Source organism: Cajanus cajan, chromosome 8 (assembly GCF_000230855.2).
Source record: "Cajanus cajan strain Asha chromosome 8, NIPB_CcT2T_4, whole genome shotgun sequence".
Lineage (NCBI taxonomy): Eukaryota > Viridiplantae > Streptophyta > Magnoliopsida > Fabales > Fabaceae > Cajanus > Cajanus cajan.
The window spans coordinates 55,602,667-55,674,755 of NC_138524.1; the positions used below are offsets into that span (position 1 = coordinate 55,602,667).

Below are 72,089 nucleotides of genomic sequence, written 5' to 3' on the forward strand. Positions count from 1 at the left end.
GAAGACGGCTCGGTAGTGCTACGCTGAAAGCCTGAAAATCTCTCCGTCTGGCGAGCGTTGCAAGAATGATCCCCCCACAGTGGCTCACATCACCCACGTGGATATCACTGACCTCGATCCGAGATCCGACTCCCATGATGAACGACCGAGTCCCATCGACGAGCTCGACGACCTCCAAATCGGGAAGCTCCCTAGGCAGTGCACGAAAATTAGCAGGCAGTTGAACCCGGAGTTACGGCAACAGCTCGAGGCCGAAATCTCCAAAAACGCCGACCTCTTTGCATGGTCCAGCACCGACATGCCAGGTATAGATGCTAACTTCATCTGTCACAGGTTGGCAATTCACAAGGACGCGAAGCCAGTGGCCCAGATGAAGAGGAAAGGTGGTGGTGAAAGGCGGGAGGCCATCATCACCGAGACACAAAAGTTACTAAATGTCAGCTTCATCCGTGAGGTCGGCTTCATCCGTGAGGTCAGGTACACCACATGGCTGGCAAACATGATGTTGGTGAAAAAGAGCTCGGGGAAATGGCGAATGTGCGTCGACTATACCGACTTAAACAAAGCATGCCCCAAAGACTCATATCCCTTGTCGAGCATCGACATGCTGGTTGATGGAGCATCCGGGCACGCCCTCCTCAATTTCCTTGATGCGCACTCCAAGTACAACCAGATCATGATGTACCCACCAGACGAGGTGCACACATCATTCATTACCGATCACGCCAATTACTGTTACCGAGTGATGCCCTTCGGTCTCAAGAACGCAGGAGCCACTTACCAGTGACTGATGGACAAGGTTTTCCACCAGCAGATCGGGCGAAACATGGAAGTCTATGTTGATGACATGGTGGTCAAAACTACCTCGGCCGAGGACCATGCTGCCGACCTGGCCGAGGTGTTCAGCTAGATCAGGAGACATAACATGCGTCTCAACCTAGAGAAATGCGTCTTCGGCGTCCAGGGAGGAAAATTCCTTGGTTTCATGATCACTAGCAGGGGGATTGAGGCCAACCCGGAGAAGTGCAAAGCCATCATTCAGATGTAGAGCCCCCAGACAGTGAAAGATGTCCAGCGTCCGGTGAGAAGGTTGGTCTCCCTGTCCCGTTTTATCCCCAGATTGGCGGACAAGGCAGGGCCCATCTTTACCCTGCTGCAGAAGCCAAAAAACTTCGAGTGGACGGACCAATGTGAGGAGGCTTTCAAAAGCTTCAAAACCTTCCTCGCGTCTCCGCCAATCCTTCAGAGGCCGGATCACCAAGCCGACCTCCTCCTCTATCTGGCCGTGGCAGAAAGTGCAATCAGCGCGGTTATAGTATAGGAGCACCAAAAAACACAGACGCCAGTCTATTTATCAACTGAGTCCTCCAAGACACGGAGAAACGGTATCAGACGATTGAAAAGCTCGCACTGGCGCTTGTCACGGCAGCCCGGCGTCTACGACCTTACTTCCAAAGCCACCAAGTAGTCGTTAAGACCGATTACCCGATAAAGCAAATCTTGAGAAAGCCAGAGCTCGCCGGACGGATGATAGCATGGTCAGTCGAGTTGTCCGAGTTCGACATCCAGTACGAATGTTGTGGCACTTTGAAAGCTCAATGCTTAGCTGACTTCGTGGCCGAACTGACGCCAACCTCGGTCGAGGAGCCACAGGTATGGACTTTTAACAAGACATAATAGAAACCTAACTCTAGGAAATTTGCTAGAACTAATAGCAAATTAGGAACTCAATCATGTAAAGAAAAAGCACATATAGTAAGGTACAGATTTAATAAGCAAAGACACAAAAATTTTGGACACAACAACACAAAACAAAAATTAGGTCAAACAAGCTAGTCTAGGAAGATTCAACATACAAAGGACTACACATGAAGAAGCTTGAATCTCCATGAAGAAGTCTTCAATGGAGGAGAAGCCTTAGGTGATTCGGTTACTCCTTAGCTTGATGTAGAAGCTTGAGGAACCAAGTAAAGGTTGAAGAACCTTTGGTGAAACCTTAAAGAGAAGGTTTTCTCTTCGGTTTTTTAGAGGACTCTTGAGAGAGAAATTTGAAGTTTATTTCTCATAAATGTCAAAAGTGAGTACAAGAGAGGTAATTACAAATATATAGGGTAGAGGTAGCTTCTAGGAGAAGCTAACCTTAACCATGGTTCACTAGGAACCATGGTAAGGTAAGCTTAACTTCCCACTGTTTAGCAAGCTTGTTGGAGAAGCTAACCTTGACCATGGTTTACTTAAGAACCATGGTAAGGTAAGCTTAACCTACTAAGGTTTAGAAGCTTGCAAGGCAAGCTTCAAAAACCTAGAGGTGTAGCTTAGAATTTCGGCCAAGGAGGAAGAAGATGAGCTAGGCGGCCTTGGTCCCAAATGGCTCCATGAATTAATTTGAAAATTCTTGATTTGGTTTAGTTAGGTTCATCATATGATGATGAGACCTAGCTAAATCAAATCTAAGAAAAATTAGGAGCAAAATGAGTCCAATATGCAAAATTTTGCCTAGGCCCAACTCAAGCCCAATTTCTAAGCACACTCCCTAGCTTTGCTAAATGCCACCCCTTTTTCCCTACTGAAAAAAATACAAAATGAATGTATCAACTAGGGAGGTTAAATGGAGTTAAAATCTCCAAGTAACCTACCTTAAAATCAATATACAAACACTAGAAAAAGCAAGTAAAGTGCCTCACAAATACAAAGGCAAAAATAACCTATACAAAAGACTATGTACAAAATATATGAAAAAGGTCTTTAAGATCATCCCATTCCTCTTGGTTCGTTTAAGGTATCACCTCTTGGATTCCTTGGCCTGGGCCATAGTCTATCATCCCCTCCCTTTTGAAAAGGATTTGACCTCAAATCTCGAGGGTCTTCATGATTATTGGCCACACCTACAAATATATAATAAAATTCATGAGAGGTGATATTTTCAACAAATAAATGTGAAAGGTATATCCTAGTAGGAATCCTTTCACGGAACCTAAAGAAATCTATGATACTAGACCTACTAATATAATGAATAGGATCCTCTCCTAAACATAGACTAGGTATATTTCTAAATCCTAAAAATGTGCAAAAACTAAAATTATAGCACACTAAAGACTTAATCCTAAAAACTAAAACATCTTGCCTAAAGTACCCTATGTGGTAACCTAGGCATTTCCTAGAAAATAAGGAAAATACTACTAAGAAATTTCCTAAACAATTTTGGATTATATTATTTGTTGGATAGTTATGAAAAGAATTTGTCACAAGGAACCTTGAAGGTTCATATGTTATATCCAACAAATAATATATTCCATAAATTGGGTGCATTATTGACGCAACTAAGGTAGGACAAGTCTTACACAAAAGAAGGCTATCTACCTTGGGCACCACCAAGGAAGTAGCATGAGAAGTAGAACTAAATGAAGTCCACTTCTTCTTCACAAAATCTTGAAGTTGAGATTCTTTTTCTTTAAAAATAATGGATTTGTGAATCTCTTCTTCAAGACTAGTGGCAGCGTGAGGGTAAGAGTTAAGGTCTTTATGAAGAAAGAGAATAGTTTTCATAGGTTCTCTAGTGATAAAGCAAATTTCTTTAGACATAACTCCCTTAGAGGATATTTCTTCCTCTTTACTCTTCCCTTCTTTTTCTCTTTTTCTTTTGTTTTTCATTTGTGCTTGATCCTCAGCCACTTGTTGAGGTGAGAGAGGATAAAGTACAAATTTCTTTTCCTTATGAGTGAAGGAGATTTCATTAGTAAGACCATTATGTATAGGTTTTTTTTCAAATTGCCATGGTCTTCCTAACAAAATATGACAAGTTTCCATTGGTACTATATCACATAAAGCTTGGTCCTCATACTTCCCAATGGAAAACTTAACCTTCACTTGTTGATCAACTACTATGTCACCATCCTTATTAAGCCATTGCAAATGATAAGGTTGACGATCTGGCATAGTAATTAAACTCAACTTTTTAACCAACCTAGTGCTACAACAGTTGCACCATGAGCCACTATCAACAATGAGAGAGCAAACATTATTTAAAACATTACATCTTGTATGAAAGATGTTCTTTCTTTGTGATAGGGTACCACTAGGTTGATTATGAAGGATTCTCCTAAGCATTAGGAGCTCTCCTTCATAAGGATAAACTGGCTCCACTTTGGACCTTTGAAGTTTTGTTTCAACCTCACTCTCACTAGAAGAGAAGGTAGTAGTCTCTTCATGACTACTATAAGTGTTATGACCCCTTAAGATCATGACTTTCTTTGTGGGGCATTGAGAAGCAACGTGGCCTCTCCCTAGACACTTGAAATATTTAATATCACTAGTCTTTGTGCTAGCGTGTGGAGTGATGAGATCTTTATCCTTATCTTTATTTTTCTCTTTCCTCTTAGCCAATTCTTTGGAGGGTTCTGAAATAATTTTCTTTTCAAAAGGTTTTTCTTCCTCCATGTAGTCTTTCTTAAGAGATCTAGAGTGGGAGGTTTCTCTTTTAGAAGATTTTCTCAATATTTGTTCTTCCACCCTTACACAAAGTTGGACCAAGTCATTTAGGTCCTTGTAGGGTAGTAGCTCCACTTGGTCTCTAATCTCTAAGTTAAGACCACTCATGAATCTGGCTACTGTAGTGGCTTCCTCTTCCCTTATACAAGCCCTCATCATGTAAAGCTCAATTTGTTTCCTGTACTGTTCTATAGACATATCTTTTTGTTGGAACCTTTGGAGCTTATTCATAAGCTCCCTGCCATAGTAAGAGGGAATGTGTCTCCTCCTCAATGCACTCCTAAGATCATTCCAATATTGGATAGGAGGATCATTGTGGAGACGTCTTTCTCTTTCCAAAGAGGTCCACCAATACATTGCATGCCCTTGAAAGCTAAGGGTTGCAAGTGGAACTTTCCTTTCTTCACTTACCCTATGGCAAGTAAAGAGTTGTTCTACCTTCATCTCCCAATCAAGGTAGGCCTCCACATCATCCTCCCCAAAAAATTGAGGGAGATCCACCTTGGATTCCCTAGGTTTAATAGTTTTTCTAGGGGAAGGTTGATAATGGTTGCCCACATTAAGGCTTTCATTAGGAGATGTGTATTGGGAGTGTGAACTCCTACTTTTTTTTCTATGTTTTCTCATATTTTCTTTCAATTTTTCTTCTTCTTGTTTTAAAATTCTCAACTCTTCCTCAAGGTAAGCAAGTTGTCCTTCTCTTTCAATTTTTTCTTTTTCTCTTTGAATGAACTCTTGCTGTTTCCATAGCTTAAGTGATTTGAGCTCTTTAGTGATATATGAAATACTTTTTGGAGAGCCATCACTTTCACTATTGGAGGAATTTTGAGACATTTTAATTCAAGAATATTTTCCACACAAAAATAGTTTTTATGAAAATAAGATTTTTTTGGAGTGCTTTAGACTTGGCACTTAGAGGTCTAAGAGTACAAATTGAACTTTGGAGGGAGGTGAGCTACTAAAGAGCCACTTAATAACCAAACCTCTTCAAGTAAAAATCTCTAAACCCCCTTGTACTTTTGTCTTGCACAAAACAATTTTCACAAAGATCTTTTCTCAAAGAAAAATAACAAACAAGTGCCTATGTGTACAATTTATATGATGCTTGAAAACATAAAGAGCAAGAAAACATAAATTGCTTGAAAACTTAAATGACTGACAACATAAATTGCTTAAAACATAAATGACTTGAAAACTTAAAGACAAGAAAACATAAACTAGGCGTTGAAAGCAATTAAACCTAGGTGAGAGCTTGAAAGGCACCAAAGACCTTCAAGGACCCTCTCACAAGTACTACACGAATTTTACTATGAGAACTCTTAAGGAGAGATGGAGATACACCAAAGACACTCTAAGACACTCCTTAATAAAGGCCTTGTACAAAAATTTGGAAAACAAAAATTACAAGAAAAATTGAAATTCAAATTTTCTTCAAATGAAATGCAAATTCACACTCCAAATGAAATGTAAATTCACATTCAAATGAAATTAGTGGCTGCAATTAATTTCAAGGAAAACAAATTAGCCACTAATTAGAAACAAATTTTAGTAACGGATTTGTAAGGAAAAACAAGTTTTAGAAACAAAAATTTCCGTCACTAAAATTAGTCTCTAAATTTTCACAAAAAATTTCACAATGATTTAGCTCCTTCTTGCTCCAATCCAGCCACCAAGTTGCAGCCTCACAAGGTGTTTCACTCCTCTTTTAGAAGCAACCTTGACTTTGGTCACTCCTAGGAGTTTTCAAGAGCCTTGCCACCAAGAGAGAACAAACTTCCTAAGCAACCACCAAAGCCTTCAAGTGGATTTCCTTTGCCTTGGCCTCCTACACCTTTTAAGAAGCACTCAACCACCTTCAAGACTGGAATATTAGTGTAAAACTGAAAAGGAACAATTTAGAATAGCTACACCAATTGGTAGAAGAAAATGAGACAAGACTAGAAAGAATTCCACAAAATTGACAAGCAAAAATTAAGGCAATTTTAGAAAGCTAGCACACAAAGAATAACATAGGAAAGGCACTAGAATGGATTACAAAATCAAAAGCTAAGATTAGAAATAAAAACAAGACTCAAATGATGTGGCTGGTCACAAAATTTATATGCCAAAATAGTACCAAAACCGAGAGCTATACACCACAAATTTTCACTCCTTTTTGGCTTTTTCTTTTGCTTTTTCTTTCTTTTCTTTTTAGCAAAATATTTTTCACTTCTTTTTCTTTTAATGTTCAGGAGTTTCAATGCCTTTTAAACACTTATATGTCTCGGTTTTAAGGTAGAAAAACTGCAGCAAAAATTTTACACAAAACAAGAGGTGTTCACAAGCATTTTGTAGCTAGTGCTTCACTATTTTGTATTGTTTTTAGGTCAAATTTTTAAGCACTCATTCTTTTGTTTTTCTCATGCATTTAGGACACTCACACCTCTGTTTTTTCTCTGTTTTAAGGTTCAAAAAATTGCAATAGGTTTCAGCCACACAACAAGACTCAAAGAAACCTAATTAGGAGAAGTGTTTAACAATTTTTTTTTTTTACAAAACTTTTAACAAGACATAATAGAAACCTAACTCTAGGAAATTTGCTAGAACTAATAGCAAATTAGGAACTCAATCATGTAAATAAAAAGCACATATAGTAAGGTACAGATTTAATAAGCAAAGACACAAAAATTTCGGACACAACAACACAAAACAAAAATTAGGTCAAACAAGCTAGTCTAGGAAGATTCAACATACAAAGGACTACACATGAAGAAGCTTGAATCTCCATGAAGAAGTCTTCAATGGAGGAGAAGCCTTAGGTGATTCGGTTACTCCTTAGCTTGATGTAGAAGCTTGAGGAACCAAGTAAAGGTTGAAGAACCTTTGGTGAAACCTTAAAGAGAAGGTTTTCTCTTCGGTTTTTGAGAGGACTCTTGAGAGAGAAATCTGAAGTTTATTTCTCATAAATGTCAAATGTGAGTACAAGAGAGGTAATTACAAATATATAGGGTAGAGGTAGCTTCTAGGAGAAGCTAACCTTAACCATGGTTCACTAGGAACCATGGTAAGGTAAGCTTAACTTCCCACGGTTTAGCAAGCTTGTAGGAGAAGCTAACCTTGACCATGGTTTACTTAAGAACCATGGTAAGGTAAGCTTAACCTACTAAGGTTTAGAAGCTTGCAAGGCAAGCTTCAAAAACCTAGAGGTGTAGCTTACAATTTCAGCCAAGGAGGAAGAAGATGAGCTAGGCGGCCTTGGTCCCAAATGGCTCCATGAATTAATTTGAAAATTCTTGATTTGGTTTAGTTAGGTTCATCATATGATGATGAGACCTAGCTAAATCAAATCTAAGAAAAATTAGGAGCAAAATGAGTCCAATATGCAAAAATTTGCCTAGGCCCAACTCAGGCCCAATTTCTAAGCACACTCCCTAGCTTTGCTAAATGCCACCCATTTTTCCCTACTGAAAAAAAATACAAAATGAATGTATCAAAGGAGAAAACTAAGCCTAAAGCATAAACGCGAAATCAAAGGACCAAATAAACTCATCAAAAGTGCAAGTTGGTAAGCTCAAAGAAAACAATATATACAAACCAAGTTTGCAGGTTCAAAACATGAATCCAGACAAAAATAAGCAGAGCAAAATAAACCAAACTATTACAAAGATGGCCTAGGCAGAGGCGTTGTCGCTCAAGCTGTCCTGAAGGTCATCATCTCTCACCAGCTTCCCGAAGTGCACCTCCTTCTCCACATGCATCGCCGAGAAGTCGATCCCGGGTGCAAGCAACCTCGCCTGGCGAGCTGCCTTCAGAAATCCCCTCTTATGCTCAAACAGGACAGCTCGCTCAGTGTCAACGAGCTTCTTCTCCAACTCGGACCTCTCCGCCGCCATCTTCGCAAGGTCCACCCTCAAGGCGGCAGGAAACCTCCTCTTCTTTCCCGCCAAGAAGCACCTCGTCACAAAGATGCTTCTCGGCCGCCGCCACCAAATTAGCCTTCAAAGACGTCACCTCATCTTCCAAGGACTGCACCCGACCCCGGGAAGAGGTAGCGAGCTCCTGCAGTTCACCCACTTGGGAAGCATAAGTCTCATTAGACCGTAAGGTGATCTCCAGAGACTTCTGAACCTTTGCGAGATTTCCCCTTGTAGCTCGAAGCTCAGCCTCATTCTGCCTTTTGGCCTCGCCAAGGGCGGCCCCCAAAGCCCTGTTCTCCTCCTCCAGCGGTTGGACTCAGCCCCTCATCTTCTCAAGGTCCTTCTGCTGCTTGGCCCACTTGCACTTCCAATGATCCAAAATGGCCATTACCCCCTGAAGAAAGACCTCAGCAAAATCAAGGCCTTCCACTGGCCCGGCCATCTCGATCATGGCTTGATAGCCGAACTCAACGACTCCTTGGAGAAGAACTTCTTCGAGGTCACCCCCGCACTCCACAACGAATCTATGTCCTCCGAAGCGCTCACATGATCTAGCCGCACCCGAGAACAATCCTTTCCGAAGCGATGGGCGAGGTACTGGCTTCTAGGGCACTCCTTCGACGAGCCAGACGGCGGCGCCGAGGTTGCGGGAGTAGGTGTCGGGACCTCAGAGCTCGGCCCTTTGCCGCGAGCCTCAGTAGTAGAAGACATCCCCTGCTCGGCACTGGGGGCACCCACCCCTGCTGTCCCCGAGCTAGGAGCCACCAAGACCTTGGTAGCACTCTTCACCTGCAAAAAACGGTCCTAAGTCAGAAAACCAAGAAAAACGCAGCATAAAAGGAAAGTCACAAAGCAAGGCACTAACCTCGACGGCCCGGACGACCTGCTCGGCAACAGGGGCAGCTACATCGATAGCCTGGGCAACCCCCTCGGCGGCCACTTGGGGAGCTCCCTTAGGCGGCGAATTCCCCGTGAGGTCGACCGCGTCGGCATCAGCAGCCTTAGAGGTCACCTCCTCAGCCTCTCGAGGGGCAGAGGACCCCCCGACCTCCTTCTCTCCCCTTTTTCTTTTTCGGCGGGTCTCCAGGGGGGCTACCTCCTCCTCTTGAGGCTCTAGAACTTCGATTTCGGCAACGTTGTAGCGGTGCTTCAACTCACGCCACTTGTTCCTTCCCATTATGCCTGCGAACACAAGAAATCAAATACATCAGTAACAGAAACTCTTACAAACCCTAACACCTGAAAAGGACAACATACTCACTCTCTAGACCCCTCTCCTTGTACGCTGAATTAGCAAGCGACAGGACGAGATTGCAATCCAAAGGACGAGGGAGCGCTTCAAGGTTTGCAATAGTAGTGGACTCTGAAGCCGACAATTGCAAATTCCCCACCCCGTGAAATCTAGCCGGGGCTGGCTGCCAATAGAAGGGGAACTTCGGTAACCCACCGAAATAGAACACCCCATCCTCCAACGGGTTGACATCCACAAGCGCCACCCGGAAGAACTCTTGTTTAAAATTTTTATACGACTGGGAGTAAAGGGAAAATAAACCCCCAGCCTTACTCCCACTCAAGGACATCAAGCCATAAGGAGGAACACCCATTTTTAACTGGTAAAAATGGAGAAAAATGGGCAGAGACACCCCTATCCCCAAGGCCGAACATAGGACTTGAAAAGGCCGCAAAAAACCCCAACTGTTGGGGTGCAACTGGCAAGGTGCCGAGTTGATAAAATTCAAAAAATCACACTCAAATTGTGAAAAGGGAAGGCACACGCCTAAATCCCTAAAAAGACACTGGTACACATAAAAGAAAGGAGGGTCAGAAGGACCCCCCATATAGACACGCTCATCGGGCCGACAAGGCTCGAGCTGGATAAACTTGGAGATGGAAGAGTCACAGATCCTATGCGATTTCCGCATCGCATTGATCACCATGAACGACCTAAACACACTTTGGGACTCCCCCACGTCACTCATGACCCAGTCGTAGCCAAGAATGTCGGGGATGGGCTCCTTAGGTTGGTTCTCTGCCTTTTTCTTTTCGGTTGCGGCCGTCCTGGTAGCCACCGCCTTGCCGCGTGCCTTGCCCTTGCCCTTGGCAGGCGCAGAAGAAGCAACACCACTATTACTAGCCATCAAGAAGGAGAAAAGATTTCAGAAGAGGGAGAAGATTGAGAAATAGAAGTACCTGGTACTCCTCTGACAAAAGAAAAGACAGAAATGAGAGGAGGAAAACTCGGTTGCCGAAAAAGGCGACGGAGGAAAACGGAGATGCCAGAAGCAGGAAGGCAAAGAAAGTCGGTGTGCTCAAGAAGCCAGAGAGGAAAGAGAATGCAAAGAGTAAAGTGGAAGGAGAAGAAGCGCGAGAGCGAGAAAAGGGGTTCTCCAAAATTCAAATGGCCACGACACGCGTCAGCCAAGGGACAAAACTGGCGACACATTTAATGAGCCCCATTATGACGAGCACAAGTCATCATTGCGTAACAGTCACTTCCCATTAACGCGCCGCCCACGCGTTATGAGAACGAGGTGGCAGTTTCGACACATGGCAGTATGGCAAGGAAGCGTACGCGAAGAGTCACGGCTCCCCTCCAAGCTCGGCATTAACTCCTCGACCCATGGTCTTCAGAGCTCGGGGGGCTAGTGTACTATCCGTACCGCGAAGTCAAGCTCCAGCTCGGCATCACAGCGCAGAATGACCTTGGATACGCACCTCGGACACGTGCTGGAAGACCTCGGCTAAGACGAGGTCCGTTATCTAAATAGGTCATAACTGATCTCAAGCCCAAGGCCCAACGAAACCCTAATCCACACAAAGGTACGTGCATTACTTATACGAGACTCATACACCCACAAACACTAACTTTAGCATCGGAGTCTCTTTTGCAGGTACCACCCCCATCTTGGAGCACCAAACGTACCAGCAAAGGAGGCTCACCGATCTTACCCAGCGGATCATCTCTACGACAGATCTCCGGTAAGAACAATGAGTATTATTTTGGAAGCCCCTCTTGGCTTTGGTGAGGAAACCATTCCTGGTCTTGGCATTCTCTTAAATCATCCTTCATTTAGTTGAGGAGTAGGGCGTGATGGCCTCTTCATGCTTATGGGCTTGCTTATTCGGTCGATTCCATTCTATTCCACTATTGATATGTCTTTGCTTAGTGGGCACATAGAATCACTTGGGGTTGCCATTTGTCACTGCTTCGACTCATGCTTGGCTACTGAGCTTTTACGAGTGCTTTGTCCTTATGACTCCATCTGACTCATAGCAAGTAGAATGCATGGATGCATGGATGCAATGAAAATGCAAGACAGGAATGATTCTTTTATTTATTCCATTTTTTTGTGTAATGCCCTTCCATATGCCCCTAGCTCATATGCATGCGATGCAGTTTATGCTCATGTGTTTGTTCCTAAACATGCAGTTTAAAAAAAAAAATTAATGTCGGGAAATTAATATGTACGTGTTAAGGTTAATGTTGACGATTCTTTTTTGTCCGTTCCATTTTTTATTATTGTCGACATATCTTCTTTTGAACTCAAGGTTTCAGTGGCTCCTCAATTATCAGTGTGTAGTCAAACGTCTCCAAACTCCTTTCGGGGACATCTCAGCCTTCCCTCTATGAGTATTCACTGTGAATTTTTCATGTATATTTTTGGTACCGTTTTAATGCCATAAGGGTTAAGAGAAAATAGAGAAGGGATGTTTGTATTTTTTCAAAAGGGTTGTTAGAAGGGATTTTTTTCAAAAGGGGTTTTTTAGAAGAATAGTTCGTTGAGGTAGGCTTTGTCTAGGCTGATAAACAAGCATATTTAAAGTGAGGAAATCCTTTTTTGCGTTGACTTATTATTTCCTTCAAAGTTAAGTGATGACTTAGGATTGCGTATTGATTAAATGATCTTCTCAGGCCACCTTTCGATTTTCAGCTCGGGATGCTGCTTTGTTCTAACTTTTGCCTAGGTTACTTGAGATGTGTTTCCTAGCGGACATTTTCTTTTCGATCCTCCCTTTTGCCTAGGCTACCCTTTTTGTTTATGGGTCTCCTAGCAGACCTTGCCCTAATTTTGTGCTCCCCTCTTAGTGGGTTTCTTGTTGGGCTTTTGTCTTTGCAACATTTGTGATCATCTTTCATTCCTTCATTAAAGGAGGATGCCCCTTGCACTGATTTCGTTTGGACTGTTATCCATAAGTCATGTCGAATTTGATTGATCTTTATGTGTTCCTTATCGTGTATTAAGCCATTGTTTCTAATGACGTCCTTATTTCAAATGTACTTGTTCATTTAGGATTTGTTGACGAGGCTTAGAGTGAATATTCAAAGGGAGAATAGAAATAAAAGAATGTTATGGCATTTAAAACAGTACTTTCAATTTACATGTGCTCCTTTAGCAAAGCTCGAAGGCCCGGGCGTGCCCAGAGTTCATGATTTGTACACGGAGAAATAGGTGGAGGTTGCCCCCTAGAGAGTCATGGTTGATGATTGGTCGGACTACTTTAGGAACATATTCCCACTTGCTTGAACGCTGGTGTTTTGAATTTGGAGTGAAATCTTTATGAATTCTTGCTTTCAAAAGGGAATACTTGAGCCGCCTTTCAGTTTTCAACTCAGACAGACATTTTTTATTTTTATATATCCCTAACTTTTGCATAGGACGTATCCTATTGGGATTTTGATTCTTTTATCTTTGCCCTCATTTTTGCCTAGAACGCCCAATGCGGGTTTTCTTCCTAGCGGGTACTCATCATGCAATGCCTTTATTCTTCAATTGGGTTTTGTCTTGTAATTCCATAAAAGCAAGGATTTTTCCATTCTTGATCATTCCTCCTATCCCGACAATATCGTTTTCGCATGGGAAAGTCTCAGTTTTTGAATCCTCGATTTGGGTGTGTGATGCCTCCAATTACTGATAAGTGTTCCCCAATTTGATGTGTCGAGTTCGCATTTGATTATAGTAATTTCCATTATCCGGTTAACATGCACATATTAGGTTTCCCTTTTTATTCTTATTTATTATTTACAAGGAAGGCATGTTATCTATAAGAAACGTAAAGTAGGATGCAAAGACACTTGAGAATTTCAACGAATATCATTCACATTGATTCTTGTTTAGAGAACATCTTTGCATACTATTATATGTGTCTCCCATTTCTAATGAATGTATGCTAATGTACTATCCTACGAGATGCATGATGTTTGTTTTCTGCCTAAATTTTATCATTTTTTTTACTAAAGGTTATGATGCATGATTTTTGCTATATATTTTTTGTTTTGTTTTTTTGAAACAAATTATTATATATGATGCTTTAGAGCTAGGGTATACAGAAGAGTGTTATTTTTTTTTATTGATATCTGTTTGTTTGTCTATAATTACATTCTATTTGAAATGAACAAAAAGAGAACACAAAAAATGTAACACGCATATGCTCAAACAAATGTACACTCGCGGATAGTCACGTTCAAATCCTTTGCCTATGGTCCCTGTAAGAAAAGTGCATTGTATACGATAGTTCTAATCTCACTGGTTTTAAGGTCCCCAAGGTGCGCCCATTAAAAGGGACTCAGTATCTCTATCGTCGTCACCTGGCAAACTCTAAGGTCTGTCGCGGTATTTTGGGCTAGAGTAACCAGTTATCACCTTGAGTGTGATTTCCAACAAGGCTCGCAGGCTCCAAGGCTAAACTTAGGCTGGTCGTACGTCAACCACTCCCTATGTTTAATACCCTCATGCCCCCGGGTGTAGGGGGAACCATTGTGTGCAAACGTTTTTGTATAATTTTTATTCAAACAGGTGCAGAATTTAAATAGGCAAACAGATATTAAAGCCAAACAAATAAAACAAACAAAGTAAAGGAGAAAAATATTTAAATTATTATTCTTATTTTATTAACTTCATCATTTATATGGGCCTGACCCTCTTTAAACTTTCCTATTGGAGTCGCCATCTATCGCAACCCGAAAATTTTTTATCTCGCGACTTATGGTTTAGAAATCCTTTCGAAAATCTCATCAATTAAGGAATGCCCGAAGACCAGACTAATCCTTAATTAATGGTTTTGAAAAATAAGTTCATGGAGTCGCCACCAATGTTTTACTCAAAACATTGGAAAAAGTAAAAGTCCAATAATGGCCTTGATAACCAGAATTGGGTTCGAGGGTCGGTTACGTGTAAGGAAGGTATTAAACACCCCTACAACGCTCATAATCGGTACCCTTATGATGAAATTAGCATAACAAGAATTAATAAGTTAAATACTTAATCCCCTTTATTAATGATTATTTACATGCTTGCAATTTAAATTACACGATTGATCCTAAAATATCTACATGATTGCTTTTGTTATAACAATGTTTATTAAAGATGAGAAATAAAAGAAAGAGAAGAAGATTGATTGAAATACCTCTTAAATGAGCTCTATTGAATCTTCAAATATGGAGATCTTTAGGTGCTTTGTAGCAACCTTTCACACTACAATATGTCTCACAAATCTCAAGAAATACAAAAAGAGATAGAAAGAGAGAATTTTCGAGCTATAAGGAGCTCTGGATTGATTTTCTGGCCCTAAGAAAAATGACTGAGTCTACTATTTATAGACATCAGAAAGTGGCCAGAACGGCCCGTTCCAAAATCGAAACGGTCTGTTCTAGATCTGACTATTACGTGTTAATTTTGTAACTGGAACGACCTGTTCTTAAACTAGAATGCTCATTCCAGAGATGAGTTTAACACATAACGAACTACGCTGGAACGGCCGTTCCAAACAAGGGTTTTTAGGCCTTTTTAATAACTTAGAACAATCCATTCCAGTTTAGGAACGACCCGTTCGAAACTTAGGTTTTAGCCCTTTTTTAGGAACTTGGAACGGCCCGTTCCAGTATAGGAACAGCCCATTCCAAACTAGGATTTTAGGACCTTTTAGGAACATGGAACGGCCTGTTCCAAATTGGGAACGACTGTTAAGTCTCAATTTTACCTCTTTTTGGATGAGACTTATTAGACAAATTCCACTCATCCTATGAACCATTGCAATATAATTGTTCTCTTTTTGGTTCATTTTGTGTGCAGATATAACTAACCCATATTTACCTCAATACCTTAATATACCTCATTTTTTGTGTAGGTATTGAGCTAGAGAATTGAGGATTGAAGACTCTTAGGATTGGAAATATAAGAAGCTGAGGAGCAGAGCAGGGTGGCTGCGCCGGGCGCAAGATGATCTGCGCCGGGCTTGAGCAAAACAGAGCATCTCACATCTGGAAGCAATTGAGCCGGGCGTAATTCAGAATTGCGCCGGGCGTGACGCTTGGCAGAGACTGAAGAAGAAGAACATGCGCCGGGCGCGGAGACTTACGCGCCGGGCGCGAAACCCTAATCTGACCTCCCAGGCTCGTATTTTAGGAGAACTTCGAGGGTTTTTCCCCCATTCACACATTGGGCGCGTTTTGGGAGCTGTGGAAGGGATTCCCAGGGCTTGGGATCGTCCGTGTGCGGATCTTTCCTTCGGTTCTTCACTTCCTCTTCCATCTCTATTTTGTTTTTACCCTCTTTGTTGAGTGGTTTCACCCATTTTTGTGGGGTTAGATGTAACCAACGAATTCTATTGTAATCCTTACGGTTTTTATGATATATATACATGTTGTTTCATTCATTGTTGTTTATGTTTCTATTCTTAATGCTTGCTTTGGATTTAATCTCATTGCATGATATAGGTTCCATTGGGTATTGGAAAATAACCCTTGAAACTAGCTCTGAAACAAATGCCTAGTGGGAAATGTATCTAGGAATGGAGCTTAGCCCATTAGTAGTCTTAAACCCTAGCCCGTAATGCGGGTGTAGATACTGGGTACTCAAGGGATTGATATTCAGTATCCACATCTAGGCTCTTGCTCTAAGGGATTAGGTTTGAGTAAACTCTTGGGTTGACTAAGCAATGAATTCAACAAGAGATTAAGGATACATTAGTGTTACGTTTGGTGAAATCTGACCCCCACAACCTCACAATACCACAATACCATTCCTTACCTTTTCCACTCACAAAACAATATTTATTTACAGCTTTCATTCCAATAGTCACAACTTTGAATTCACTGCACAAACTATGAAATTGGAATTATTCTTTAGTCACGAATAGTCAATAAATGCTTATATTACCTTCTAATCCCTGTGGATACGATATTTTTACTACTTGAACGGCCGGTATACTTGCCGTGTTTGAGACCGTTGATAGAATTAAACGAATTTACAAATATTAACAAAAGTGTTTCAACGGAAATCTCAACAAGTTTTTGGCGCCGTTGCCGGGGATTAGAATGGCGATTTAGTATTTGTAGCTATTTGTGACTTATTCTTTGTTTTTATTGTTATTTTTATTTGTGTGTTGGTAATGAATTGTTGAAGCTAACATGTGCGCTCTAGTCCTCTGCTTTCTCTTGTATGCAAGGTACTGTGAACTAGATTGACCAATTCCTCTGAGCAGTTGCTGAGCAATCCTCAGATTGAGCACAAAGCAAGGAGGAACAAGAGCAACAGGAGGAGAAGGAGAGTAGAGCACTTCAAGTTGGTCACCGTCAGGCTCGGGACAGTAAACAAGCGCTTCCTGGGAGGCAACCCAGAGATCTGAACTGTGTTTTAGATTTTTGTTGCATGTTGTTCTGTGTTATAAGTGTTGTTTTGTATTATGTGTTGTGTTTTGTGTTATATGTTTTGTGGTATATGTTGTTTGTGTTATGTGTTAGTTGTTAGAATCATGTTTGAATGGGTAAATATAGGGTACATTTTGTTTGGAATGTGAGGAATGAGGCAATTCTGTGTCTAGGTGGAAATAAGGCCTGATCCTAATTTAAAACCTGGGCAAATTGACCTTTTAAAGTGACTACGCGCCGGGCGTGACTCTTTTGCGCCCGGCCTAGTACTCAATTTTTGGTCTCTGGAACCACCACGCCGGGTGCGTTTAACGCATGCCCGGCGCGATATCAGATTTTGGACCTCGTTGAGTTTAACTGATATGAAGCCCGGCGCATCTGTTATGCGCCCGGCGCAAAACATTCCTGATACCTTGTATTTAACTATTTTTCATTCATGTTTCTTTGTGTTCTGTTTGTGTTGCATTGTCTTAGTCCATTTCCGTGTACATGCATTTTGTGCTTAATTTTGGTCTAAGGATATTCTCCATTGTGTTATAGTTGCTTGGTCATCACTATGTATACATTTTTGTGCTCACCATTCTTTTTCATGCTTATACTCCGCGACCACTCTTGGTTTCTAGGACTTTCAGGCATATACTGGTTGGCCTGGGGACCAGGCTCCTAAGTTTGGGGGAGTGGAGCTGCTGATGCAGACGGAGCCGTTGATGGTGGAGCAGCCCCTAAAGATGATGATGACCAGACCCCATAGAGGGAAGTATAGGGAGCCTACCTTAGTTTACCTTTGTCTATTGCAAATTATTTTTTGTCTTTTAATTTCAGTATTTTAACTGTTTTTATATTTAGTTCTTTTTTGGTGATTACTTTGTTGGTTCTTGTGTGAATAGTCTGCCTTAGCATGGTTTTTAATCTTGTTGATACTTGCGTTGCTTGTGGTCAATTCTGGATTGTAGTTTGCTTGATGTTATGGTGCATGTACCCTAGACATTTTCAAGTCACATTAGATCTTTAGTTCATGACTAGTTGCATACGGGTTTCAATGTTGATCATAGAATTGAGCTGAGTTTGATAGTTTGTGGATGCATAGCCGGGTGAGGTTTGAGCCCAAACACCAATGAGTAAACTATACTTAAGTTGCATGATAGACTTTGCTTGAGTTTCCCTGGTGGTTTGCTTATGTTGTGCATTTATATGATCAAGGCATTTATATTTCCATATTTTGTTAACCTTCTAAGCCAAAAAGCCATCCCCACTTTTCACTTGACCCATACCTTCATAAGCCTAAACACCACACCTTCCACTTATCCCAAACCATAGAAAATTTAACCATAACCTTTGCTTTGGTTAAGAGAGCAAATTGATGACATCAAACAAGTTTGGGGGAGTTGTTAGGTGAGGAATTTTGGGAAGAAGAAAATATGTGGTCAGCCATTCAAAATAAAAAAAAAATTAAAAAAAAAAAAGAGCAAAACAAAAGCAAAAATATTAAGGTGCAAAAGTGTAAATATGCATCACATAAAGGCTAATGGCTTGGATCCGGTAAAGGGCATGTGCCAAAATGTGTAATGGGGTATGGAGAGGGATATCATTGTAGAAATCTCAATTGCTCTCTTAAGCTATAGCACCTTCAATTCTTGAAAAACCATAAGACTGCTATTGCTTGACCCTGCTTGAACCACCAGCCCTAATAAAGACCTTGTGATAAGTGTCTGCATTTGTTTTACCACTGGTTTCATTTGGAAACGAAGAGCAAAGTTGAATTATGTGGCGTGAGTAGTAGACTAGAGAGAAACACTCACCCTGATACACTAGTGTGCATAGAGAGAAACATTTTCCTAGTGAGGATGCATACACAGATAGTCATTACTCTTTTCAGCTCTTTGATCTCTTTTGAAACCTTTGTTTGCACCTTGTCATGTTCTATTGCAATAATTGTGATTGGAAATTCATCTGAGGTTCATGCTTGCGAAAAGAAGATACAAGTAAACTAGGATGTAGAAATTGACTCACTTGCATTGCTTGTTATCTGCTAGATTAATTACCTTTTGCTTGATATTCTAGTTTTTCAACAACCCATTCTTGGCTACTAAAACCATCTTGTTTGGGCTTTAGGGCTTCTGATGTCATGTCCTATTGTTTCCATACTTCGGGAGCTCCTTTCCTTGATAATAGATGTCCATTTCCTTGTTTGTATGCCCCCGGACGAAATTGGGTGTCTACAGCTACCTCTCTTTACTTGTCCTTTGGAATAGCTATGTGTTGCTTTTCCAAAGGCAAGTAAAGACGTAGACATTTATTCGGGTCTTCTCCTCATCTCTTTGGTGCTGGCGCTTCTATGTTTGTTTCCCTTGGATAGGTGTATTTGCTCGTATCCTTGCCTTTTAGAGCATTTGAGTGTTGGTTGCGTACTCTATTGGGTAACAAGGGTGACAAACTGTACACCTGATCTTCAGTCTTTAAGTAGATGTTCCATTGTTTCTCTTGTGATAGTGCGTTCTTTTATTCATAGCTTGTTGAAGAGGGTGTATTAATGTGTCGGCCTCTCCAGGCTGCCTGTTATTGCTGAGTATTATTGTACCAGCCTCTCCAAGCTGTCTGCTAAATGTTGAGTATTATTATGGCTGGCCTCTCCAGGCTGCCTGCTAAACACTGAGTATTATTATGGCTGGCCTCTTCAGACTGTCTGCTGAACACTGAGTATTATTATGGCTGGCCTCTCTAGGCTAGCTACTGATGGTGAGTATTATTATGCCTGGCCTCTTCAGGCTGGTTGCTGATGGTGATTATTATTATGTCGGCCTCTCCAGGCTGGCTGCTAATGGTGAGTATTGTTATGTCGGCCTCTCCAGGCTGGCTGCTGATATTGTGATTTGATTGTCGCTTTTCTTTGGCGAGGTTGTCTAATAAAGACAGAATTATTGGTAGGTGGTGCCCTTCTGCTGGTGGGCAAAAGAGTAGATGGGTGACAAGGATTCTAGTGTTGCCCCTGAGAACAATGACTGAGTCTGCTATTTATAGACATCAAAAAGTGGCCAGAACGGTCCATTCCAAAATCAGAACAGCCCATTCTGGATCTGACCGTTATGTGTTAATTTTGTAACTGGAACAACCCGTTCTTAAACTAGAACGGCCCGTTCCAGAGATGAGTTTAACACATAACGGACTACGCTGGAATGACCGTTCCAAACAAGGGTTTTTAGGCCTTTTTAATAACTTAGAACGTACGGCCCGTTCCAGTTTAGGAACGACCCATTCTAATTTAGGAACGACCCGTTCCAAACTTAGGTTTTTAGCCTTTTTTAGGAACTTGGAATGACCCGTTCTGATATAGGAATGGTCGGTTCCAAACTAGGGTTTTAGGCCCTTTTAGGAACATGGAACGGCCCGTTCCAAATTGGGAATGGCCCGTTCTAGTTTTGCAACAGCCCGTTCTTGGCTACTTAAACCAGCTTGTTTGGGCTTTAGGCCTTCTGATGTCATGTCCTGTTATTTCCATGCTTCGGGAACTCCTTTCCTTGATAATAGATGTCCATTTCCTTGTTTGTATGCCCCCAGACGAAATTGGGTGTCTACAGTGAAGAAAGACTTTGTTTCTCCATTCTTCTCTTCTTCTCCATTCTCTTCTTCTCTGTTCTTCTCTTATTCTTCCTCATGGAGCTTAGGATTGAGGTAAGGGAAGCTAAAAATCTTAAATTTTTATGATTTGTGGGGTTTTTGATTGAGTTGAGAACTCAAAATTTCTATGAATTTTGAAAATTTGAATTGGGAAAAAGGGGATTGAAGTTGTTTTCTTGCGAAAGATGAAACTTTGTTGTTCTTGATGATCTCCTTTAAAATTTGATGCACGCATGTTGTGATTCTTGAAGCTTTTGTGTTGCATGTGGTTGGCAGTGTTGCATATGAGTTGTAGCATGGATTAGGTCTCCTTGGATTGCAAGTTTATGAAGGATTTGAGTGAAAATCGAAGGTGAAACCCATGGATTTTTAGAAATTTTGAGACTCACAGCCATGGCCGTGGAGGAAAAATGTGGTGGCTAAGACTTGCAGCCATGGCCGTGGATTCACAGCCATGGCTATGGGAGGGAAATATGTGGTGGCAGAAACTTGAAGCCATTGCCGTGAATTTGCAGCCATGGCTGTGGGGGAAAATGGAGTGGTAGAAACTTGCAGCCATGGCCGTGGAAAGGAAACTGAGCTGGCAGAAATTCAGCGCTAAAGCACTGATTTGAGCTCTGAAGCGGTGAGGGTAGATGACCAAATTTGGTCTTTAAGTATTCATGAACGTTGTAGCCTTAGATGTTATCTTGACAATGGAGCTGGAATCACCCAAAAAGGAGGTCTAGAGCTCCACTTATGACCTTTTTAGTGAGCAAAGGTCAAGCTGTCAACATTTAGGAGAATGGTTAAGGTTTTTGCAATTTTTGACAAGGTAGATGTTGGAATTAGGACTTGGTGTCTTCATGAGAGTTGTAGGAAATCTTCTTATCTTTCATATGAGATAAGGATGAGAATGGTTGGAGTAGTATATCTCCCCATGGGTTATTTTAGGTGAAGGTTGTAAGTGTAGGAATAAGTGCTTTTGATAAATTGCATGTGATACAGGTTGTGTGATAGGTGAAATTGGTGAACATGAATAGAATACTTGTGTCTATTGCATGTTGTGTGTTATAGGATGACGATAATGAGCATTGATATGCTATCTTTGTGTGCTTGAAATGATAATAAACATTGGAATGTTATCCTTGTGTACTTGAAATGGTGATGAGCATTGATGTGCTTTATGTGATTGATACGCTATGTTGAATTAATTGTGAAGCATTGATATGCTATTATTGTATGAATTTTTAAGCATTGGTATGTTGTTATTAGTTGAGATGTTAAGCATTGGTATGTTGCACATGATGGATGTTGTTGATCTCTATATGCATTGACTAGATGTAATGTATATAGTAGACGTATGATATAGTGTGGATGCTGAGAATGCAATGTGGCATTATAGCATGATGGCTAGCTTAGGATTTGAGGAGAGAAAATTATTTTGAAAATTGAAGATCTCACATAGGGTATCTTAGAGTGGTGCTCGGGTAGGCCACTTCTTTAGAAAACCCTCCTTGAGTAGGTGTGTCTCTTGGAGTAGGTTTTGAGGTGTGTTGAGTCTCCTCCAAATCCTTAGTTAGTGGCTGAGTAAGATAGGAGGTCGAGGGCTACAACCCTTAACCAAGTACCTGGAAAGGTTGCGTGGTTCCTTAAGGATAATTAGTGGGCGAATTCCATATGTGACTTAGTAATGCATGCCAAGGTCGTGGTAAGCCTATAACCAATTGTACTACTCTTGATGGTGGAACCAGAATTTCCTAGTGTAAGTGATGAGACCCGAGAAACCAGAGGAGGGATTGGTATCCCATTTTATTGTGATCGAGCCGGCACTTCGGGCGTGAAAACGATTGAGTTGGTTCGATAGGGTGAAAATCACTTAGACTACTCATGTTGTTAGGAGATCTCCGTAGGTGAATGCGTGATGACGCATTGGTCAATCTGTTTGCATATGATGTTTGTTGAGATGTGTTCATGTGCATTTGATGTCTTTTGGGACATGATTGGGTGAGGTACATGCTTGGTTGAAATGTGATTAGTTTTCATACATGATATTTGGTGTGTTGTTGTATATCATAGACATGTTTCTATATATATATTTTTAAACTCTAGCTTACCTTTTTCTGTTTCCATGGTGGTTTGGACTGCGATGATCATACGTTGTATGGGACCAGATTAGGATTAGGCTTAAGGAGCTGATGCGAACAAGAATTGTGATTTATTTTATGGCGGTACTACTAATGTACCTTGTATAGGTGTGCTTGACCAGCACAAGGATGTAAGATTATTTTGGGATGACTATATATATATATATCATGTTTATATTTGTTTGATTTCTTCTTATATACTCATGATACTTACATGTATGGTATATTTTCTTTTATTAATCTTGTACATTCTAGTAAATTAGCTTCAATTGCTAGTGTTAGTGATTCCACAAAGTGTGGTGACTATGGCGGGTCATTACACTAGTTGTAAAAAAATGCATGAAATCATGAAGTTGGGTTTATGATTACGAATTGAATGTGTATGAAGTTGAATAATTTCCTGTTATGGGTTTGTGTGATATTTTGATGTATATGCCTATGAGAAGTTCCTTGAATAAGACTATGTGAATATGATGAGACAATGTGAAAAGTGAATATGAGACATGAGACATGATGATATGTGACAATGAGACATGATGTATGAGTAACTATGGCAAGTGAAATGATGAGTCAATGAAGTATGAGTGTGTGGCATGCATCATGTGCATCTATGTGATGGGTACGATGTGGAGTAGATCGTTAGGGAAGACCCTCCTTGTGTAACAGCTTGGGGGAGTCCTAGAGGATAGTGCGGTTTGGATGTCTCGATTCTGCTCATTTGTGAGCACGAGACGTAACTTGCCCAGCTTCGCTATCCCAACTACACCCTAACAGTACAACCTTCTAGTTGAGAGTGTATGGGTAGCTCCCTGCATGTAATCCTAAACTACCTTAGGTGTGTTGTTTAGGCAGCACACCAGTGATATGTGATATGTGACGGGCACCATATGCATGCATTTATGAATCGAGCCCCTAACATCATTGCATGATAAATGAGTGTGCATGTGATACTGATTGTGTATGTGTATTTTTTATATGTGATTTGTGCTTGTGAGTTGTATTATGTTTGTTGTGTGTGTGTTGTCTAACCTTTATTTCTGCACCTGAACCTAAGTGAGATGTTTCCCACTCCCTTGTTGCTCTTTGTATGTGTTTAAATTGCTTTGCAAGTGATCATCAACATGAGGATGTTCGTGATGAGGCTTAGGCTTCAATTGGGCGTGCTCTGATAGAATATGTGTCATCGGGGCATAGTTAGGACTAGTTTAGGACTTTGGTTTCTTTCTTTTGTTTTGAAAAACCTTTAACTTTATCTCCTCTGTAAATTCTGCAAGTGAATTATGATTATGTATGCGAATGTGAATCCTTTACCTCTTTGTTAATTGAGACTTATCTAATCGAGAAAGTTTGTATTCATTCTAATTTATCTTATAATTATTGTATATTATGTTGGGGTAGAGGGTGTCATAGAGATGAAGTCACTTGAAAAGAATAAAACTTGGTGTTTGACTAACCTACCAACAAGAAAGAGGGCATTGTAGAACAAGTGGGTGTTCAGGGTCAAGGAAGAACATGATGGCAACAAGAGATACAAGGCAAGGTTAGTGGTAAAAGGTTTTCAGCAGAAAAGGGGTATTGACTATAATGAGATTTTCTCTTCTATAGTTAAAATGACTACCATTAGACTTGTGTTGAGCATTGTGTCTGCAGAGGATTTACATCTAGAGCAGCTAGATGTTAAGACAACATTCTTACATGGTGACCTTGATGAGAACATCTACATGGTGCAACTAGAGGGTTTCCAAATAGTAGGGAAGGAGAAATTGGTTTGTAAGTTGACTAAGAGTTTGTATCGGCTGAAGCAAGTATCAAGGCAGTGGTACTTGAAGTTTGATAGATTTATGAGTAGGAAGGGGTACAAGAAGTGTGCCATGGATCAGTGTTGTTATTTGAAAAATTTTGGTCCATCCTATATCATATTACTATTATATGTTGATGACATGTTAGTTGTAGGATCTAATATGGATGAAATCAATAGATTGAAGGCACAATTGTCTGAAGAGTTTAAAATGAAGGATTTCTGTACTGCAAAGAAAATTTTGGGCATGAACATTAGTAGGAACAAATCTGAAGGTTCCTTAATATTATCTCAAAAGAAGTATATAGGGAAATTATTAGAGAAATTCAGCATGCAGAATGCCAAAATTGTAAGTACACATTTAGGGGTTGACTTCAATCTCTCAAAGGAGCATTCACCTAAGACGGATGAAGACAAGGCAGCAATGGCTAAGGTTCCTTATGCATATGCAGTTGGTAGCTTAATGTATGCAATGGTATGCACTAGACCAGACATTGCTCATGCAGTGGGAGTTGTTAGTAGATTCATATCTAATCCAGGAAGGAAGTATTGGGAAGTTGTCAAGTGGTTGTTACACTACTTGAAAGTTACTTCTAAGATTGCATTATGTTTCAGTAAGAATGATGTTATTTCGGAAGGATATTCTGATGCGGATTTGGGAGGTTGTTCAGACACAAGGAAGAGTACTCCAGTATTCATTTTCACAGTAGGTGGCACAACAGTTAGTTGGATGTCTCGACTTCAAAAAAGCGTTGCACTTTCAACCACAAAAGCAGAGTACATGGCTATTTCAGAAGGTTGAAGAATTTTCTTGAAGAGTTGGGCAAGAAGCAGTGTGATAGTTCTCTTTATAGTGATAATTAGAGTGTCATTCATCTTGCAAAGAATCATGTGTTTCATGCGAAGACAAAGCACATCCAGTTGAGATACCATTTCATTAGAGGGTTAATCAGTGATGGTATTTTGTTCTTGAAGAAGATCCCTGGATCAGAGAATTCTGCAGATATGTTGACCAAGGTGGTTACTACTGAGAAGTTGAAACTTTGCATAGCTTCAACTGGCCTTCATGGTTAATTGTTTAGAAGGCGTTGCACTAGTTTGGAGGTGTTATGGTTTTGAGGTTTACTAGATTTACTTTGGAGTGCAGTTAATGTAATTAGCCTCCAAGTGAGAGATTGTTGAGTATGTAGAGTCTGAAAGGTTTATTGGGCTTGGCCCATTTACTTTCTTTCTTTTTTATAAATACTCATGTAATTGTAAATCTAATTATGAAATAGAAAATACCATCTAGTGCAGCCGTGAACGTAGGTTATTCTAACCGAACCACATAAATCTCTGTGTCTTGTTAATTTACTTTCTCTCTTGCAATTGTGCATGTGAGTGCGTTTGGGATCCCCAACAAAGGGTTGTGTTGCTACTCATCGATGTGGTGCTTTGGTACATGATATTCTATCTTTAAATAGAATATATAGGTGGTAATTTTTTTAGGTTCATAACCTATGAAACTAAACAAATTTCTAATGTATTAGCTAAATTTAGACAACCTTAGATACACAATTAAGGATTTTTGACTTTGTACTTGATAGTGTTGTCAAATCACTACAAAAAATTATTAAATTTTTTCTAAGATTTGTAATATAGGAAACAACGTAGTTTATTCTTCTTGAAGAAACAAGTTAATTAAAATCACCTTTATCATACAATTAGGAAAGGGGTTTTTATGAACACCAAAGAGAAAGTGTAATATTCAAAATGTGAAACAAAAAAATTCAATCAAAAAATGTATCAATTCAAGATTCAATCCTTGTGGAAAAATTTCCATGGTTCAAAATATAATCCAAATTCAACCAACCTTAAATCAACACGAACATAATTAAAATATAGATCTAAATCTAGATCTATTGAATTTCATAAAAATGTGAAACACAATCTTGATCTCACAATTTTCATAAAATTCAAGAATGGTAAATAATTGATTTAGGAGATTTAGGTTATTTTAGATCTACATCTAAATATAGATCTAGATTCAAAATTAATCTTCAATATGATCTAGATCTATAGAAACATAATTCATAATCCTGAAAAACAAAATTAAATATGGAATGAAGAGAATTTGTACGATTAAATTACATTGAGAACTCAAATTTTACTACAATTCATGGAATACGAATCAATTAAACAGATTAGTCACACATTTCCATCAAGTTGTTGCAATTCATTCGTTTAGAAAATGTAGAGAGAAAATTCAAAAGAGAGAGAGAAAGAGAGAGAGAGAGAGAGAGAGAGAGAATTTAGATAAACTTGTGGAGGAAACAACTCTAAAATATGAAAAATGATAGAAAATTTACATAACAAGTTTCACAATACTTACTAACACACAAATATAGTAGGCCTAATCCAAAAATTTACAAGGCCTGCCCCACTAATCAACTAATTAACAAGGTTAGACTACTAATACAATAAGTTCTTAAAGTAAACCAAAAATAAAGTGAAGAGACGTAACATTGAGCTGTACTTTTGGACCCTTGGACTTCAAATTTAGGTGAAACTCCCAACAAAGAAGTTGTAGAACTCTGTCTTTGTCTTCCAGGGAAATTAAGAACTTCCAATTCAAAGTTTGGGAGCTCCATATATGGCTTGCACGAGACATCATGTCAAAGTGAACATAAATTACAAAAATTAACTAGAATTTAGAATTGAAACCAAAATAGTCCACTAAAACAAATGTCAACCAATTCATTAATTTAAGACACTTATAAATATCAAATAAGCCCAATATAATATAATAAAATATATATTAATTATGCATTGTCAAGTACCCCCATACTTAATCTTTTGAACTCTGTACAAAACTCAATTATTTAACAAAATTTCAAAAGTATGTATAAAATTTCAACATATATATGTATAAAATTTCAACACTTTTTTATAGAAAAAGAGAATGAGTACAAACATTTCATATGAATACATTAATAACATTAAAAGCAAGCAAGATGATAAGCTAAATTAAAGGATGATTCAAAAATGATAGAAGCCTCACAAGATAGTGTTTAACTCTAAACTCATGTGATTAGGTTTGTATTTACACTCAAGCACATCATGCAAACTAGCACTACCAAACTTTGAACAAACTCTAATTTCAATAACTTGAAACACATGCAATTAAAGATAAATAAAAAATTAGCATGTAATGTGACCAAGGTAAAGGTGGGATATAAGAAAGATTTCTAAGCTATAAACCAAAGAGAAAAGAGGAGCAATGGAGAATCAATTCGATAAGCATGAAAATTACTCCAAATAAGATCTTTTTTGTTTTCTTTGACTTCCACTTATTTTAACCACAATTTTTTCTCTCTCTTTTTTTGATAGCTTTTCTTTGTTTTCTTTTAATTTCTATTTTTTTTCTTTCCTTTCTTTCTTTGTTTTTTTTTCATTTCTTTTTCAAGCTAATGCCAAACAACTCAACAACATCAATACAAAATCATTCCCTTGGAGTTACACTCCCACACTTATTTAGAACTTATTCCCAAAACAACTTCAAAACTCTTTTAATACCTCAGGTTAGGGTGCATCATGATTTTTCACTTTATGGCTTGAAAGGAGCTTCAAAATCAAAGGGGGTAACATAGGAAAAAATGCAAGGTAAGTCATTTTGACTAGTAGCTAATAAAGAAAGAAGGCCTAAATCATATCAATAATGCATGTGAAACAAGAGACATCAAAGAGAGTCAAGGCAAAATCTAGAGTAACTAGCAACATAAGTGCAATCACACAAGAAAGAAAATGACATTGTGTAATGTAATTCATCCATCAAAATAGGCTTAAATATCACAAGGTAAATATTTTATCATTAATGAATCATAATTAATTTTCCAAGTCAATTCACTATATTAAAAATGCAAATGTGACTCATATCAAGTTATGCAACATCTCAACAAAAAGTTATGCAACTTTCACAATTCATACATTAATTTAGAAATTTAAAAAAAAATTATAATTTATGTATATTTTTTTTCCAAGCATCAAAATTGTAAAAATACAATAACAAAAAATATAGAATACAAAATTAAAATTAGAAAGATAATACATGATACAAAATATAGAATAATAAACAAAACCAAAATAGAAAAATAGAAATAAAAACAAAAATAGAGTATATATAGAAAATAGAACCAAAAAAAATACAAAAAACAAAACAAAAACAAAAATAGAAAAGTAAACAACAACAGAATATACAGAAACTGATACAAAAATAGTTAACAGATTGCATAAACAAAAATAAAAATAGAAAAGTAAATAGCAACAAAATATAGAAATTGATACAAAAATAGTAAACAGATTACATAAACAAAAACAGATACAAATTACAAAATACAGAAAATAGTAATTTTTTTATTGTAAGTTACAACCTCCTCTTGCACTTAAAATTCACATTGTCCTCAATGTAAAAATAAATACAACACTAAAGACAATGCACATTAAAATCAAAGGGAGATAAAACTCTCTCATGATGGTTTGACCTAGTGGAGATCCTTTGTATCCTCCTCCACACTTAAAATTTGCAATGTCTCTAATGTAAGCATAAAATGCTCCATAGGAAGCATATAATGATACAAAAAAGATAAGTGCAAAATAAATTATAGGAATATAATTTGCATGATATTTTTCATAATTTGATCAAAGGAAGATTATCCATTTTCTCCTCCACTTTAGATGTTTGGACAATGGTAAGGCTAATTTGTGGAAAACTAACATGGCCTTCTTTTTGTGAAAACCTACATGTCCAACAAAAGAATGTTTTTCCTGCATGGATTTGGGGTATGGTAGTGAAGCAAAAATATGAATATTATTTCTATTAATCTCCATATCTCTAGTAGATACTAAGTGCTCTAAAACTATACCTTCTACTATCATAAAATGAAAATTTCAAAATTTGGCACAAGATTGGTTTCAATGCACCTAATGTAGTATCCTAGACAAACTCTCTAAACATGCATCAAATGAAGATTCAAGTTTAAGCTCTAATGATAGAGGCTACACAATGGATGGTAATGGAGGTTGCGGTGCTGACTAAGCATCCACTGTTGCAGCTTCATGTACTATTGGAGCATGTGATACTACAATATATTTGTTGTACCTACAATAACAATACTATTCTCTACAAATATAGCACACATAATAGAACCATCACAAGTACAATCAAAGTTAACCGTGGCAAATTTAGCTACAATGTTAGAAATGTCAAATTCATGTTCAAATACAAGGTCAATAATCTCACACATAGATGAATCAATATCAGATGAATCAATAACAATACAATCAAGATTATTAATTTCACTCCTCAAGACACACATAGGAGAACATGTTAACTATTGTTGGTTAACACTAGTAGTCAATTGATCAAGTTGTCTTTACAATTTTGAGATCTAGCATTAAATTTTTGAGATGCAACATTCAACTCTTGTTGAAATTGAATGTTAAATTATTTATTATTTTTATCCATTTGGTTTATGATATCCTTAAATGTTACTTCACTACTCTGTACAAGTGGTAGTTGAACATAATCCTTAATATAGGACTCTAGTGATGGTCTATCTAGTCAAAAATATACCTCTCAAAGTATGAATTATGATAATATTATTGTGAAGGTTCATATTACTAACCAAAGTATGGACCAAAATATTTTTGTTCTGGAGGATCATAATAAGTTCCAACATCAACACAAATGGTTGGTTAATGGACTAAGATTGTCAACTCAATCAAAATATAATCCATAAATATCTAACAATAGAAACAAGTCTAAAATCACAATTAAAAATAGAAACAAGACTAATAATGCTAAACAAAACAAACTAATGAAAGTCAATAGAAAAATGAAAAGTCAACTATAAAGTCAATATCTAATAAAGAAAATCTATTACATGAAAAACACTACTAAATGAATTTTGAAAAATAAAAAACTAACAAAACATCATTTTATATCAAACTTCCTATTTTTGTAATTTTTTATTTTAAAAAATATCAAAAATAGTAAAAAAATTGAAAAAGTGGTCTAAATGGTGGAATTTGGCAAATTTATGCCTAAATTACTCACAAAGGGAGTATGTTTGCTCAAAATGACATTTTTTGGAGAAAAAATTTCAACCCAAAACAAAAACTCTAAGAAGTGTCTTTTAGCAAATATTACACAAAATCCCACAAAACTCAACAAAATAATGGTTAGAATTTGGGTTAGTATATACAAAAACAATTTCACAAACAATTAGAAGGTGATAAAATCAAGACACAATGACTTGTCTCTCAACAACGACACTATTTTGATAGCATTGTCGAATCACTATAAAAAAAATACTAGATTTCCTCTAAGATTTATAATATAAGGAACAACCTAGATTATTCTTCTCGAAGACACAACTCAATTAAATCCAAATTTATCACGCAATTAGGAAGGAAATTTTTATAAACAACAAAGAGAAATTGCAATATTCATAACATAAATTTTAATCAAGAAATGTATCGATTCAAGATTCAATCCTTATGGCAAAATTTTTACGATTCAAAATATAATCCAAATTTAATAAACCTTAAATCAACACAAACGTAATTAAGATGAAGATCTAAATCTAGATCTATTAAATTTCATAAAAATATGAAAAGCAATCACAATCTCATAATTTTCATGAAATTCAAGAATGGTGAATAGTTGATTTTAGTGATTTAGATTATTTTAGATCAAGATCTATATCTAGATCCATATCCAAAATTAATATTCAAATATGATTTGGATCTATAAACGTAATTCATGATCATGAGAAACAAAAATTAGATCTAAAACGGAGAAGATGACGAGAATTCATACAGTAAAGTTAAACCATCAACTCGAATTTTACTACAATTCATGGAATCTTGAATCAATTGAATTGATTAACCACGCATCTCCATCAAGTTGTTCTAGTTCATTCATTTCAAAAATGTAGAGAGAAAATATGAAAGAGAGAGAGAGAATTTAGATAAACTTGTAGAAGAAGTAACTCTAAAATCTGAAAAATGTTAGAAAGTGTGCATAACAAATCTTACAACACCTATTAATGGAGAAATATAGTGGGTTTAATATGAATATTTATAAGGAAGTTACTACGGTACCCTCAAAGATTGGGATTTCAATATATTCTTTTATGTAAAGATCTTAAAAAAATTAATTTAATTATAAAATGAATAATCCAAATTATATTTATAAAATAAAAAGTAAGATAAAATTATAGAGATTAAAATTATAAAATTTCAATAATGTTATAAAATATTAAAAAAGAAAAGAATTAATAAATAGTAGAAATAAAAAATTATTAAAATTACAATATATAAATTCAAAAATTTAAGACAAAAAGACAAAAATATACTTAAAAAATAATTCAAATTCAAATATTTTAAGTGAAAAGACAAAAATATACTTAAAAAATTATTAATATTAAACTATTTAAATATATAATAATATTATTACAAATAGAATTAGAATATAATAAAAAAATGACTAAATAATTTAAAAATTAAAAGAATAAAATATCATAACTATTATTTAAATAAATTATTAAAAATATAAAATATAAAATAAAATTATAATTATAACTGTACCGGTACCCTCTCAAACAATGTGGGTACCATAGAATTTTTCTATTTATAATGTATGACTCACTAATAAACTAATTAACAAGATTGGACTACTAATATAATAATTTCCTAAAGTAAACCCAAAATAACCCCAAGCGTGTGGTTCAGCGGTAGGGGTTGATCCACGCTTAAGCAAGGTCAGGGTTCGAATCCTGCCTTCCTACCCTTTGAGGTGTCTCCCTCGTAACGAGGAGATTAGTCACTGCTATCATCTAGCTGAAACTCCCAATAGAGAAGTTGTAGAGCTCTATCTTAACTTCTCAAGGACACCAAGAACTTTTAATTATGAGCTACTTTTAATTATGAGTTCGAGAACTCCACATATGACCTACAAAAAACAGTATGTCAAAGTAGACACAAATTGTAAAAATTAACTAGAATCTAGAATTGAAATCAAAATAATTCACTAAAACAAATATTAACCAATTCATCCATTTAAGAGATTTCTAAATGTCAAATAAATTCAATATAACATACTAAAATATATATTAATTATGCAATAACTTCCTTTTTTTATAATATCGTTATGGTAATATTGTGTTTTCTCGCAACATTTACTGTTACCGGATAAAAAAATTACAAGTACATACTCAAAACGAAAGCGTTAGTTAAATTAGAACTTCTTACCAGTTAATATAAGAATAATAATAAAAAAATCATTTAAATAAATCAATCTAGTTAGTCTAATAGGCTTTTTTTAAAATAGTCAATAACTTAACCTTTTAAATTATTTTAAAAAAATAGTTTGTTCTATTTTATAAAAACCCTAGCCTAAACTTGATGATGCAGCTAGGAGCTATATAAGCTTCTGTGAAGCTGCCTAACTTATTTCTACCTTATGGCTAAGTTAAGATTTAATATAGATTTGACATATTAATAAGAATTTAATTATCTGATTAAGCGTGCGAAAAAACTTTGTTGAAAAAGATAAATGTACTTTAATAATTTCATATGTACTTTAAAAAAAAATATTCTCCTGATTATTTGTTGGATAATATCCTTAATACAAACTTGAAATGACCTTGCACTATAAATAATCTCAACACAGCAAAGTCACCCATCATACAAAACACGTTAGTGTATTACAAATAACAATAAAGCATTGATTAAACCTTTATATAAAATTTGTGGAATAATTAATGGCACATTTGATAATAGTTACCGTACTACTAGGCATCTCTTCGGTCAAACGATAGGCCGATAAGGGTACCCGAACCGAGGAAAACAATGTACAAGTAGGTACCCCTTTGGTCAGATAATAAGCCGAAAGGGACGCTCGAACCGATGCAACACACTATTACACCCTTTCGGCTAGGAACATAGCCGAGTACACCCCTCAGTCAAAGGGCCGCCCCAAGACTTACCACGAGAGGTGGACACCCCCTTGGCCATGAAGAAAACTAAACTTCTCGGCATGAAGCTAACCCGAACGCCTGCTCGGCCTTAGGATAGGCCGAATACCTTCTCGGTCTTGGGGTAGGCCGAACACCTTCTCGGCCTAGGGGAAGGCCGGATACCAACTACCACCAATGACAAGCCAGGTACCTTTCTCGTTATCAAGTCAAATCGAATACCTCTTCGGCCCAAGAGCAGGCCGAACACTCCCTCGGCACAGGGTCAAGCCGAGACCCCCTTCGGCCTTGGGCCTAGCCGAGGACTTCAACAAAGAATAGCTCACGAAGCACATGTGGCAAATTAGATACTTATTATGCACTAATTACCATGCCAGATTAAGAAGAAATTAAGGTTAACTCAAGTGTTACCCATCTCCCAAGACTGAAGGCCCACCAGGCCCAATTGTGTCACTATAAATATACAGGTGATGTGACATAAATGAGGTACGTTATTATCCAATATAAAGCCTTTATTGCTCTGAACCGAACACTTACTTGATCGTCGGAGTGCCTTTGCAGGTACTCTCCCCCACCACTTGGAGGTAGTATTCGGTCGACACCGAAGACTTAAAAGACTGTAAGGAAGAAGTTACAGAGGAGTGTGTTTCTACGCAGGAACAGTTACCAACTATTAAGAGATCTTTTACCGAGGAAAGTTTGACTAGTTCTTTGTCTTGGAAGAACTAGTCAATAATAGAAATTCAATAAGCATCTGGATGGTAAGGGACATTTGAATAGATAACAACAAGGCTCAACAACAGATACACTTAACCAGAAGTACGTAATTAATGCCGAGAGGATCAATATAAATGGTCAAATTGCTTCTTCTAAAAAACTATTTCCGTTAATGGTGATTCAGTAATAGTATAAAATAATTTTATTCAATAAATCAATCACAATCTATTATAAATAATAAGTTTATTAACTACAATAACTACATAAAAGTCATGCAAACGGCTATCTTTTATTGATTGACTGTTTAAATTTCAGTGTCAACTTCATTGCATGTGTTTAATAAAATTGAAAATTAAAACTAAAAAAAATATTAATGTAGGACGTGGTAGTACTAATTGGTTATCAAACTGTTAAAGCAAAAAATAGGAAGAACGTAGAGACGAAAGGTAAAACTGATCAAACAGAAGATAGAAAAAGTGTGAAAATTATGTGTGTATTTAGGTTATAGTTACAAAGTTGAGTTTTAAACTTAAGTTTAGTTAAAAGTGAGTTAAGTTAACTTGATTCAAAAAAAAAATTGTTTGGATGATAATAATTAAAAGTACTTTTAAATATACAATTACTAAAATGGGTATGAAATTTATAATATAATATGGAATGTTATTTATTTTATTATTTTTAAAGTATATTTAAATTGATAATATATTATTATTAATAATAAATGGTGATAATATTATAAATTAAATTATAAATAATGTTAAAATATTTTAATAACAATATTGATTAAACTACAATAAAATATATAAAGAAAAACAACAATTAAATATATATTCTCTAAATTTAAATATAATAAATATAAATTGGAAATATAAATGCATGATTAATTAAATTGACATATGGTCTTTAATTTGATCTCGAATTGAGTCTCGAACAAGATTCATCTCCATTGAAGAGGCCACACTTAAGAATAGAAGTTGATCTTCACCAATATGATCATCATTTTCTTGCTCCTTCATATTTTCATTTTCATAATATAGAAATTCAAAATCATTTTGAGATTATTTTCTAATAAAATTGTGTATAGTCATTGTGGCAACAATTAATTGAACTTGCATTTCAAATTTGAACTTAGGCATGTGACCTAAAATTGCAAACCTATTTTTCTATACCCCAAAAGTCCTTTCTACTGGACACTTCAAGAGTAGGTTTACTATTTTGACTCTCGCTACAAAAATTCTTGGAGAAGATTCTCCATCTTGTTTAAGTGCTTCTTCCAATAAATTTTGATTGTTCACTAGGACTAACCACACATAAAATATGAGTATCATCAATTGCTCCTATATCATCCTTGAAAAATGGTCAATATCATCGGTCGTGTTCAATTTTTTTTATAAACATCACAAAACCTAGAATCTTGTGCCTTGATGTATTTGAAAGCTAATCTAAGACATGCAATTAATACTTGATGGACATGCCTTCGTAGAGTTTCTCTTGAATGTTGAAACCTTTCTTGTATCATCCTATTGTCTACTCCATGACCAACCATGTTTAAGAACATTGCAACCATTTCTTGAATACCCATTTGCTTAGTTCCTTTTAAACCTTGTTCAACCAATTCAATGCAAAATTGATTAAATACATGTTTTCCATTTGAAACATCTCATAACAACGAATAGGATGTCCATTCAAAATGTCCTGCACCCATAAATAACCTGTTTGTTCACTAATTCTACATGGCTCTTTACATAGATATTTTATGACATACTCACTAGGGGTGGGTAAAGATGGACCCGGGTCCACGAACCAGTCCGTAAGCCCGCGGATTTTGCGGATAACGAACCCATTTTTTTCAAATCCGTATGACTATGCTTGATTTTTTAGCCCGGCCCATGAAGTGCGCGGACTTGGCGGATTTAATCCGCAGGCTCGCGGGCTAGTCCGCAGACTTCACTAATTAATATTTTTAAATATTATGATTTTAATATTAAGTTGTGTATTTAATTTTTTTAATTATTATGACATTAAAATTATGTTTAGTTGGTATGTATTTGTCATTTGAATTATTTTTATGACATTTTGATGCTTTTATTATTGAAAGTTTGGTACTATTATTTAAGTATTTGTAATTATTTTTATTTTAATATTTTAATATTTAGTATTTTAAACTATTTTAACTATTGATAAATTTTAGTATGATAAAATTTATCTTACAAAAAAAAATATTTTTTTTCTTCTAATTTTATGTATTTTTATTTTTTTAAAATTTATTTTTTGAACCATTATTTAGGCCCGCGGACCGGTCCGTTATCCACAAATTTTGGCGGGCCGGATACGGACTTAAAAAATAAGTCTATTTATTTTAAGGACCGGACTTATCCAGCCCGTATAAAACGCGAGTTTTATGGACTGGACCTTAAATGGGCCGGACCGGTCTGTATACCCACCCCTAAATTACTCACTAATTAATGCACTTACATCTTCAACCTTTTTTATATCATCTTGTCAAATAAAAAGCAAGGTAAAATCTTCATTTTGATCTTCTACATATTATTTGTTACAATCCTCCATTGATCATCTAAACTTACTACTAGACACCAAATTTGTAACAAATTAGTTGTTAAAACAAATTAAAAAAATTGATACATGATTGTTTGTTCTCTTTATTACTATGTAGAAGCATACAAACAGAATAAATAAGAAGTCATGGGATTTTAATTTCTACTAAATATAAATTAAATTAGTCCATCACCTAGAAATCTAACTTTTCGGAGATGATAATGCATTATAAGCGGCATACTTTAGCCAACCCAATAATCTTTTTCTCACATTCTTTCAATACAACAAACATTTCCCTAGTAGGCTTGGACAATATAAGTTGGTTGTACCAAGCGTGCCAATCCATATCACTTGTAATAGCTTTCATTTTTTCGATTTCATTCATCACTTTAGCAATGGATGTGCCACTAACTACTAGTGTGTTTAAAGTAGTTAAACATGACTTAGAAGAAAATGCAATTCTACTGATTGCATCAACTATTTTTTTTTTTAAGTAGGAGTTTTCACCTTTGTGTTTTCATTTCCAATCCTCTTCCTTTTTCCAGTGCTCTTTTTGCTATTTTTTCTTAAGTAGTGCTTAAATTGATATTTCCTAAATATGAGCTTACTCCAACATTAGGAAGTACTTGTTCACTATCCCTTGAACCTTCCTCTAAGTTTGTATTGACACTATCAAACTACAGAGATATACATTATTATCTCCATCTAATCTATCTAATAATATCCTAGAAGAAGGTGCCCAACTGAATATTCTAGTAGCCACCACATCACTGAACAATATACTTAACTCATGAGTAAAAGCAAGTCCTTTATATCTAAATTTCTCGTATAATGGATTCTCCTGCATGTTTACAAGTAATCAAAACAATATATTACACAAAATCAATATAAATTTTCTAAATTCTTATTAAGAGACTTCATACCATTTGATTTTTATCCCACCACTCATCTGATGCATCCACCGTATTTCTCAAATTATCACATCTAGTCTAGTCTTTTTCCCAAACAATTTGTACCATACTAACAATTTTTTTTTAGGTTATCCCATTTGTTTTTGAACTGACTCTTGCTATATATATTTTTTTATTTTTGCATTGAATTCAAATTCAACAACTATCCACCCTTTCTTGGTAAGAGTAGTTGCATTTCGTTCTCCTTTATACACATGTTTCAAACATACTTTAATATAAATTTCAGTTGCCTTGATATCTCATGCAACTTTTGCCTTAACACCTTCATTATCTATAACATAAGTCTCTACATTGCCTTTTTTTTTTTGTCATTACTCATTGTTCTATTATAAAAGAGATATCAACATTTATTTGCAGGTTATTTCAAGTTTAATGTTTGCATAAGTTGCCAAAAAAAAATAGAATAATTAGTTATACATCCACAAAAGAGATAGGTTTTGTTTTCTTATAAATTTAGGAGTAACAAATCATCACAAAAAAAAGAAGTGTTCATAAATCATGACAAAACATCACAAATAAGAATAACAATATAAAACAAGGCATGAATCAAGTATCATACCATCACAAAAAAAAAAAAAAAAAAAAAAAAAAGGAACGCAACATAAAAAAAAAGGATGAAATGGAAAAAAAAAAATGCAAGCTTGCTAAGAGTAGAGTTTGTGCACAAGCTTGGAATCACAACCTCAACCAAGTTAGAAGCTCAAAATTAGCAATATGCATGGAAGATCTAAAACCAACAAGTATTTGGAACCTAAAATTAAAGCACGAAATTTAGAAATTTGGAAATCATAGCCATACCCAAATTTATGAATCCTCAATACCGGTAGGTAAAAGGGTAATGAAGTCAAAAAACAGTTGTTCAAATTAATAATTTCAATGAAAAAGGTCAAAAATCCGTTAACGTTAAAGTAAAAACAATAAAGAAATTGCAACAAAAAATCCACTGAACACAAGGAAGAAGACAACCAAACATATTAATACAATGTTCCATGGCTCATGAATGTGTGATTAAGTATACAAATGTCAACCCAAATATACCCGACATGTGTATCAACTCTTGTTATGTGTTACTCCTTAATTGTAAAAAACAATGTTTCAAAAACCAACTCGATTATTGTACAGATGAAGGTACTAATTATTCATGATTTAATATTAATAAATTTTTTAAAAACTAATATATATATATATATATATATATATATAATCCCCTTATTTTAAAAATAAACCTATTTAAACTTACTTTATTTAATAATTTATATTCTACATCATGATAAAACTAAAATACTAGTATGTTGTAAAATGAGTTCAGGGTCAACAAGCGAATCATTCTACTTTTATTATTGAAACACTTCATTCCTTTATGTTATAAAATATTCAAAATATTCAAAATATTCAAAATAGAAAATAAATGATAAATAACCAAAAATATAAAGATAAAATATTAAAAAAATAACTGTTTACTGTTATAAAAAATCGTGATTAATTTATGATAATAGGATACCAACGATAGTGAATATTAAAATTTAAGTTAAAATTATTTTTAATGTTAAATAAATAAAATAAAATAAAAAATGACTGATCAAAAATTAAAATTGACTATTGAAAAGTATTATAAAAAAAATCTATTTCTCCTTTATATATTGTAACAGATAAAAAGACTATACAAGCTGTACAGCATACAAACAAACTCGCCTAGCATGTTACACAAATAGTCTGAATAAATGGAAATAATTTTGAAGTGTTCAAGGCGAATAAGTTCGTCAAAAGCATTCGTGGTCACCATGTTCTATATTTTAGGCAGGAACCTGCAGATCACCCACTCGTCTCCACCATTGCCTAACCTTTTTCTATTTGCCCAACTTCAGCGTCAGGAAGCACTTTTAGGTATGACAACCAATCAGCCAAGATCAGGGAAACATCCCCTCAAGAAACTCATCTAAGTTATCATCATCATCAATTTTATGATCACTGGCTGAAGTCAAAGCCCTTTTCCCTGTGAATACATGGTCAAGAAAGTTTAAGCTTGTAACAGACAATTAAATGTGAGAACAAGATTTCTGAAGCATGTAAAGGATTTCCAAACATTTTTATTAACTATAAAGAAGCAAGTCAAGCAGACAGTTTATTGTCGTCATCACGCTTAAAAGATGAACCAAAATTCCCCACCTTTACCACTCAAATCAGAAAGCAATACGTCTTAATTTAACCCATTGTTACAGATCAAAACTTTTAACCTATGAGTAAACAAGGTGTCACATCACGGTAATTAGTAACTAATCCCAAGGTATTTCATTTCCCGAAAAGGCTTTTAACAGTTTTCTAACCAAGTTTCCCATCAGACATATCTTAATTTACAATAAAATTGATGAAAACACGTTGACAAGCCTTACAAAAGCACAGACAAACCAAAGATCCACATACATTTTGAAAGCTCTTCAGCCACCTCAACATCATACAGTTATCCTTTCAAAGTCAACTCAATTGCAACAAATAATTTCATTATTTTAAGAAAATGACCTGAAAAATTGATCATTACAAATCCAAGCCCTCCTACTAAAAGAAAACTATTGTTGAATGATTTACAGTATCGAGCATAACAATTGGTGCATTATTCATGTAGTTATTTTTGGATTAATGAAAGGGATGGAATGGAATCTTGTTATGGAATATGTTAGAACATAAGCATAGGACCCAATTGAGATGGCAGGAACGGACAGGCGCAACCCAACCATGGGCTGAGTTGGCAAGTATATTGTAGAAGGGTAGGAAGGGGATCTGTCAATTATGGGCAGAGAGAACCTATGACGTGCAAGGAGAATATAAATAGGTAGTGGCTTGGGGGTGGGGACAGGAGGCTTAGCATTTAATAACAAGGGGAATAATCTTTCTCGTACATTTAATAATATCATCACCGCCATACTTTTTCTGTTTTCCGTAACAGAATAATATTAGCTTCCATTGTTTGGATTGTTTTAAAATAGGATGATGAAATGGAACTTTCTTCTCCCGGTTCCATCATAAATAAAAAAAAAAATCCATTCAATGGAATAGCAACTTCATTCCATTACATTCTCTGTCATCATCTCATTTTACTTACTAATTGATAGTCCCTACCCATAGCCTATTGTTTCCTTGTTTTATTTTTCTTGAAAAAAGGTGAAATTGCTAAGATTAACCAGGTCTATCCTGCAACATAAACAAATTGAAAATACAGAGATTATCATGCCATGATGTAAATCTGGCCATCCACTGATAAAGGTAGTGAAACTTCAAACCTTTTCGCCTTCTCTCTTTGCTTTCTTGAAAGTCATCTAGATCATCATCACTCTTTGAACGACTCCTAAAAATGTAAGGATTCAATCTCTGTATCTTCTAGTCAATAACAATAAGAAGTGAAAAAAATAAGAAAGGATTGGGGGGAGCAATGTTCTGACCTCTTTCGTCTATCCTGTTCTAGTTGTCTTTTCTCTAACTGCTCCTTTTCTTTTTGCCTCTTGTAGTTGAGTTTGCATGCACATCTATTAAAAAATAACCAAGAAAAAAAATGAAACGCATTTGATTTTGTCACAACCTTTAAAAAGAAAAAGACACACAAAGCCCTTAATGACATAAGTACTAACATTCAATACGGAATAAAACAATAGCAGAAGCACAAAACCAGCATTGGCACATACCAACTCACCTCTCACATGTTACCAATTTAACTAGGGCTTGTTTGTTTTCTCCAGCTTCAAAGTAACAAAAGTTCACCTGTAATATCAAGCAAATAGAATAAAGGAGTGAAAACACCTAATGGGATATATAAAAATTACATCACCTTGACCCTCAAACAAAAACCTGCTGATAGAATGATCAACAAAGCAAGTGTTGAGTGAGAAAGAAAAATAAGCATATGCTGAAAACCACATGTCTAAACTACAATAAAAGATTCAATATAATGTATTTAATAAAACAAACATACAATATTCCTAATTAGAGGTGTTAGGAACACATTCTTTTTAACACACAATCATTGGTTGAAATTTGTTAGGAATCAAGAAATTGTAAGTTGAACTAGTGAAATTGGTTGGGGGAACCACATAAATTAGTAATTATATTCGAGAGCAAGTTATCTTAACATTTCTATACCTAATAATTATATCAACATGATACACTGAAACAACCCATAATGATACACATTTCTAGTAAATAGCATAATGCATTCCTAAAAGAAGACAAAAAACCAGTAATAACAACAAATCCTTTACCCACTAGTTAGGGTTAATTGCAAGGATCAATTGATGTCATTAGACAATCTAATGCCAAAATTTTAGAATAAGGTCCTTACCTCATAGCTTGCCAACCCATCTTTCTCATTGCAATTCTTGTTGCCACATATGAACTGGCCTGCAAAGTTAAGTAATCAATCAGTTTTAAAATTGAGTTGAGCAGGATTCTTAACACATACTTCTAGAACAATACAAACAGAATATGACAAGCACACCAAAATGTATAATCATGCTAAACAGCATATATATGTCCTGCTAGAATAAAGTTTAAAATGTTGGTTCATAAATGTTTATGAAGTTCAAAAACTGGGATTTAAAGTCGATGGGGTCTCATATGATATTCGAAGTGTATTTTATTTGCCACACAATTATAATTGAAAGACTCTTTCTTTGGAGTTGAGAAGGATGGAAGATCCAGGTAGAGGAATGAATTTAAAGTACTGTTACTCAGTGAAGAAATTAGTTCCGAGGTTGTAAAATTCGAGATCTAACTTGACATCAAGAAAGATGTTAAAGATCATAAATCATAGGATCATAATACAGAATTACAGATAGTAAGGCTACCAACAATATAAAATTATATCTTAACATAAAAATATGATAATATAATTAACTAATTCATTTAATAATACCACTAAAATTTAAGTGAAAATTTAGATATTTATTTTGTAATTTTATTAATATTTCAATCTACTTTTTTATTTGATAGTAATTATAAAATTTAAAAATAAAAGATGCTGAAAGAGATGGAACATAAATCTCAGTCCAAAAATCCAACAGTGGTTTTGTTTTAAATGAAGAGGCCCAAAAGCCCAGATCAAAAAGTAGGACAAATCAGGTTCACATGGTGTTGCATGAGAGAATGGCTTGAGAGTTTCTTTCTTTTTTTCAAATCAAGTCACAAAACCAGACCTTGAAACCAAGTCACATCAGCCGAATACAACTAGGAGAAAATCACAGATCTCGTGATCTTGCAAGGAAGATCAGCAATCCCAGCCTGAACACACCAAGTCACAATCTTATATCCGATCCAGCACAGAGACGGCTGCAAATATTGTGAATTCTTGCAATCCCACAATCTAGATCATGATTTTGACAACATTAATAAGTTTGGAAGAAAAATTCAGAACTTGAATGAGTTAAAGATTGATATGCTTATTTCAGATTATTCCACAGTGGCTATTGGTGGAAAAAGAGAAAACTTTGTAAAAGTGATAAAAGTTGAAAATGGGAATGAAGTTAGGTTATTAAAGTAATTCAGGGCATGTTCCTGGCATCCACCTCTTTCTTTTTTGTCCAAGGAAAGGCTTATAGTAGGTCTTCAAAGGGGGTTGGGAAAGGGAATGAGGGAATGGGTAAGCGGTAGTGTGCATTGTATAGGATTAAACCCACACACTCACAACTCATGTCTTGTAACTCAATCAACTGAGCTGACTCAAGGGGATTGGTGCCCATCTTCAATCTGATGATATGATTCTCTTTTTAAGAGTGTTTGATGCACATTGAGGGACAACACAGCCCAAGTAATTAAGTCACGGGAAAATTGTGTACTGTTAGCTGTTTAATGACCATTGCGTAGGACCAAAATCTTGTTCAGTACAAGATTATGCAGCAAAATAACTTATTGTAGTACCGTTTGTGTTGGTCATTGTTTGTTTGCACAAAATGAAATGGGTAGCGGTGATTGGTACTTTTTCATTGTGTTGTGGACAATTTTTTCCCCTGGCTTAGTAGGCAACAACATTTAGAGCTGTGTTGTCCCTTGAGTCACATTCTGTCCGATACTTGGTCTATTTTAAAAATCAGGTGTGGGCAAACACAGAAGAGAGAGATCATTTCCATAGTTAGGACTTACAAGGTCTGTTGAAGGTCTAAGAATGAAGGGGGATTAAGGCTTAGAAATTGGATGTCTAAAAACAAGTTTATTCTTTCCCCTAGCTATTTTTTTCAAATGAAAATTCTTTTATAATTTTTTAAAGAAAAAGATGCAGAGACAAGGCCGACAAGTTCACAAAGAAAGTGATAATGTGATATCACTGGGAGAGCATCATTTCAAAACCAACAAATTATACTTCACATTTTAATTTTTATCTAAAATGGTGTGTATCTATTAAAAGGATCAGTTACAGAAGATTCAGATACTCAGATTAAAATTCTATTGCATGTATAAAGTAGATTAAACTCAATTAATCTTTAATAAATTAGACATTAATTTTTATTGGATAGTTTCTTTGCCTAAGTAGTAGTCTACAGAAAGAACACAAACCAGAAAGCATATGATTTCAGAAATAGTCCCAGTGAGACATGGGAAGGAACTGAGAGAATCAATACTAAGAAGTATTAGCCAGTGAAAGAATAATTAATACCCTTGCCAGACATTACTTCCTTCTCTGTCCGCCACCTGAGACCAATCTAATAAGAAAAAGCAATGTATTAGTATACTATTTTAAAGATGTACTCTACTTAAAATGGGGTTTCTAGACTTCATAAAACTCCTCTATCACCATTCACCAACATCCAATGAAAAAATGAGATGAAGACAACACCCCTTCAATCTCAAATAATTTTAAATGACTTAAAAAATAATAATACAAATTAACTTCTGTTATCTTAAAAAAAAATCTTCAATGCTCTTTAACAGGAGTATAATAGTATAGTTGAGCCAGCAAGATATAATAAGCTAGGGTGGACCAAAGCAGGAGGACCATTTATGCATCCTAGACATCTAGTGACAACCCATCTCCCTGTTTAGGCAGAAAGGCAGAGAAACAAGTTAAAAATTCCTGCCCTTAGGTGCCAGTGTGCCTTACCAAAACAAGAATAAAAATAGATTAAAGCATTATTTTGATTGTCCAAAGAGAAAGGGTCAGCATCATTCAAGCCCTCAATAGATTGAGTCCTTCTGTACACTTTGCTTAATCTGGAAAATACAGAATGGCAATATTAACTCTCAGGAAGTAAACTGATGTTAAAATTTTGTCAAGGGCTCAATTGATACTGACCATATCTCTTGAAGACCAACATAGGGTTTCAGTCATAAGTACAAGTATATAAGGTAGCAACATCAAGCAATCATGCAAAAATGTATTCCAGAAGTAATGATTAATTACCTTACCACTCTTGTACTGTGACATGTCAGCTAGGCAGTATCTTGAAAGGAATTAAGGTACAAACAAACAAACACGTAACTAAATTCAATAACATTGTAAAATTAGACGGTTACTGCAAAGTTGCAAACCATTTTAAAACAAACAAATAACAGTATTTTTCACAAATAGCTCCAGGCCACAATTACTTTCATGGTAAACATGCACAAATTAAGTTAAGAAGGAATGATCAAAAAGATTCACAAACTCCTGGTGTATGAGGTGGCAAGTAGAAAAGCTCCAAGTTAATCAAGCAGGAGTATGACAAAAGATCAAAGAGAGAGAGACGGACAAAAAGGATGTAATGCTCTATAGGATAGCCACCATAAGTTAACATTCCACAGGACAGGCAACACATTATGGTTCTGGAAGTATAGATGAATAAATCATATAGTTAACTATTGATAGTTTCTTCTTAGTCTTAGTTTCAATCAGCAAAGAGATTACAAGTTGATTTCAACTATTAGGGGGGGGGGAGAAAGAAATTTACCCCAAAGAATAAAAAAATATGTATATATCATTATAAAAGAAAATTTTGCAGGTAGGCACTTAATAGACTCCACTCCACAAATGTCACTCTTATATTGGAGTAAATTAAAAGAAATCTCAATAATAACTTTTTATATCCTTTCATTTAAGCTATTTTAGATAAAATGCTTTATGGAAGAGGAACCAAATTGGGTAAATGGGATGCAAAATCTAATATATAGAAATCTCTGAATCTCTTACATGTGCATTGTCCATATTCCCTTGCCAACAATTTATAATTAAAACCAAATGTCAATATTACATATATAAATAAATAAAAGAAACCATCACTCCTAGTCCTACAGTATAAATAATATTAGTAAGAAAATTGAATATGTTTGCAAAGGATACTCCTTAAAAAGCTTGTCATAATAACGCTTCACCAGCCTTTGTTCCCATGAAGGATCCATATCATCTTCCTCTGACCGGATGAATCTTGCAATATTTGGATAAACAACATTAAAATTCTGATGCGAAATAAACAAACTGAGAGAAGAGATGATCAGGCAGGAAGACAAAATGCTTTTACCAATAGATATTGGTAAATAACCACAATTCGTCATATTTGTGAAGTAAGGCCTCACTTGAAAAATATGACAATTTATTGCTATTTACCAATATCTAACTTTTTGATGAATACAATATATAATAGTGTGATGTAAATATACCTTGAACTTTGGTCACTTTTGAAAAACACATAGAAGGCAATGGTTTTTTAGTATAGGCCATCAATTTATATTCTCGTAATTCACAAGGGAAGCTTCAAAAAGATCTTAAGTATGGAAGATAATTTACTCATATTCACATTAATAGGAAAAAATAATGACGGAAGGCTCATTTCTTATATTAAAAGAGAAGAGGAGACATTGCGGCAATGCAACAAGGTCTAGGACAAAAATATAAGGTGGGCAGGAATTTAGCTAATATGATGCAAGATAACAAGCTTACCTGTATCCTTCTCTTAGTGTATCTTGATCTGTTTTGATAGGCAACTTTAGGTTTGAAGACCTATCTTTCCCATAGTAATTGACTGTAGGCACAAAAAAAATCTCAGAAGAAATTCTGGCTGGAAAATAATAAAATTAAACAAAAAAAAGAGTTAAGCTGAAATTTTGTGGAAAACTGAAATATTCTCCAGCAGGACCAAGATGGTAAAATAACTTGAAGCATTTACAACAAAGATAATAACTTCCATCAGAGAAACAACAGCAATGGCAACAACATAATCTTTTTTCTCACATGTTGGGGTAAGTTATACAAATCAAACATCATTGTGGTTTGCCAAAAAAATTAAATTTCACAAAAGACCATTCAGATCAAGGTATCTGATATGACCCAAGAGTGATATAGAAAATATGTATATTATTAATACAGAAAATAGAGAAATCAAAAGGGGAAACCTCTATCACAGTATTAGAGTAGAATGAATTAAAATGTAGGTAACTGTAGTTTTTGACAAGCTGAAAATAAAGGAAATAGAAACTGAACCCAAAACCAGACTGCAACCTTTTACCAAGGAAGAAGAGAAACCAACTTCTCTCAGCTAGCCCACTACCGTTACTCCTCAATCATCCCCCCTCTTCTTTCAAACCACCCCCCTCCAAATACCCACTATCCTGCATGATACCCTCATGCCCCCTTCCTCTCTCCATGTGCCAGCTGTCAATTCCATTATGCTCTCCTTCTCTCACCTCAGTTTCTCTCTCAACCAATGCCACCTCAGTTGGTGCCCCTGACTGCCCTGATTTTCTTTCTCCTCTCATACACTAACAGGCCTCTATTTGGACCATTTGTCCCTTCATTCATTCCCACAGGCTTTCCTCTTCCTCTCTTCCCATACACATGCATAATGGGCTTATCAGTATCTTTTTATTGGTTTCTTATTACTCCATCAAATTTCCAACAGAACATGGGATAGAAAAACAAAACAAAGATGCCACTGTGAAGCCATAGCAAACCAAGCTAAGCTTCCCAGTTAAAAACCCATTAAAAAAACTCTGATTATTAACCCAAAGAAGCCAGAAAAAGAACAAAACAAACTTGTCTTTTGCTTTTAATTAGCATAACTAACAAGTAACAAAGGAAAAATCAGTGGAACAACTACAAAAAAGGGATATATTTGAAGGATTTAGCTCCTCTAAAATGAGGAAGATAAAGTAAGTAATATACAATATCAACAGTTAATATTCTAACACATTCATGGTTTCTTATACATGTGCTTGTAATATCAACCGTTGATCTTATCATTGACAAATGAAATTACTCGCTTTATCCTTCAAAGTGAGTTGCTCACTTTAGAGGAGATGGAGCCATATTTGAATATATGTGAGGATGACTGTAGCCTCCTTCCATCTCAGTGGAGGAAACTGTTCATCATCCATTTGCTATAGGACATCATTCTAAGAAACCAACCAAATCAACAGCTAGAAATTCGATCATTTTCTTATTGTCCATCAACTCTAGACAAAATGGCATCTGAAATCAGACAACAGTTAAAATTACATCACGAAACAGGAAAAAATTCAAGGCTAAAACGTTATTCAGGAAAGGAGGTCATTTAAAAAACAGTTAAAATCATTCTAGCTTAGGGAAGAAGTTTATTCCATTTTTTCTTCACCAAATTTTACTACTTTAAGTGCTTATAGAGTACAATCAATAATTTTGTAACAGAAAGATTACCGTAGTCGTTGATGAATTTTTTGTGACGGTCGTATGCATTGAGGCCTCGAATGTGCGACTGATACTGCCTGCGATTGCGATTGCGATTGCCATTAGGTTAATGTTAGGGTTTAGAAATCCAATTAAATCCAAATGAAGAAAAAGAATCAGTACTCACTGTTTTCTCTCTTCTTTGTCGAATATGGTGGATTTCAGGGACCCAAACGATGTCATCTTTGTGGCAACGATGCAACGCTCAAACTGCGTTCGCCACTTCTTCTGCGCAATTTTCAATTCTATAACTAGCAGGGAACCGGAATATGCACTACGTGCTTCAATTATTATTTAATAAAATTAATAATAAAATAAGTGATTAATTGAAAATTTATTAAAAAAACATGAAAATAACTATAATGACAAAATAATTTAACAAATGTATAAATGGAAACCTCAATTTAATATATTTTAATCTTAATCTATACCTATTATAAAAAAAAAAATATTTTAATAATTATATTTTTTGTCTTTATTTTTTAATAAATTATTATATTTTTTAATGTAAAAAAAATTATCTTTCTCTAGAATGAAATTTTTCCCTTAATAAAATAAGTTGTTCCATTTGATGTTTATTCCATTTTCCGTACATTAAGTCTTTTGTGAATTAAGTCTCTGTTTGTTTCAGGAGATTTACTGTTCACGTCGAACGAAAGGTGAAGAAACTTGACGTTTGTTTCCGCTGATTTGCACCGAAAGAAAAGCGAAGAAAAGCGGGAGAACCCTCGTGGCCGTTCCTCGTGAAGTTGTGGAAAAAAGAGATGAAAGCCACGTAAAAAATCAAAAAACTCGATAATACCTCTGCCTAAAAGTTGAAAAGAGATGAAGCTCTACCATGCTCATGCATGTAGAGACTGTGCCATGCAACAGAGGAATCTCTTCCATGGTTCACGGGCCTTTGTCCTTCGTTTGAATGGCACAGTGACGCGTTTGAAATGAGGCTGAATGGGTCTCACTAGTCACGCTTTTATAAGAGACTTGGAAGCTCTGTGTGTGTTGTGTGCTCGTGCGAGGGTGGTTGATGCTGCAGTGATTCTCGACGGGCAGCCATTGTAGGTAAGCTTCATTTCTTTATGCATGAGGGAGGATAGCCGAGGTATGAGAATGAAGAATGGAGGGCAAACCACGGTGAAAAACTAAACCCTCAGCCAGCATAATCGATTATGTGCCATACATAATCGATTATGGTGGCATATTTTTGCTTCCAAGCGCGTTCCTTCCTCGTTCCTTATATATGTTGTTATTATTATTTATTATTATAAATATTTTTATTATTATCATTATTATTAATATTATTATTATTTATTATAATTAGTATCATTATTATTTATTATGATTCTTATTATTTTTCTAATATTTATTATTATTATTATCATTATTTATTATTTTTTAATAAATTATACCTATTAATATAATTTTATTGTAATTATTATTATTTACAATAAATAATATTCTACTCATTTTTAATCTAAGGGTAAAAGTGTAAATTACATATTCATCTATTAAATTTTTAATTTTTATCTATCATATCAATCAATTCTACACAAATTCTCACAAACTTTCCACTCACTTTCCACTATCTTTCCCTTAATCCAAACAACCTCACTTTCCACTCTCTTTCTCTTCAAATCTTTCCTTTTCCACTCCCCCAAATCCATCCTTCAATCTAAACACAACCTAAGGTTTAGGGTACATTAAGGTTTTATTTTTCATTTTCCAACATTAAGTATTTATGGTGCCATAATACAAAATCAAGACTTCACCTATTTTCACTATCCCTTTCATTTTCCAACAATAAGGTTTTATTATAGTTTAGAAAATCAAAAGGTTGCAGTAAATTGAATGGGAAACAACAATATAGTATGATAGATGTCAACAACTTCCAAATAATTTCTTATCTATAACAATAGATAAAGGGAATACATGAGTTTGGTTTCCACTTTTTTAAGTCATTTTTATCCTTTAATTGTTGACATAATTACCACTTAAATCAATCATGTGTCCATATTTTTTTTACGGTTATTTACAAAAATTAGAAGAAATTTTTTTTTGAATCTGTTGTTTCATTCAAAAATTAGAAACCGACAAACTGCCATGTATCCATATTTTTTTTACGGTTATTTACAAAAATTAGAAAAAAAAATTTAATTTGTTTCATTCAAAGATTAGAAACCGACAAACTGCTACTTCTTCTTATAATAATTTCTATTTTTCTCCCACATCTCCCACTTTCCATCTCTCTCACATCCTATTCTTTTTTTTCGACTGGTACATTCTTTCTCTCTCATCTTCATTTCTTTCTACTTCATTTTTTTATTGTTTTATTGGCTTCTTTACGTGATTTGATATGCATGGCAGGATGGAACATAAGATGAAATGGTAGATGATCAAACTGCAGTATCATAAGTTCCCTTTGGAGGAATCTTGATACTATAATCGAACCTCAAAACCGTGTAGTTTACTCTCTCCCTTTATCATGTCTTCATACCTCTCAAAAGTATAATAAACAGATACATGAAAAGCCCAGAAAGGGGTATCTTGATCCAAAAATTGAACCTCAACACTGTTACTCTCTCCTCTTATCACGTCTTCAACCTCTTATTTAAATTATGATCTTAATCTTAATTATAATCTAGAATAATAAACTTCATTAGTCGTAATTCTGTGATTTATTATATGTTAAATTTATTATTGTTTTCTCTATAATTTTGACGAAAATTTATTTATGACTAACTGGGTCTTCATTTATCATGTTTAATGATGGTTGATTCCCTCTATGGTGACTAATTGTATGGCTTTTTGAGGATTAAATGAATATGCACACTTGCCTACCACCTATTTGATGAAAAGCCCAAACTTTTGGGAATAAAATTAATAAACAAACCTTTGAAACTAATATTTACATATATAATTCTCCAGTCTCTATATTACAGTTTTCATTAGTCTTCTTTATGCAGGCACTCTGCTTCATGTAGCGGCACTTTCTATGTTGGCTATCCAAGTGCACAACTTTGACTTTGATTCTTTAATTATTTCTTATTTTTTCTATTTTGGTAATCGTCACCAAATTGTCAAATTCTTGTAATTCACCAAGTTCATCTATTTCTAGTTAGTGTCATGATGTTTTCTGTCATTTATTTTTTTTATTAATGCTTAATCTTTGTTTTAAAATATTTTATTTCTGCAATGGGTATTCATTAAATTATTTCAAAATATTGATCCTTTATTGTTTCTTTTCCATTTCTACTTTGATCCTTTATATGTGTGGCTACTTTGTATTTGTAATTTGAAAATGTTTGATAATATACTTTTTTTTTACGTCTGAGTTTCCCAATTCCGCCAACTTCGGATTGTTGAACTCCCTCCGTCTCCATTCTATAATGTGAGTTACGTTTTCCTTTTCGTCTTCTATTTCCTTCTGAATTTCATAATACTGTCGAGGGATCCGTAAGCCTGATGATTGATTTATTAAATTATTTTTTTAACTTTATATTTTAACCTGAGTAATTATAAGTAAAATAATATATTGATAAATTAAATCATGGAAAATATATTTTTAATAGAGAAAAGTTGTTCAATATTTTTCATATTTATAAATTATATAATGAGATTTTTCCAAACCTTGCCCCGGTTAAGTGGATTGTTGTGAGACCAATCAAGTATCCTTTAGGGGTCCTTTGGGAGTGATGGAATCACTAAAATTCTTCATGCTAAAATTATGGTGTTATGCTTTGTCCTTTTAAGGAAGGTAACGTGCTACTCGAATTCTATGGACACATACAGTTGATTTAGTGCATGCAAAAGTGTCTCCAAACCATCATATGGAAATGAGATAACTTTAATTAATGAAAAATTATACACAAGTTTTTTAATTAATGACATAATGTAAATTTTTTTAAATAATTAAACAATTAACGGAGGTTTGAATAATGTGTGACTTAATTAATATACTATTTTTTAAACAATTGAAGAAAGTATATATACAATTTCGCAAAACTTTAATGGATATAAATGTAATTTATACTTAATTTAAAAGCCTCATGTTTGTTTGTGTCTTGAACCGTATCTAGAGTCCACATCGGAATTATTGAAGGCCAACGGAATTAGGCCACGGCAGTAAGGTTTGTATTATTCCTCTCTTCTAAAAATCCTCATCATCGTTGGTATTTTTATGGGTATTTCTCAATAGTTAGTATTTTGCATACTAAAGAGAAAACAATAACTAACTATAACTTCCAACAATTAGTTATTTTATACATTTTTTTAACTAAGTATGTAAGTTTAGTCCTTTTTAACAATGATTTATATTTTTCTTCATTATTTTTTAAACGATTTTAAATTTACAAAACCTATTAAAAATCCAAATTTAAATTATGCCTAACTCTGAATTTTATTTATTTTTTAATAGTGTGAAAATTTCAAATATTCATTTTAAAACTTATAATCATATATATTTATTCAAAAAATTTAAATAATAAAGTAAAGTTATTAATTTAAAATTTTGATTTATTTAGAAATTTTTAAAAATTAAAATTTAAAATGATTCTACAATAAATTATTATGTTTAGTCATTTTTATACCATGTAATTATCTTAATAATTTATACAGTAAATATTAAATTTGGTCATTTTGTAAAATAAATAATGTTAACTCATTATTTTTAAATATATATATATATATATATATATATATTAAATTAAACTTAAAAATAATAAAGTAAATGTTTTTCTCAAATTTATTCAGTTTTTACCATGAAATTATGTTAATTTCTCAACTTATGTTTTTAATATCATAACAACCGTTGCTTATTTATTTGGTAGTTTTTAACTCATTTTCTTAATGTAATTTTATTAATTTATTACTTTTCAACTCTTTATAGCCATATTTATTTTTCTACTAATATATATACATACATACATATATATATATATATATATATATATATATATATATATTTGCGGGGACTAGGCAATTCGTGACTCTATATGAATTTTATCTTCAAATTTAAAATTAATATTATACTTATTTTGTACTATATGGAAACATACACTCTGTCTCTTTAACAAAATAATAGTTTCACCATTTATTTAAAATTTAATAATAGTGATTATTACATTTATTTATTTATTTTTTAATAAAAATTCAATATATAATTGTCCACAAATGTTATTTGACAGATGACTATATAACAATATGCCAAATTCAAATGGTCAACCACAAGAACAACAACGAGAAAGATGGAGACAAAACTATAGAAATAGAAGGATTTGAATGAACATGGATCAAAGACAACAACAATTGTCTAGGCGACGTAGAAATTACCAACAAAGGAGACAACAACAAAATCAAGTACACACATCATGTTCAACAACTCATCCAACTAATTCACATATGTGAACAACCACATAGATGTTAAATAATTTGCCAAAAATAACCTTTCAAGATTCCACAAATGCAAATTTTCACAGCAGAAAAAGACTGACATATGTACGACAATTAGCTCAGACTACTATGTTGCAAAGAATATGTAACATTCAAACAAATGCAAGTTTTTCAAATATTGGTCATGGTTAGTTGTGTATAATTTTTAAAAACAATTTGTTCTTTTTGGTGAATTATTAATTTTTTTAAAACATTTACAATTTAAATTTTCTTCATCAGGGTTTCAAGGAAGAAATGACAATAAAGCAGGACCGAGTATCAGAAATATTGATCACATAATTCATGGTTAGTCATCATGAATTTCAAATATATTCATAATTGTTTATTTCCTTTATTTGACAATAAAATAGGTAAAATTATCTATTTAAATTTTATATTTATTTAATTATTTTAATAAATTCTTTATAATTTTTGTATGGACACATTTCCTTTTTTTTTTAATTTTTTATAATCATGCAGATCATCCAACAAGGTTTCAAGGAACAAATGACAATGAAGCAGGGTCGAGTAATATACATATTAATAACAATGTTAATGGTTAGTGCAAATTAAATACCATTATGACAAACTATCATATATACTCACACATTTTTCTCACTTAACATATCATAACTATAAATTTATAATTTAAAAATGATAACTTTTTTTTACAATAATACATATTTCATGGAAGTGAAAATGCAAAATGTGAATACTATAGAACCAAGTATTCAAGGTACACACAATTTCTTTATGACCCATATTATTTTGCATTATTTTTATTTATTAATTACCATATATTATACATGCGCGCGCACACACACATATATATTTTGTTACTTTTATTAAAATCCATTATCACTTTCTTAAATAACGCAGAATTGCCATCTCAATTCTCACGAGCACATAATAGTGCTCGAAATTTTCAAAATACCATGAGAATGGCTAATTCTTAATTACCAACTCCAAGTACATGTAGACAATGTCAAGCACAACTATTTTATCATGAATCAAAAGATATGTGCTAGTCTAGTGAAAAAGTTAATTTTTCACTAATTAATGTTCCTAAAGAGTTGCTTGATATTTTTCTGGACTCCACATCTAAAGGGAAACATATTAGAAGTTATAACCATGTACTTTCATTCACTTCACTTGGTGTTCATCTTGATCAAAATGTTGTGGCAAATGGATGTGGTATATATAGTTTTCGTGCTCAAGGTTCAATATATCACAACATTGGAGGATTCTATCCAAATGAGGGTTGTAGGTCATGTTTCTTGTAATTGTACATCTATGACACAGATCATGAATTAAAAAATAGGATGCTTGAAAACCCTCAACTTCATCAATCCATAGTTTCTAAGTTGCAACAAATACTACAGCAGTGCAATCCTTTTGTGAATGTATTTAAACAACTTGCACTACGATCAAATGTTCACGAATGTAGTCTACTTATTAAAGAACGTCCTGCTAATCAACCACAATATCATCTTCCAACCGCTTCACAAGTTGCCGCAATTATTATTGGTGGAGATACAGAATCAATGTGACGTGGACGAGATATCAATTTGGTCAGTCATGATGGTAATTTGGTGAACATTTAAGAAATAGTAGGATATTATGATCCACTGCAATATCCTTTATTATTACCTTTTGGGACATATGGTTGGGATTTCAACACCAAAAATGATAATGGACAAAATATCTCATGTCGAGAATATTATAGATACATCCTTCAGGTATTTTTCCTATATACTATAAAAATATTTGTAAAAATTAAATTATGAAGTGCTAACTAATACCTGTGTTGTAGATTCATCCAAATGATCAATCTACATTGTTAAAGTCTGGTATATTTTTACAACAATATGTTGTAGACAACTATGTGAAAATTGAATTGGGGAGATTAAGGTGGATTCAAAACCATCAAAATAATATTCGTGCTGAAGTATATCAAGGATTGCAAGATGTTTTACATGAAGGAGAAACTATTGGAGGTAATTAACATAATATTTATGAATGTCATATTTATTTCAATAATATTCATTGTGATTTAGCAAAACCAACAAATTAAAATTATTATTGTAGAAAATATCGGTCAAAGAACAATATTACCATCATCATTTATTGGTAGTCGTTGTGACTTGACACAACGTTATGAAGATGGAATGACTATTGTGCTTAATGATGGTAAACTGGACATTTTCCTTACAATGACATGTAATCCTTCTTGGAGCGAAATATCATCTCAACTAGGCCCTTATCAAACACCACAAGATCAGCCAGACTTGTTGACAAGAATATTTCGATCAAAATTTGAGCAATTGAAGGAGGATGTGATTAATAAAGGGGTCCTTGAAAAGGTAAAAAGTTACATGTATGTAACAAAATTTCAAAAGCGTGGACTGCCACATGTACATATGTTGTTGATCTTAGAAAGTAATGACAAATTACGTGACCCAGAAGATTATGATAGCGTTGTGAGGGCAGAAATACCTAAATTTGAAGATGAACCACAATTGCATAAGGTTGTACTAAAGCACATGATTCATGGGCCTTGCGGAACTTTGAATCCCAATTCTCCATGTATGAAGAATGGTTAGTGTAAAAAAATGTATCCAAAACAATTTTACCAAGAGACACGCCAAGGTAATGACTCGTACCTAAAGACGGACACACGTTGTAGCTTGTGGGGGTAGTTGCCCCCACTAACTTTTCAATTTTGTTTTTTAATAATATATAAATATTATATTATATTTATTTAATTTAAAAACAAAAAAAATTAAATAAAAACTAAAAAAATTATAAAATTAAAACTGAATTTGTTGCAGGAACAGATGCACTAATTTGTAGCCCCCACTAACTTTTCAGTTTTTTCTAATAATATATATAATATTATATTATCTTCATTTAAAATTTAAAAACAAGAAAATAAAAACTAAAAACTAAAAAAAATTATAAAATTAAAACTGAATTTAATTTTTGTTGCAATTATCTTTATATGAGAAAGGAAATTTTTTTAAAATATTTTAATATGCTATAATAATTAACAACAAATTACATGTTTTAAAAAAAATGTTATGCATTTAAATTGTAAATCAAGATAAAAAAAATTATAAATTAAATAATATATGTATTTTAAGTTTTAAAAAAATCATAAGTTGTTATTAACTTCTTTTTAGATATTTTATATCTTTTTTTTGTTTTATTTTTATTTTTTCTAATTCTTTTTATATTTTGAGGTTATCTTCTACCTCTAACATATTTTAAAGTGTAGAAGAGTGAAATTGGAAGAAAAAAAATAAACTTCTTTCATCTATACTCCTTCTTGTTTGAATAGCTAAACTATACATTTAAAGTGGTCTTTGATGTTAGTGTATTTAAAGTTATTATTTTTATATTACTTTATTTGAATTAATTTTTTTTTATTTTTAATGAGAAATTTAGTATTTTGATTTTGATTTACTCATTCTATTTTTATGTTTAGAAGAAACATTGTATGTTATGAACATTACATTAATTAAAATTATATTGCTTTTAGTTGTAGCAATGGAAAGGTATTTTAAAAGAAAATCATCTTCAGAGCAACCATCTTCTCCTCAAATACATGTTGAAAAAGAAGTCAAATTGGGTCCACCAACCAAAAAAAGATTTTTAGAATGTGATTTGGAAAGGCTTCCTAATGATCCTTATTTAAGGCAAAAAAATTTAGATTATCATCCAAGTGATAGAGATGAAGTTAGAAGATATTATTTGCAAAAGGGTCCTTGTCAACCAAAAGAGATAAATTTTCCACAAAGACAATTTGGAGATATCATTCGTAAATTTAATCCGGATTGGTATTTAAAATATGGAAGTTGGTTAGAATACAGTCAAAAGGAGGATGCAACATATTGTTTGTATTGTTATCTTATGAGATCACATGTTGGGGAACATAAAGGTAGTGGTGATGTATTCATAACAGAAGGTTTTACAAATTGGAAAAAAAGTGAGAGATTTCAAGTTCATGTTGGAGGTCCAAATAGTTTTCATAATCAAGCATGGAGGAATTGTCAATCTTTGATGAAACAAAAGCAACATATTGAAGTTTCAATGTGTAAGCAGTCTGATCAAACTAAAAAGGAATATCGAATTCATTTGATTGCAATAGTTGATTGCATTCGATTCTTATTACGCCAAGGATTAGCTTTCCGTGGTAATGATGAGTTAATGTCATCAAGTAATAAGGGAAATTTTCTTGAACTTTTAGATTTTCTTGTTGACCACAATAAAGTTATTCATAAAGTGATAAAAAATGCTCGTGGAAATCTTAAGTTGATAGCTCCTACAATACAAAAAGATATTGTTAGATCTCCTGCTAGTGAAACTACTAAAGTTATACTTGATGATCTAGGAGATAATTTGTTTTCTATTTTGATTGATGAATCTCGAGATATCTCAGTGAAAGAGCAAATGGTTGTGGTTTTACGTTATGTTAATAAAAAGGGACAAGTTATAAAGCATATTCTTGGTTTTGTTCATGTTTCTAATACTAATGCTTTATCATTGAAAATAGCTTTGGAGTCATTGTTTTCAAAACATGGATTAAGTTTATCAAGGTTGCATGGACAAGGATATGATGGAGCAAGTAATATGCAAGGTGAACTTAATGGCCTCAAAAGCTTGATATTAAAAGAGAATTGTTTCGTATTTTATATTCATTGTTTTGTCCATCAACTTCAATTAGCTCTTGTTACAGTGGCAAAAAAACATGTTGGAGTTGCATTATTTTTTAACTTGGTTGCTAATATTTCTAATGTTGTTGGAGCATCATGTAAGCGTCGAGATATTCTTCGAGAAAGTCAAATTGCAAAGGTGAAAGAAGCATTGCAAAAAGGAGAAATCTCTAGTGGGTGTGGCTTGAATCAAGAAACTACAATAAAAAAAGGCGAGAGATACTAGATGGAGCTCACATTATGATACATTACTTAGTCTACTTTCCTTGTTCCCTTCCACGATTGATGTGCTTGAAATAGTTGAGGAAGATGGCATGAGTTTAGCACAAAAAGGTGAAGCATGTGCTTTATTGAATTCTATGCAAACTTTTGAATTTGTTTTCACCTTACACTTGATGAAAAATATTTTAGGGATTACTCATGAGTTATCTCAAGCATTGCAAAGAAGTGATCAAGATATTGTAAATGCTATGAAATTAGTTTCAGTGTCCAAACAAAAGTTACAAGCAATGAGAGATGATGGTTGGTCTTCTTTGCTCAATAATGTTTCATCATTTTGTGAAAACCATAACATTGTGGCTCTAAATATGAATGACACTTTTCAAACACAAGGAAGGTCAAGGCGTAGGGTAGAGAAAGTTTCTAATCTACATCATTTTCAAGTTGAATTATTTTTTCAAGTGATTGATCAACAACTTCAAGAGTTAAACAATCGTTTCACAGAAGCAAATACTGAGTTGTTTCTTTGTGTAGCATGTTTAAATCCAAGAGATTCATTTTCTGCATTTGACAAGGAGAAGTTGATTTGTTTTACTCAATTTTATTCTTCTGAATTTTCTCCAATTGAACTTTTGGCATTAGATAATCAACTTGAAAATTATTTCATAGATGTATGTTTTGACAGTGCTTTTCCAATATTAGAAGGGATTGATGATCTTTCTATGAAGCTTGTGGAGACAATAAAACATGTTATATATCCATTGGTATATTTGCTTTTAGAGCTAGCCTACTACCAGTGGCAACTGCATCAGTTGAAAGAGCTTTTTCTGCTATGAATATCATCAAGAATCGGATGCGCAATCGTATGAGAGATGAATGGTTAAATGATTGTTTAGTTACTTATATATAGAGAGAGGTTTTTGATAGTATTGAAAATGAGCAAATCATTCAATGTTTTCAAACTATGAAAACTCGTAGAGAACAATTATGATATGTATTTATCTTTATAGAAATTCTTTTATATTTTGACAAATTTATGTATTTAAATATTGCCCCCACTACTTAAAATTTCTGGATCCGTCACTGCTCATACCCACAATATAGAAGACGATTTAACCACCTAGTATCTGTTAATAGAAATGTCACTATTAATAATAGATGGGTGGTTCCTTATAACCCTTGGTTACTCTTAAAGTACAATTGTCATATAAATGTGGAAGTATGCAGTAGCATCAAAAGTATTAAGTATTTATATAAATATGTCTACAAAGGTCCAAATCGAATATCAATGGAGGTTTGTAGAGGTTCAAATTTAGATGAGATTCAACAATATATTGATGCAAGATGGATTTGTGCTCCAGAAGCTTTGTGGAAGATATTTAGATTTACTCTTTATCGAATATATCCATCTCTTGAAAGATTACAAATTCACTTACCAAATCGCTAGCAAGTGCGATTTTATACTCATCAAAGAATCACTGATGTTCTAAACAATGACCATAACTCCAAAACAATGTTCACATAGTTCTTTGCCCTAAATCCCAGAGATCCAAATTCAAGGAGTTATTTGTACAGAGAGATTCTAGAACATTATTGTTGGCATAGGGGGATAAGGATTGGTACCGAAGAAGGTCACAAAAGAAAGTCATTGGTAGGATTTATACAGTATCTCCTTCAGAAGGAGAAAATTTTTACCTACAAGTTTTATTATCTCATTTAAAAGGTCCAATGAGTTGGGAAGATATGCTTTCACCAAATGGAACATGTTTTACCACATTCAAGAAAGCGACTGAGCATTGGGACTTTTTAGAAAGTGATAATAGTATTCATGAATGCTTATTGAAGCATCAAGTCTACGAATGTCTTATGCTTTAAGGAGTTTGTTTGTTACTATATTAATTTTTTGTGAACCAACCAATGTTAGACAACTTTGGGATGATTTTTACACCTACATGATGGAAGACTATCCTTCAACAAGCGTTGCTGATGGCATCCTTACTTGCATGAACTTGAGATGATGAGCAAGGAGGAGGACGCCTTCTCCAAGGATCAAGTTCTTCAAAGGTGGACCAAGGTTTTAGGGTGGATGATGATGGAATGGACGAAAATGAAGGTTGGGCAGAAGGTGTTTGAGAAAATGCTTGAGAATGGTACTCTAGGGTTGGCTCACTTCATGATGATGAAGGCCACTTCTAGGGTTGTTTCTCTCAAGGTGGAGATGGTAGAGTTTGGCCGAAAATAGCCAAGGGTGACTAAGGAAAGATATAAAGGCACTAAAGGCTCTCTTTATATTCAATATCCAAAGTATTTACAAGTGGTGGGGTGTTGGGTATTTATAGGAGGGGAGGCATCTAGGGTTGCATTTGGAGTAGGCAAATGCATTCCAAATGAAATGCAAATGAACCCTAGATGCAACTTGGTGGCCAAGGATGGAATCTATGGGTTTAGATTGGCTATATCTAGGTGCATGATAAGACCATGCAACCTTTGCCCTCCACTTGGGCCTAAGCCTTTCTAACACCAAAAATAGGTCCAAGGTCACCAAAAAATGTGTCACCTCCTAATGTTAAACCCTAGCCCAAAATTAAAACCCTAATCATCTAGAACACCCCATAATACAAGGGTAAAATGGGAAATACAAAAGAAAATAAATTCTAAGTCCTAAACACCCCCAAAATACAAGGGTAAAATTGGAAATACAAGAAAATAAATTCTATGACTAAAATACCCCAAAATACAAGGGTAAAATAGAAAATAAAATAAATGCTAAAAAAAAACTTAGGAGCTAAGGTCCAAAAATGGCCTCACTATCTCATTCCTCTTGCCTCCTTTAGTATATCACCTCTTGGTCTTCTCGGCCTTAGTGTTATTCCATCATTCCCTCCCTCTTGAAAAGGATTTGACCTCAAATCAAGAGGTTCTTCATGGTAGACGTCACGACCAACAAAAACATAAAAGTAAGCATGAGAGGTAATAGTATACGATATAGATGGAAAGTGCATCCTAAGAGGAGTGCCACTAAAAATGCTAAAAAGATTTTCTAAACTAAAAAGACTAGACTCCCTAATGCTAAGGATAGGATCCTCCCCATGATGAAGTCTAGGTGTATAACCAAAACCTAAAAAGGTAAAAAGACTAAAACTATAGCACACTAATGTATTAGTCCTAAAAACTAAAATATCTTGTTGGAAGTACCCAATATAATGTCCTAGGTATGTATTGGAAAATAAAGAAAACTTAACTAAAAAATTACCTAAACAACTTAGTATTGCATAATTTGTTAGATACATAGGAAAAAAAGGTGTTAAGAGGAGTTTAGAAAACTCATATAATCTAAGTTTGTCTTGTAGAGAAGTATCCAAGTTAAGTTCAAATAAATTTGAACTTCCCTCAAGAGCAAAAATAGAAAATAGAACACCATGAGATGTATCCAACAAATCATACAAATCTAAAGTTGGGTGCTTTATGAGGACAACTAAAGTAGAAAGAGTCTTAAAGAAAGAAGGCTTATCTTCCTTGGGCACCACCAAGGAAGTAGCACAAGAAGTGGGACTAAGTGAAGTCCACTTCTTCTTCACTAAATCTTGAAGTTGAGATTCTTTTTCTTTAAAAAGGATTTGTTTTTGAATCTCCACTTCATGACTAGTGGCAACGTGAGAGAAAGAGTTAAGGTCTTGATGAATAAAGAGAGTTTCTTTTAAATCATTTTCAATGGGCAAGTGACTCTCTTCAAGCATAAGCCCTTTGGAGGAAACATTATCCTCCTTACTCTTCTCTAAGAGTGTTAGTTGTGTTTCATTTTCTAACCACTCTTGAACTTTCTTTATACTTTTATTTATTTTTTCTTTCTTTTCTCTTTTCTTTTCTTTTTCTTTTCTTTCAAGTTCTTCCTTTCTTTTTGTATTTTCTTCCTCATGCATACTCCTAGGAACTCTAACTTCTTTGTCTTTTTGATATCTAGGTGGAACAATCCTAGGGTGGGATCCACGAGTTTCTACCAACTTTGTAAGTAAATTTCTTATTTCCTTATTATTCTTTTCAAACTCTTTTTCTTTTCTTCTCAACTCTTCCTCTCTTTTTATATTTTCCTCTTCTTTTTTTCTTAGGTACTCTTTGAGTTGCCTAATTTCATCCCTAACACTAGACCTAGTACTACAAGAATTATGACCATGGACACTAGAATGATCACTCATCTTTGATCAAGAAAAGGTTTTCACAAATTGTTTTCAAAAAGGTTTGAAAAAGGTTTTCACAAAGAATGAGTGATAAAAGGGTTTTCACAAAAGGTTTTCAAGATGCAAGATTGGTATGAAAAGGCCTAAGTATACAAATTGAACTATCAAGGGAGGTGGACTACTAAGAATCACTTAAAAACCAAGCCTTTTCAAGTAAAAATTACTAAGCCTTTTCACACTTTTCTCACAAAACAATTTTTTTTTTTGCACAAAAGTTAAGTGTGTGTGTTGTGCACGCCCCCCTAGTAGGAAAATGAAGCCTTCTAAACGAAACAAATAAACAAAGTAAAGTCCTAGGCAAATATACTACCAAAGCTTTAAAGCATGCAAAGGAAAGACTTAAAGCATATGCTAGTCGGTTTCCTAGGTGAAGGTTTTCAAATCACCTTCAAACTACACGAAATTACTACCAAAAAAAATGAAGAGGTTTAAAATGGCCAATTACAACCCAAAATGGAAGAAAGCAAAGGCCAAATACAAGAAGGCCAAAAATAAAACAAGAACGAAACAAGTAAGAAAAAGAAATTGTTGAATCTCCAAGTCTTCAAATCTCCACCCCTTCACAATGAACACCCAAGGTTAGCCTTTCAATGGTGTTTGCACTCTTTGATTTGGTGTGATCCTCCAAAGTTCCTTGAACTTAAATCGGACAGCCCCTCCACTCAATCCACCAAGAAAGTGTGTGGTGTTTAAAAGCTTTCCTCACCTAGGTCAAGAAGAAAACACAACCCAAGAGTACAAGAGGCCAAGGAAGAAAACTAAAAAGGCACAATTAAAAAGGCTAAACTCAAGTGGATTTGTTGAGACAAACTTAAGAGTAGAAAGAAAGACTCAAAAACTAAAATTAAGGCACATTAACAAAAGGCAAGCACACAAAAGAGTAAGTCCTAGAATGGAACTAGAATAGAATTTATCAAATAGGCTTAAAAGAAAGTAATGCACTTAATGTGTTTGATTAAATGTCTCATAAAGTCAATAAGCATTGTCCAAAAGTCCAAGAATAACTCCAAGTGCCAAGGTATGAAAATTTGGTCTAAAACTCCACAAGTCTAGCAAAGGTTCCCTTTTTCTTTTGTCTTTGATTCTTTTGATTTTGTTTCTTTTGTTTCTTTTGACACTTGACTAGGTCACGATTTTGAGGTCCAAAAGTCCAGCCAATACTCTTTTTTTTTTTGAATTTTATAGTTCTCCTTTGCTTGGGTTTTACACTTGTGCTTGTTAGTTTGATGAGTAAGTCCTTGGAGTATCCTTTTAGCAACTTACAATGGCTTAAAGAGACAAGTTTTGAGTGTCTTCTTAAGGTTTTTAATGTGCAATGTCCAGCAACAAGAACTTGCACATAAAAGGAATTTTCATACTCAAAACATCAAACAATACATAGGCATGTTAAGTGCACCAAGGAATACACAAAGTGGCCGAAAATTTTAAAGCAAGTATGTGCAAAGAAATTAATCACACATGATATTTTAGGAATGTAGAACATGCTAGAACTAATTAGCATGCATGATTGACTCTCTAAAGCACATCAAGGACTCACGGCCATTTTATCAAACAAGTGGCATGCATGTCATTTTTTGTTCATTTCAAAGGCTAAACATAAAAACTTGGAATTTCTTTCAAGGTAGTTCAAAGAGACAAGCTTATGACAAAACCGGATGGATTAAAAAAATAAAAACATTAATGTATAACATGCAGCCCAAAATTTCCAGCAACTCAAAAATTTAAAGAAAAAAGCAAGAACCTAAATAAGAAAGCCTAAAATGCCAAGATGATTCACAAAGAACATATGGTATGAATCAACACATGAGAAGAGATTTATGGATCATGAAAATATGGCAATTAAGATGATTCATTTAGGCACACTTAGGAGACATGTAAGGAAGACATGACATGACCGAATATTTTTAGAGATAAAGAGATTGCTACCCTTGAAGAACCAAGGCTCTAGATACCACTTGATGGCATCCTTACTTGCATGAACTTGAGATGATGAGCAAGGAGGAGGACGCCTTCTCCAAGGATCAAGTTCTTCAAAGGTGGACCAAGGTTTTAGGGTGGATGATGATGGAATGGACGAAAATGAAGGTTGGGCAGAAGGTGTTTGAGGAAATGCTTGAGAATGGTACTCTAGGGTTGGCTCACTTCATGATGATGAAGGCCACTTCTAGGGTTGTTTCTCTCAAGGTGGAGATGGTAGAGTTTGGCCGAAAATAGCCAAGGGTGACTAAGGAAAGATATAAAGGCACTAAAGGCTCTCTTTATATTCAATATCCAAAGTATTTACAAGTGGTGGGGTGTTGGGTATTTATAGGAGGGGAGGCATCTAGGGTTGCATTTGGAGTAGGCAAATGCATTCCAAATGAAATGCAAATGAACCCTAGATGCAACTTGGTGGCCAAGGATGGAATCTATGGGTTTAGATTGGCTATATCTAGGTGCATGATAAGACCATGCAACCTTTGCCCTCCACTTGGGCCTAAGCCTTTCTAACACCAAAAATAGGTCCAAGGTCACCAAAAAATGTGTCACCTCCTAATGTTAAACCCTAGCCCAAAATTAAAACCCTAATCATCTAGAACACCCCATAATACAAGGGTAAAATGGGAAATACAAAAGAAAATAAATTCTAAGTCCTAAACACCCCCAAAATACAAGGGTAAAATTGGAAATACAAGAAAATAAATTCTATGACTAAAATACCCCAAAATACAAGGGTAAAATAGAAAATAAAATAAATGCTAAAAAAAAACTTAGGAGCTAAGGTCCAAAAATGGCCTCACTATCCCATTCCTCTTGCCTCCTTTAGTATATCACCTCTTGGTCTTCTCGGCCTTAGTGTTATTCCATCAGTTGCTGCGACAACAAGTTTCATTAATATGTTATTAAAGGATTTAAATGACCTTTTGATTCAACATGGAAAACAAATCACAGATTATGATTTGCCAACAATAAAAATGGAGAATACTCATAGTTCTTTGATGCCAAGGGTTATACAAGAGGAGTTATCCATCCAGGTAGATAATGAAGATGTAGAATCTGTTAAATAATGATCAATTAATTGCATTCAATGCCATTATAGATGTTATCAACAATAAACAAAGTCAAGTTTTCTTTGTGGATGGACCAAGAGGAACAGGTAAAACATTCCTTTATTGCACTTTAATTGAAAAAGTGAGAAGCAAGGGACAAATTGTTTTAGCAACTGCCTCATCTGGTATAGCTGCAACACTATTACCTGGTGGTCGAACTGCACATTCTAGATTTAAGATACCAATCAATGTAGAGGCAGATTCATTTTGTTCTATAAGTAAACAGTCTGATCTTGCGAAACTAATTAGAGAAACCACAACAATCATTTGGAATGAAGCACCTAAATAGATATGCTTTGGAAGCATTAAACAGATCATTAAAGGATATTCTAGATTGTAATGCTCCATTTGGTGTAAAATTATGATATTGGGAGGAGATTTTCGTCAGGTGCTTCTTGTTGTTCAAAAGGGTACTAAGGCACAAATGATATATGCATGTATTGTTAAGTCTCATTTATGGCCTATCACAAAGGTTTTACATTTGAGACAAAACATGCGATCATTACAAGATCCTAATTTTGCAGTATATCTAATGCGCATTGGAGATGGTACTGAACCTACCAAATGTGATGATATGGTAAAAGTACCCCATCAAATAGAAATAACATGGGAAGGGGAAAATTCAATACAAAAATTTATTCGTGACACATTTCCACAATTAGAATCTCATACATGGGATGCTTCTTATATGGTAGAAAGAGCCATACTAACACCAAAAAATGAGGATGTTCAAAAGCTTAATGACATTATCATCAACCATTTCCTAGGAGAAGAACGAGATTTGTTATCATTTGATGAGGTTGAAGGGGACACGCACAACTTATATGAACAAGAATACTTGCACTCTATTACTCTAGGTGGTTTTCCACCACATAATCTGAAGGTTAAAAAAGGTGCATCATTGATATTGTTGCGAAACATAAATCCTAAAGCTGGCTTATGTAATGGAACAAGGTTATTATGCCGTGAATTCTTTATGAATATGTTGGATGTTGAAATCCTAACAAGTAATAATGCTGGAAAGAGACCTTTTTTGCCCAGGATTAAACATAAGACAACAAAAAGTGCAGGACTTCCCTTTGTACTTATTAGGAAGCAATTTCTTGTGAAACTAAGTTTTGCAATTACAATAAATAAGTCACACGAACAAACAATACCCAATGTTGGAATTTATCTTCCGTGACATGTTTTTAGTCATGGTCAACTGTCATGTTGGAGAATTATATTTTTTATATTTTAGTCCAGTTATCGTAACATTAATGTATGAAATTGTTGAGAACAAAATAAACTTTTTCTCTTTACATGCAACAATGATAAGAAACACATTAAAAATAACACTATAAATAGAGAGAAAATCCCACAAAATTTATTTTACGTGGTTCGGCCATTTATGGTTACATTCGCAAAGATGTTCATTATCTCAAAATATATTGCATGTATGTTTCTGAAAATCCTTCCTTCATGTTTTGCAGGTCATGTTGCCCCTATTTTAATGATGTGTTTCTCTCCCTTTAGTTTATATATATATATATATATATATATATATATATATATATATTTTCAATAAATGATGCAACTATCAGAAAAAAGGACAAGGGGGTATGATTTGGGATTGTCATGTGAGATTAAGAAGGGAAAATATTGACTACACCAACATATTTGTTCATCTACTATATAATCAAGACTAGGAGAATGCTTTAAATTTAAGTTAGGTCATGCTTGTAGTTGTTGAATTGGCTTTTGAAAAGTTCTTTTTTTATACTAATTGCCACAATTATAGTTATGCATGAACTAATAAAAAGATAGATTGTAAGAGTTGTTTCCATGAGATGAAAAGTTTATTTGCTATTAAAAAAGTATGATTAAGAAAACTCAAATGTTTAGACATGTTTTGTAGACCATGTTGCCCCTGTTTTAATGTTGTGTTCCTCTTCCTTTAATTTATATTTTTTTTTTGCAATAAATAAAATATTAATGCAAACATGCAATTGTCAAAAAAAAAGGATAAGGGGGTGTAATTTGGGATTGTCACGTGAGATCAATAAGGAAAAGTATTAATTACATCAACATGTTTGTTTGTCTATTATATGAGTCAAGACTAGGAAAAGACTTTAAATTTGAGTTAAATCATGTTTGCAACAGTTAAATTGGTTTTTGAGAGGGTTTTCTTATATACCAATTGTCACAATTATCATGTTGTTGCAGCTAAAAAGCATTTTGCATGATAGGTGATAAGAAAGAAGTATAACACTAACAAAAGTTTGAAGCTAAATCTGATATTAAGAATGCAAGGTTTGAAACTAGATATGGTATTAAGAGTGCATTTGACACATTTCCTTCTCATTATCTAAAACTAGATTTTTTTAATTGAGTAATCTTCTATGTATTTTGAGATTGACTTGAAGATGCCTCCATCTAATGCATGAAGTTGCCATCTCCAATCTCAACCTTGAGAAAGATTTCATACACTATAACAACATACCTTATATTTTCCACTTGCAGTTGTATCCTAACATTGACTCCCAAGTCTTTCCTCCTCAACAAGGTTTAGAAGGGTGCATTCTGAGATACCAATAGTTGATCCAACCTTAGATCTAGCATTTTTAGTTTCAAAATCTTTTTATTATCATTTTAAACCTTGTGTAAGAATATAGTAAATATTAATAAAAATTGAAAATAAATAGAATAAGCAACATAAGGGACTCACATGTGTTTGCGTAATCTATCATCGATGAATTGACCAATATATTTGTAATCTATCATCGATGAATTGACCAATATATTTTCATATATGGGTTTGTTGAAAGATTTCATCCATATGTACAAGAAAACCAAACTCCTCTGTTTGCAAATAAAAAAATATATAAATCAAAATTTTGCATATAAAATTATGTGTTAAAAAAGACTACTAAAGTATAAACATACCATGTTAAGGACATGTTCATGTATGCTGATAGAGCCATATGTGTGCATGCACCCACCCTTTTCAAACACCTAATTTTTTTTGTGCTTGTATATACTTTGAACAATACATATGTGTATTCCAATATTCTAATATAGCTTTTCTCACTTGATCACCAATGTAGTCTAATTTCCTATTGTTCTTTCAAACTTCCATAACATCTCAAAAAGTTTATGAGAAACTTTTGCATTAATATTTTTTTTATTATTTTACTTTCGTGTTTTATTCTTCATTTCACTTGCCTCTATTATAAGAATTGAATAAACAGTTAATAAGCATATAATTAATAACGAAATTAGCATTCTATACATAATAAATTAATAACCAAATCAACATTCTATACAAGTGGACTTAATAAATTGGACAACATATATATGAACAACATAATGTCCATATATATTTTAAGAAAATAGATTGGACTTAACAGATGTCATATAAAGAATAATCTTTACATACTACGCAGATATATAATAAGAAAATTCTAGAGAATTCAAGATTTGTTTGTTCATTTGATCACACTAGTACCAAAAATTGGAGTCTTCATAAACAAGTTGAGAGTTTGAAAGTTACACAAGTAAATAAAAAAATTAGCTCAATCTACATCTCCTGCCCCATTCCATTTTTGTTTTTTTGCATTTCAATTGATTCTAATCCAACCATGTAAAGATAAAGACATTTCTCCTCTACAAATGGTAGCATCCAAGTAATGTCACCAAAATTACATCATTGATCACCCAATTTCCTCTTCCTCACCAACATTATAGTTGAGAGAAAGCATTCACAATAGTCCAAACTCATAATGAATTGGGAAAATTCCAAACACTAACTCCACTTCAACAATCACTTTAAGATCTTATTTTGGTAGGATTAAATTGAAATATTGATTAGGCTATAAAACTCATTCAAATATATCTATTCCAGTTAAGCTGTGTGCACTCAAAACTAAAAATTCAGAAGAGACACCAACAAATTACCCAAGAAACAAATCAAATTATATTCAACAGTAATAGTAATAAACCTCAGTTTTGTGGCAAAAGGTTATATCAAAACAAACCATTATTCTAATCTGACAAACTGAATAGATAAATGCATATCAACAACAAAGGAAAGGGTGATAATCTTCAAAATTTGGAGGGGATTTTTTTTACTGTAAGGTATATAATATAATAAGTTCCAACCCAAGAATTTAAACTAGAAGAAAAGTATAGTATCATATTTGCAGAGATAATTAATAATGCAGTTGCATATTCTTTATGAAGAAATATTTCAAACCAGGAAATAACTAAAAAAAAACACCATTAGTTTGGAATCCTGCATAAAATAATGTGAAAAATGTTTTCTAGGATTGATCAACCCCAACAAAATCAAACATGCCATGCTTTTAGGAAGTTGCTTATGTTATACCAATTTTTTTATTTATTTATCAAAAGGGTGAGACAGTTGCCACTACAAAATGGTTTGTAATAAGAGCGTGGTGATAAAAATATGTATACCTATAGTTTTATTTTTATTAATTTTTCAATATTAATAATATATATACACATGTTTAATTAAATATAAAATAATTTAAAGTAATTTATTAATTAAAAGGATATTTAAGAGTTAAATTAAAAAATAATTTATTATACATATATATATATATATATCAAATTATATAATTGAATTTATATATTAATATTAATATATATTTAAATCTTTTATTTTAAAATATATATTTTATAATTGATGAAAATAATGTTATATATATATATATTTATATTGATTAGCATGTAAAATTATTAAACCATTTAAGAATTTCATTGGTTACTTTTTTTATTTAATTTATTATCATTATATTTTTCAAATTACCAACTGATGGAGCTACTTGGAGAGGATTGATATTCTTCCAAGCTTTCCATGCAAGGACTGAAGAACTCTTGAAGAAACCTTCACAAGAAGCTTGAATCTCCACGAAGCAAACTTCAATGGAGGAGAAGCACTTGAAGTGGTTTGGTTACTCCTAGCTTGTTGTAGAAACTTGAGGAACCAAGGCAAAGTTTGAAGAACTTTGATTGAAACCTTAGAGAGAAAATTCTCTACGATTTTTAGGGACTCTTGGGTGAGAGAAATCTGAAGTTTTATTTCTCAAAATGTTCAAAAGTGAATACAAGAGACAAGATTACAAATATATAGGGAGAGGTAGCTTAGGAAGCAAGCTAACCTTAACCATGGTTCACTAGGAACCATGGTGAGGTTAGGCTTGACCGTCCATGGTTTATAAAGCTTGTATGATAAGCTAACCTTGACCATGGTTCACTTAAGAACCATGGTAAGTTCGGCTAAACCTCTAAGGTTTAGAAACTTGGATGACAAGCTACTAAACTCGAAGAAGGTGACTTGAAATCCGGCCAAAGAAAGACAAGGAAGCTAGGCGGCCAAGAACTCAATTTGCTCACTTGATTTAATTCAAAAATATTTGATTTGGTTTAATTAGGTTCATCATATGATGATGAGACCTAGCTAAATCAAATCTATGAAAAATTAGGAGCAAAATGAGTCCAATATGTAAAATTTTGCCTAGGCTCAATCCTGACTCAATTACTAGTCACACCCTCAAGCATTGCTAAATGCTACCCCTTTTTCCCTACTGAAAAAATATAAAATGAATGTATCAACTAGGGGGGTTAAACGGAGTTAAACTCTCCAAGTAGCCTACCCTAAAATCAATATACAAATATTAGAAAAAGCAAGTAAAGTGCCTCACAAATACAAAATGCAAAAATAACCTATACAAGAGAACTATGTATAAACTATACAATATTCACAAGTAGAACTATGCCTTCTCTAGTAGTCCAAGTGAAAAATACCTTGGGCTTGAAAAGCCCACTAGTCTTCAAGAGGTCCAATTCTTTTTGTATTCTTCTAGCCATAACTCTAGTGACTGGGCACTTGACCATGGTCTATCACCAACCAATTTTTTTTTT

The 72,089-nt window shown here is 34.3% G+C and overlaps 1 protein-coding gene and 2 pseudogenes across 1 annotated transcript; 2 read left to right on the forward strand and 1 right to left on the reverse strand.

Moving 5' to 3' along the window:
- Nucleotides 1–39,438: 39,438 nt before the first annotated feature.
- On the reverse strand, nucleotides 39,439–48,768 carry LOC109798472 (folate-sensitive fragile site protein). The gene is made up of 11 exons (XM_020358783.3): nucleotides 48,610–48,768; nucleotides 48,453–48,520; nucleotides 46,722–46,803; nucleotides 46,125–46,208; nucleotides 45,210–45,249; nucleotides 44,466–44,511; nucleotides 42,159–42,217; nucleotides 41,514–41,581; nucleotides 41,266–41,349; nucleotides 41,107–41,171; nucleotides 39,439–39,824 (listed from the first exon to the last, which is right to left on the reverse strand). Exons 1-11 carry the CDS (start codon nucleotides 48,663–48,665, stop codon nucleotides 39,739–39,741), a joined length of 738 nt encoding a protein of 245 aa, XP_020214372.2. The 5' UTR covers nucleotides 48,666–48,768; the 3' UTR covers nucleotides 39,439–39,738.
- Nucleotides 48,769–53,996: 5,228 nt separating this feature from the next.
- Nucleotides 53,997–59,750, forward strand: LOC145950570 (uncharacterized; annotated as a pseudogene).
- Nucleotides 59,751–66,029: 6,279 nt separating this feature from the next.
- On the forward strand, nucleotides 66,030–67,404 carry LOC145950571 (uncharacterized; annotated as a pseudogene).
- Nucleotides 67,405–72,089: the final 4,685 nt, after the last annotated feature.

Coding starts and splice junctions, on each gene's coding strand:
- LOC109798472 (XM_020358783.3), bottom strand. CDS start 48,665: ATGACATCGTTTGGGTCCCTGAAATCCACCATATTCGACAAAGAAGAG. Junction 46,209..46,721: donor ACACTAAGAGAAGGATACAG/GTAAGCTTGTTA, acceptor AAATATTGCAAG/ATTCATCCGGTCAGAGGAAG. Junction 45,250..46,124: donor TATGACAAGCTTTTTAAGGA/GTATCCTTTGCA, acceptor ATTCCTTTCAAG/ATACTGCCTAGCTGACATGT.